The 72,089-nt window shown below is 40.4% G+C and overlaps 3 protein-coding genes across 5 annotated transcripts in view; 1 reads left to right on the top strand and 2 right to left on the bottom strand.

Moving 5' to 3' along the window:
- Window positions 1-28,314: 28,314 nt before the first annotated feature.
- oat (ornithine aminotransferase) lies at window positions 28,315-41,090 on the bottom strand. 2 transcript variants are annotated; one of them, XM_084937474.1, is made up of 10 exons: window positions 40,957-41,090; window positions 34,185-34,419; window positions 33,035-33,259; window positions 32,854-32,949; window positions 32,408-32,535; window positions 32,027-32,149; window positions 31,497-31,625; window positions 31,252-31,365; window positions 30,920-31,064; window positions 28,315-29,298 (listed from the first exon to the last, which is right to left on the bottom strand). In XM_084937474.1, the coding sequence occupies exons 2-10, from the start codon at window positions 34,393-34,395 to the stop codon at window positions 29,138-29,140; spliced, it is 1,332 nt and encodes a 443-aa protein (XP_084793600.1). In that variant the 5' UTR covers window positions 34,396-34,419; window positions 40,957-41,090; the 3' UTR covers window positions 28,315-29,137. The 2 variants fall into 2 exon arrangements, with proteins under 2 accessions (XP_084793600.1, XP_084793601.1); XM_084937475.1 differs by lacking the exon at window positions 40,957-41,090 and adding an exon at window positions 40,661-40,837.
- A 324-nt stretch (window positions 41,091-41,414) lies between these two features.
- On the top strand, window positions 41,415-63,065 carry lhpp (phospholysine phosphohistidine inorganic pyrophosphate phosphatase). Its single transcript, XM_084937476.1, has 7 exons — window positions 41,415-41,581; window positions 41,710-41,897; window positions 42,439-42,592; window positions 42,697-42,760; window positions 42,870-42,962; window positions 44,689-44,780; window positions 62,412-63,065. Exons 1-7 carry the CDS (start codon window positions 41,430-41,432, stop codon window positions 62,506-62,508), a joined length of 840 nt encoding a protein of 279 aa, XP_084793602.1. The 5' UTR covers window positions 41,415-41,429; the 3' UTR covers window positions 62,509-63,065.
- Window positions 63,066-70,858: 7,793 nt separating this feature from the next.
- fam53b (family with sequence similarity 53 member B) overlaps window positions 70,859-72,089 on the bottom strand; it is a 14,238-nt gene continuing 13,007 nt past the window's right edge. For both annotated transcript variants that reach the window (XM_084937472.1, XM_084937473.1), the window contains exon 5: window positions 70,859-71,949. In XM_084937472.1, coding sequence (XP_084793598.1) covers window positions 71,599-71,949 — 351 coding nt within the window. In that variant the 3' untranslated portion in view covers window positions 70,859-71,598. The remainder of the gene's footprint in view (window positions 71,950-72,089) is intronic.

The following is a 72,089-nucleotide window of genomic DNA, read 5'->3' as shown; positions in this document are numbered from 1 at the left end:
GCCCACAGCATAATACTGCCACCACCATGTTCTTTTACACCTCCGCCTTCTTTTTCCAAACATAAGAAATGGCTCTGTGGCCAAAGACATCCAGTTTTGTCTCATCTGACCAAAGGGCACACTTTGAAAATGCATAATCTTTCTCCAGGTTGTCCATAGCAGTTGACTTGAAGGTGTCTCTTCTGCAGGAGTAGAGTTTTTCTTGATGTATGTACAACCCTGCACCCCATTGCTGTGCGTTTTTATTGATTGTCTTCTTTGAAACTACTACTATATATAAATTTATACCTTGGAAACTTTCCCAACGCAACACAACACTTTGGACTCTGTTCGAGTACATGAGATTTTACAGAGCGAAAGCCCTGTGAAGCCATCCAACATACCTGTCATTCAAACATCTAGCAAAACGAGGCAGGTGCTGAATGACGGCAGACACTCATAGACCTCCAACTAACATGCGATTGTTTTTCAGATTGGGAGGATGGACAGAGGCATTATGATCTGGGTCCCTCAGAAAAGAAATAGAGTTTTTCTTCCTAAAACTTTTTGTTTTTCCCCAAACAAGCCTAGAAAGAAATCAGTTGCTTTGTAGCCCCAAACTGCTTGACTCACCAAACAACTGGACTATTTGACTGAAGTTGTGACCTGCGGAGACAAAAACAAATCACTTTTCGAGAGTAACCGCATGCAAATCAGACATGCAATCAAACACGAACAAGCAATATCACAGGCTTGGACATTTAAAAGAAAGTCCTTTCAGTCATAGAGTATTTGCTTTCTTTGTTGATTCAACCAAATGCTACATGATTTGTCCCATAAATACACAAATGCATACCATGAGTCAGCCAAAGCTTAAAGTATTAAAGGACTTAAACAGGGATAAGTGCGTGACAGACTGTTTTTTCTTTATACTAATGCACATATCAGTATTCAGTTGCTGTTTGGGATTTTGTGCGTTCATTATAGAAAGCTGGAAGAAAAAGCATTACAGTTTGCTGTCTTTTGCTGCAATAGATACTAAACAATTTAATGCACAAAATGAAAGGCTGTTATCCTGCAGGTAAACATTCAGGGGGAAAAAATTACAGACTATCAGTTGTGAATTTAAATGGTGCCGTTTGCCTTCTTGAGCTTTTTTTCCTCTATTTTCTCTTCTTGTGGTGATGTGGGAAATGTGAGAAGCTGCATCAGCTCAGTGCCAGCGAGGCTATTAACAGCACAAAGGGTCCCAGAGGTCGGAGTGCAGGTACAGAGCCGACACGAGGTCATCTATTTATTTCAGCTGAAATCAAACCACAAGCACTCAGTGAATGCTAAGCTGGAAAATGTTATGTGGGGTTGATGCTAATGTGTGAATATGAGATGTGGTTATGGTCAGCCAGTTTTTTAACACCATTAGAAAAAGCACTGTGGTGCAGAAAACTATTACTGCTTTTTAAATGCAGTGAAACATATAAAAAAAGACTTCATGGCCAAACAATAAGGGTAATAATTTAAGGACACTACATGGTTTAGTTCATCCAACATGCAATTTTAATAAAGAGAGAGAAAGAAAAACAATATGATTTGGTCTACTCTATGGGAAAAGTGGGATCAAGTATTTTGAGATAACGACTTATATTTGATTCTAAAATCAGAATAACTCATGGACACTTTATTAGGTACATCTGTTCAACTGCTTATCAGTCAACCATATTGGAGAAACTAAATGCATTTAAGCATGTAGACATTGTCATGGCAACCTGCTGAAGTTCAAACTTGGCATCAGAATGGGGAAGAAAGTTTATTTACAGTAAGTGACTCTGGACGTGGCATGGTTTTTGGTAACGGACAGGCAGGCAGAAAGATCTTTTGGGATTTTCCCAGACAACCATCTCTAGGGTTTACAGATAAAGGTCCAGTGAGCGGCAGTTCTCTCATCGGAAATGCCTTGTTGATGCCAGAGGTCAGAAGAGAATAGCCAGACTGCTTTGAGCTGATAGGAATGCAGCAGCAACTCAAATGCACAACATATCAAACCTTGAAGTAGACGGGCTACAGCAGCAGAAGACCACATCGGGTGTCCGCTGAGAACAGGAAACTAAGGCTACAGTTTGCACAAGCTCACCAAAACTGGTCAAAGGAAGTCTGGAAAAACATTTGCTGTCTCATGTCCCGCGGCAAATTTCAGATGGTCAGTTCAGAATTTAGAGTAAACAACATGAAAGCATGAAATCCATCCTGCCTTGAATCACTAGTTCTGCCTACTTTTGGCGTAATGGTGTGGAGGATATTTTCTTGGCACACTTTGGCCCCCTTAGTGCCTACTGCACCTAATTTAAACACCATATTCTACCTGGGAGTATTGTTGCAGATCATGTCTATTCCCTTATTACCATAAGCAAGATAACTGGCCAAAGCTCAGATCATCTAAGACTTGCTTGAACAATGAGTTCATTGACTTCATTGTACTCAAACGACTTTGGCAGTCGCCAGATCTCAATCCAACAGAGCACCTTTGGGATGTGGTAGGATGTAGGATCATCAATGTGCAGCCAACAAATCTGCAGCAACTGTGTGATGCTGTCATGTTACTATGAACCAAAATCTGTGATGAATGTTTCTAGCACCTTAATATTAAATGTCTATACTGCCATTTATTTGTCTGTATTGTGTGTGTAGACCTAGTTTTCTTCCTGATGCAATAAATAGTTTTAGACTTAATTTCCCTTTTGTTATTGCCTGAAACCAATAAAGAGCTTTTCACTGGCATATTCTCTTTGTATATTTATATTCATGATGTTTCCTGTGACAATTATGACTGCGCCCACCATCACGGCTGCTGGCATTGCCTCTTCAGACGTGTACTGTTGTGTGTGCCCCTGGGACACCAGCCGATGTGCTTCTCAACAATGTGCAAACATGAAAAGGCACATCAGAGTAATTGGTCCTCTCCCAGCACGCATTGCTCTGCATAATCAACGTCTCGGTGCTTCACTGGAATAGCTATTCAGGTCCAAAGAGCGGAGGGAGGGAGGCAATCAGGGCACTGGCTTTGCTGTCAACAGCACAGTGAACAAGCCAAAACCTCTCTGGGAACTTGTTCCAGCTTGCAAGATATTAGGTGCTGTCTGAAATGTCCTCTAACACCATCACACAGAAGGGTCACAAGACCAGACCACCAAGCCCACTCTGAGCCCCGAAAAAAAAAAAGACCATTCCACCTTTCTGCTCCCAATATCTTTGCACACTGAATTTCACATCCTCGTAGTTCCTGCAGGTGGAAAAACAATTCACAGACAGAATTGTTTACTCGCTGCGGTTTTATGCACATTTTAAAATTATAGCTAAGCATCTGAAGAATTTGTTTTCTAACCCTGGGTTTCCTGTAAGGTTACGGGTGCCATCCTCAGACTGGGAGCGACTTTCTATTTAGGCTTGGATCAGTGGACTGGAGTGAATTTGAACTAAATTGCCAGCACATGCATGGATTGGCTTCATTTTTCTGTCCACTAGTGGAAAATTCAGCTGGGATATGTATCTGTAATATCAACAGAGAAGGCATAATCCAAACAGGCTCCATGAAATTCAGGCTTAATATAGTGGTGATATCCTGCTGTGTTTACAATAGAGGGAATGTCAGTTATTGACTCATACTGCTGGTTTAACTGAGGATGCCACATAATCATATCAGCACTCTTCTGAGTCTGAGCTGCACTTTGTTGCTCCATCGCTTGCAAGTTCCAACATCTTTTGCATCAGGCCTACTTTGCACAGCATTGTACGTAACACTTCATTATCACTTAATCCCAGGCCATAAACATATTCATGGAATCACTCTGGAGCAGGGCGACAATACTATATTTCTGCCAACTTTCAAACAAAACTTTTCAGAGTTAAAAATACATCAGATACATATTTTGTCAAAGGTACAGCCCCCATGTCTTTCATGATATTATAATTCCCTTTGAGCCTTCGATTGTGCAGGCTTTTCAAAGTCTCATGTAAAATGTAGAACGATAGCTGAAATCAATTGGAGCTGCGAGTCTCTGTATGTGTGCGATTGTGTGAGTGAGTGAGTGTGTGTGTGTGTTTAGTTGAACTCTATCAGAGCTGTGAATCTCTGTACTGCGCATGTGAGATCATTCATGTATTTGTATCTGCACTTCAGGCTGGAGACTCTGGAGTTTTGATATTCCTCTGCTTGTGTCTCTGAAACTCTTGCATCAAACTGACAAGAGGTTAAACCTTTGATGTTGAAGACTGTCAGTCATTGTTTCCTGTAGGTATGGAGCTCTTCTGGTATCAGAATTTTTCTTGAAAGCTGCAGGTTTCCCCCAGGATGGAGGTTGGAGGACTGAAACTGTCAGATAAGAAGACAGGGTCAAGGCTGCATTGGAAATCAACTGCATTTTAGCTTGAGTTTATCCCACAGCCACAGATTAACCGTGCAGGAAAAATTCTATTTGAAAGCCCTGACAGACTAAATGATTCATTGAGTTTTAAAGACTTTTCACTTAAGTTTTTGGATGCCTTCACTGTTGCCTCAGACAGAAAGGTAAACAATCACGTTCATGTTCAAGTGCCAAGAATCACAGCAAAATAAGAGCTGTGTTTGCAGAGTTTGATATTCCTGAGTGTGATAGACCCTCGTGGGGTAGCATTGTAGAAGTGTCTCCCTCCAAACTATTTTAGGCACTTTCCAACACCCCATAAAACCTGGCTAAATATAGGCTTGTCTGTTACTAAGGACTTGGCAGGAGCACCAAACAGTCAGAGCACTGTGCACCAACCCCTCAGGAATTTCTGATCTTGTAATATGAAAACGTTGGGGCCTCTCATAGATGTAAACTCTGGCTTGGCCTGTCACCAAGGTACAGGCGAGCTGAGTGGAACAAGAAAGTTCTCACAGTTTTTACAGTGCTTGAGGAAAAATACAGGTAGAATCGTGGCACCTTCAGAGAGCTGGACAATCAGGACAGTACCCAGAGGCCACAGCTACACACAGATCTTTCACAATGTGATGGTGGTTCTTTTATTAAGATGTCACGAATCTCCATTTACCATAGTAAAACCACTGAATGACACCTAAATGTAAAGTTACTGCTGGACAAACTGTGTATCATAGCATTTTATACTTGGTTTAAATCTGCGGATAACTTGTTTTACACTGCTGGAACTGTAACTGCTACAGCACAGATTATACATTATATATTTTAGTTTGATTTCACCACAAACTATTAACAAACAATTTCCATATTATTTTATTAGACTATGATACAGTAACTTTTAATGTTTAAATACATCCAGTTTAAAGTTTCAAAGCCCAAATGTGCAGCTATAATATTAGAAATAAACAGATTAAAATTTCCTTCAACTTTAGTCTCTCATCCCATTTGCAACAATGTTGCATTTTACTGTCACATTTTTATGTTCTTTATAGATTCTTATAACTATTTTATTATCATCAACTGACAGCCTCTCTGATTGGAGGAAGAGGCATCCATAAGGATAATTTTGTGCAGAAAGAGTCTATGATGTGTGAAACTCGTGAGTGCGCAATAAGTGTGAAGCAGAAAGCCTGACTTAATGGCGCATTTATCCTCACCGCATTGGTTGCTTCATTCGCCGATGGTGACATCATCACACAGCCACATCCATTTATACTCACTGTTGCAGCACGGTTGTCTGAGAGCTGCAGAATGTCTCTCCATGAGTTCTGTGCCATCTGGGAAACCCTCTGCTCCTCCATACATGTAAATATAAATGCTTTACAGGTGGTTTCATCTTAGCTCAAGCTCATCCACCGTATGTCTGACTTGGATCTTAGGTTTCGTCAAGGCAGAGAACCTGACTTTTTTAAACTTCTTTCAGTTTATCCCTCTGGTCTGGCAAGACTAGCACAGTGTCTATCAGACCAATTACTTACAGGATTTATTGATATTACACTGTCAGAACTATTTTCATTAAGAGCATTTATTGTTTGAGAGTCAGTCAGTGCAGTGTGGGAGACCCACTGTTTGGTAAAACTACAGAGCTAGCATGTCAGTATGATAGGATACCAAATATTTGGAGGGGAAAGTTAGTGTAGTTTTATTACATAATAGACATTTGATAGTCAGCCACATACTAATCTACATATGAATTGTACCTACAGGCAAAAAAAATAATGGTGTTATGTTGCATTATAAAAATAACATATTATTAAACTGGTTTGCAGCATGTTTGTGGGTTTGTGTAACATAATTGTGCAACCATGTTGGGCCATGATAATTTACAGAAAAGCCTATGCAGATCTATAAAGCTTATACTCAGTAAAATATAATATTCTAAATCCAGTATAAGGTAACTATTCATGACTAAACAAGCAGGAAATGTTTAGGAGTTGAACACAGATCAGGTAAGTCACATCCAAATCAGCCACTGGGAATATAATGAGGATGTCACGTGAAATTGGATTGTATTAGTCATATTAAGATGCTGATTGAGAAAATAGCTTTCCAGAGCCTTAAAGAATGAATAGTGGAGGTCATAGAAAACCAAACTTCGACAGTGCAGTCATTTAATCCCCCATTAGAGTTTCCAAACTTGTGTCTAACTATAGCTCTGCATGTGTTGCAGAATATGTGGAGAGCAAAAGTGAACTGTTCATAAAGTTTCCCACTGTGCATTATCACCTACTGCCTGGAAGAGTTTTTCAGTGTACAGTAAAAAAAAAATGTCCACAGAGAGACATACTGCAAAACCGTCCTGCTCTGCTGCTCATGTTTTATTCATGCTTTGGATGTGCAGCACCTGATTGGGTGTCCTCCACTTTTTTTCCCTTCTTCTTCATCACATTGTTTGTTGTTTTTCATTTGAACAGAATAATGCATTACAGTGTTTTCCATCAAACATGTACCGTGGCGCTGACAGTGGTGCAGATGCTCATTAGGGAAGGAGTTCAGCCCTGCTGGGCCATTTAGAGTGAAATCTAATGTGACACCTTAATGACCTGAAGTCAGCACAGAGGTCTGAGCCAGACACTTTTATGCTGTCTCTGTGTCGTGCATCGTTTCGAAGGAAATTCACTGGGCACCTTCCTCAAATGTGTGAATGTACATACATGCATCTTCCTTGTCATTTGTGAGCTGCTGTGAGTTGATAATCCACAGTTTGCCTTGTGATGGCTCTGCTCTTCACAGAGTCCCTCCTTCATTATTGACACAGGAAAGCTGTTTGCCCACCACCTCACCACCCATGATGACTCATACTGAGCTGAACTCTCCTCTGTTCATCACTTCACACCAGCCACCCTCCCCAACTCTCCTATTCATTTTCTCCTGACCTACTTAGACATACAGTGTTAGAATTTGGACAGGAACAAATTTTCTGTATTTCTGGCTATAATCTACCATACAGGGCGGAAAATATAACAGTGATCTAGTTGATGGAACTGGTCAAGAAGCTGATACTTGTAGATTCAGCTGTATTACCTTTTCTACTCGCTTTTTTAAAGCTGTTATTGATATTGCAATTTCATGTGGTATTGAAAATGAAATTCCCGACTTCAGATTCCACTGTGAGGCATCCAAGATTTGATGGCGATATCTAAGCAGATAATAACAGTTGTTGGAAATTCTCACACGCGTTTTTGTGTTTTTATTAGTACTGGTAATTGGTAATTCCAAAATGCAGTGATATGAAAATGTTTTAACGGAACATTAAACATAAAAAATGCTTGGGGTTAGAAATGGTGGCGTTACATTGTTTTTCCAGTAGACCGGCTCTAAATTTACAAAGTTTCCACTTATTTTGTGTTGCCCAGTTTTTGTGTAATTTTGCATACCTCAGCATACCTTTCTCCCTGCTTTCCTTCCTTAAGAATGACTTCTTGACAGCCACCAAAACCATTTCTTAAGACACTTCAGTGAACAGTAGATGAACCTCTCAGGTCCTGTAGGACTTTCAGATAATGTCCATCTGCTGTAGATAGTTTCACACCTGCCACTTCTCTTGTCTTCCACTTATCCAGTTTTCTCAATTCTTTTTAACGCCACACTGCACCTCATGCAGCATTATACCAAGTTTAAGCTAATAGCTCTTTGCAAATCACCTTATTGGTGGAAAAATACATTTTTTATGCCTGTTAAACTGTGTTATCCTTTGGAAATTTTCATAGATTTGCCTAAAGAGTGCTAGTAACAAATAGTAACTAGTAAAAAATTATGTAACATGTAGACACAACATGGGCTTCTCACACTTTTGCATAATATTGTATCAGTCAAACATGTAGCAGTAGCAGCAATACAGGGGAGCTGTCTTCAGAGTCAAGCAAGCCATTTGTTAATGAATTTGTGTAATAAACTACTGGAATCCCTTTTCTGTGCATATCATATTATGCAGAACAATAAATATTTTTTACAACCATCTGCATCTTCTAAATGACGGTTTATCATAACCACGTAACCGAATGTTTTTAGAGGGTTCCCTTTTAATTTTGAGATTAAAGAAATGTGACACATATAATAAAGCGCTAACTTTTTAGGCATATACCATTGACAAGGCTTCAGATTGGTCCCAAACTGTAGCATGAATCACATCCAATATGAAGCTGTAGTGATAAAGAGCTACCTTCATTAACGAGAAGAGTTCTACAACATATTACACATGGTATGGCCACCACAGAAACTTGACCATAAGATTACTGAGTCAGGGTGGGATTGCATGAAGAGAAAAGCAGTTATGCAAACTGTGCACAAATATTAGCTTCCCTTCTGTTTGCCGCACTTTCAAAAATGCTCTTCATGGAATTACATCATGTGCATTGACCAGGAGATGGTTATAAACAGATTTAGCAGTGTTTCATATAACGGTTACAGCCTGTCATCTTCTTTATTCATTCTCCTCATTTCTTTGTTATTATTGTTACCACAGTAACAGTGTGTACACCTTCGGTATCAGAATTTTAGCGTTGGTGCCATTGCTTCAGCTACAATCTAATGTGATAGATCCCAGAGACAACACAACAGCAAAAAGTGTGTATGCCCGTATACTTACTGACTGCATTTTGACTACCAACTGAGTGCAAATTATTTGGCTGTGACTGAAGCCCAGTGAGGGTTTTCCACAGCCATTTTGAGGGTATAACTGAAAATGAGCACCTGGGGTTTTTATAATACAGACAAACACACATGTGAGACACACACGCACACATTCTGACTTTGCCAGCAGCTGCAGGTGAGACCTAGTGAGGCAAGTCTTCACTCCTGTCATATCTCATCACTTGGCCAGACACTGTCTTTGACAGCCTCATCAACCACACAATGAAGATACCTGGGGTAAAAGACGACACGGGCTCTCTATCAAATTGCTGAGGAGAGAAGCAACCGCAAAGTGGGACATAATAATGGACATTATGGAAATGATTAAGCACCAAGGAAGTTTGATATTATATATATATATATATATATATATATATATATATATATATATATATATATATATATATATATATATTTTTTTTTTTTATTTTTTTTTTTTTTATATATATATATATATATGTATATATATATATTACAAAAATGAAAAACATGTATACTGGTGTGTTGTTTTGAATCCCTGCTTTATTATGCGACAAAGACAGTCCTTGAAGTCAGCTGCTTGGTGCAGGCAGACAGGGTTCACTTCATGGCTGATGATGATTGCCTTTATAAATAATGTCAGTGTTTAGGGTCGAACTAAATGCAATATTCATGTCCTGAGGCGTCTGAAGAGAGCACAAATTCCACTAGCATGACAGAGAACGAAAATAAGTTGCACAAGTTGCCCTTGAACAAAATTCAAAAGTCTTACATAAAGAAAAGACACAAAACTGAGGGAAGTTAGCTGCAGCTGACGCTCTCTGCAAACTTCAGTCTTTGTTCTCGACCTTTCATTCATCCACGTTTTTCTTTTCAACCCGTCTCATCAAAATAAACTGTTTGCCTCAAGCTGTATTTACATGGTGAATAGAGCAGATTCACGAAAGAAACAACTTCATTCCCTGTTCAAATTTGTTTGAAACAACAGCCACTTGCTTTGAATACAGGAGCAAAAAAAAGAAAGAAAAAAAATCAATATCCTGCAAACTGCAAATGGCATTCATTTCAGTAACTCAATTAAATGCGCCCTATTTTTTAGATTGCAGCCTAGCGATACAAATCATTAGTCTTGCTGCGTTAATTATCCTCTCTCTCTTCTGCTCTCATATATATATGTATACACAATACCACTGAAATGCACAATCATACGTATTCTGAGCCTTCCTCAAATCCATTTGCATCTTTTGGAAAGCTATTCACATTTTATAGTATGCTGAATATGAGTCAAGGGTTGTTCCCTAAAGTTTCTTGAAATAAAACATAAGCACCACACAGTCTCCTCTGCGGTCGTCCTGGCTTTGTTCAGTAAAAGAAAAAAACTCTCCACTTTACGGCTGCAATATTCCACAGCTGGCTGCCTCTACATTTACGTGAAGCGTTTTATGCAGCGTTTTTTCATGCGTACTTCAAGTGAGTCTGAAAGCACAAGCACCACTACCACCACATTTTATACCGTGTTCGTGTTATTTCAGTTTTTTCTCTTGTTAGCAGGTCTCTTCAGACAATCATTGCCGTGTTTGGGGTGGAGGCAGCCACCGGCTGGCCACTATTACAATGCACACAACTCTGTGGCCCTTTAAAATCTGTTAGAGAAAATCACAATGAGATGTCCAAATCAAGCCCTGAGCCTCTGCTGCAAGAGTTATTTGCAAACTTTACTGAGAAGTCCAGTTTTATGTCATCGAGTACTTACAACACCAAGTTAAGTTAGTCAAGACAAGTTTGGTTTTGGTTTTTTGGTTTTTTGCTGGTGTTGAAACAGCTTCTCATGTTTTTTTCTGCCTTTCTCTCTGTCCCTATCGGTCTGTTTACTTGTCCCCCCAGCTATATTTTCTTTCTTTTTTTTTTCTTTTCTATTCTCTGCTCAAAATAAAAATCCTAATAAAGTTCTAAAAAATATGACTATCAAGTGGACCACTATCCGGTCGTTAAGTGATGACGTGACGAATCCTACTTCCGGGCCTAAAGTAGTCTGCGTTTAATATGGCTTTTGTGTTGTTAACATGTTTAATGTTTTGTATTTTCTTCTATTTAATCTCAAAAAGCTCCTAAAACAGTCAGTGATTACTGTTGACCTCCCTCGGCTTTTATTACCGCTAATCATTTATTTAAGCTCAGTTTTTAAAACCTTAGGATGTAACTACAGCCCAGCCCATGCAGCAGTATATGAATGACTAACCTCGTATTGTGGATGGATTATCTCAGTTGTTCTCCTGGCTGAAGTTTGGTCCTTTTACAGCATCCTGCCATACGATTACATTTGTTCCAGACCACGAGAACACTCACGTTAACTTTTATCGAGTGGAAAAAAGTTATCTTGTTTATATTATGCTAACATAGCTGTGTCGCTAGCGGTCACGTAGCAGATCATTATATACCAGCTAGCCAAACTTCAGTAACCCTACAAACGTCACTGCTGTTTAGTTTTCTGTCTTCATTTATGTTGGAGTTGTACGTTGTACGTTTTAATTTGTTTCCAAAACCCCGCAGTCAGGACATGCTATATTGTATTTAGATAGAAGCTAGCGAGCTAACTTCCTGCTAACTTCTAACTCCGTTAAATGTCATAAATTCCGTTTTCATGGATGCCTGGATGTTAAACTCAATTGTTACACCTGGTAGAGCAGAACGCTGATCATTTTATTAAAGATGAAAGACTTTAGACAGTTTTTCAACTCTCAGTAATGCCATAGTGATCGTTTGATATATGGACCTGCAGCAGAGTTTAGGCCCAGACACGGCTAGTGACGTCAGACTTAACCACCGGATAGCGAATGCTGTAATGGTCCACTTGTAAAAGTAAATCTGTTTGGTATTTTTTGGCCTTCAGACAACAGATCTGATTGCTACACTGTCGGACACAGCAGACTACTCCAATCAACTCCAATTCCAACTGAGATGAGTCCAAGTCAAGTTTTACATCATTTTGATTTAAGGTCTGGTAAAAGGTCAGGCAAACGGACAGAAATATCAGTTTAGCCAAGTCCATCACCACTTACACTCTGTAGACAAACAAAATGAGCCGTTCAGTTTCTTAATTTTTGAATCAATTAAATTTAAATAGTGCCAAATGACTACAACAGCCTAAAGGCACTTTATATTGTAAGGTAAAAACCCTACAATAACAGAAGAAAAACCTCAAAAAAATCACACAACCCCTCCTAGCAGTTCCACAATGAGCTGTAAGGGATACTGTTGCAAAGCATTTAAGAATCACGGTATATGATTGCATAAAGCATAGAATTCACCAATGCTTTGCTAACTCAGTAACCACAGAGCTCCAAACCTCCTCTGGCATTAACATCAGCACAGAAACTGTGTACTGTGAGATTCATGGCATGGCTGAGGAACTCCTATCAGTGTAATGTGATTTTTTTTAAAAGAGATTTGGGTTAATTTAGTGATCCAACTCTCAGTGGCTCCAAAGTATATCGTTTGCTCATTTGCCTAACAAGCAAAAGCTCCATGATTTAAATCTGAGTGCTTTGGGGTTGGTTCAGGAAGGGCATCTGGTGAACAAATCTGCCAAATCAAACATGCAGAGCTACCTGCTGTGGTGACTCCTTGTGAGGAAGAGATCAGCTAAAAATAGTTAGAGATCTGCCTTCCCAGTAGTGCAACAAGGTAGTGCTTTCTTTTTAAGATGAAGTAGGGAGTTCACAGAGGCGGACAGAGATTCTCATCATGTTGGACTTGTGAATGCGGTGGACGGGTGGAAGTCCCATTCCTGTGTCCAAACTTTTATCCGGCTTATTAAAAAAAGTCCAAAAGTGATATTTGGAATGCATCGGGAAAATTTAAACAAATGGCCATGTGTGACAGGTCCAGACCAACCCTTGAGATTGCAAGCCAAATTTTACTGTGAAAGGCAAATCCAAATCAAACATCTCATTTGAGATAAGTCCAAGTCAATTCTTACACAGTGATAGCAAACTGGTCGAGTCCTTTAAATTTCTGAAGTCTCCATGTGTTACTTATCACAAATCTCACATCTGCAGTCCAGCTGGTGTAAAATTAGAGACATTACTTATTCACTTTAACATTTACAATCACGCCACCACCTTAAGCACAGTGGGATGATTGGATCATTTGCAGATGCCATTTGTGGCTTACTGCAGGAGGTCACAAGCAAGCGCTACATGAAATCATTACTATGAAAGGTGAGGTTTAAGCAAAAGGCTGAGAGAGTGGAGGGGAGAAAGGCAAAAAGGAAGTGAAGCAGGGGTGAATTAGAAAAAACGATAGAACATAATAAAAGAGCAGCATAATTGTGACAAGCTTTGACAGTATTATGGAACCAGCAGCAGCATGGCTCCTGCTCTCGGCACACAGTAGCAGCATTGTCCATCTTTCAGATCCCAACAAAGAGCTGGGGTCCTCTGTGGTCCGTTCCTCCCTCCCCTTCTTCCACCCCTCACCAGGGATGGATGTTGCTCTAATGCTGCCCACACAAGCTTGGCAGCTTTCTTTTCTCCCTCCCTCCAAGGACCTTGGCAAGTTCTTTGTACTTATATTTCTTCTATTCCTGTGCTATCTGAGGTTTATTTTAAAAAAGACAAGATAAGAAACACTCCAGGAAGACTTCTACACAGATTGCACATTAAAAATGCCAACACTTCCTTTAGCTGTTGCAGCCCTCTGTATATATATATACATATAGGTGTAGGTGTGAAAGATGTTCTTCACTTGTCATGGGGAAAAAGTGAATGACAGGATTTTCATCATGTTATTTTTTTTTTTCCATATCTGTAGTTTGCAGTGGCATACAGTGATGTTCATGCAGCCACATCCTTTATGCGATGAGAGCACTATAAATGCAGTCCATTTATGTTTTGTCACCACAAAGCCTGATCTAACATAGTGAAAACACATTTTAGAAGAGCTGTGCTTCTGCCACGGCGTTTCTCTCCCTTCTCTATCCCTGCCTTCACTGCTCTTTGATACAAAACAAATCGATACAAAGGAAGAGAAAAGCAATAGTGTGTCAGAGTGTGTCTCTCTGAAGAAATGTGGCTTAAATTCCAGAGATTACATTTAACTGGGGAAATGTCAAGGTGGATAACATTACCTGTTACCTATCCGGGGTTCACTCTCAACTTGGCAACCAATGAATTCACTGTTAATGGATGGACAAGAAGAGAGGCAAAAAAAAAAACCACCATAGCATATCCACTGTATTGGGCCATTCTGGCTCTTTGGGTGTTTTTTTGCTCCCGGCTCTCAGCGGCCAAAGATGAAAGTGCACCTTGTGTGACACAATAGTAAACTTGTTCTTAAGTCCATGCACATTTACTGCAATATTCAAGACAATAAAGGGCAATCAAATTCTTATGACCCTGTGTGAATTCAGAAAAATGCATTATAAAAATCTAACCGGCTATTTTGTCATGTGAGTAAATGAGTAAGTTTACCAGGAGGGGTGTTTTTACAAGACAGATTATGTGGGGAATTATTCCCCATATCGTAATTGTCTTTCTTTCAGCCTTACAGTGGAAAAGAAACACTGAACTTGTAAACATCGTAATGTGTAATTTATTCCCACCATGATGGATGCTGGAGCTTAACTGTTAAAGTGACAATTTCCCTCAAACCAAATTTGCATATTTATCCCCTGAACTGTTGCTCTGTTTATCCATCTACATTGATTTGGTATCAGATGGACCGTTTTGAAGGTAGAAATGGTTCCATTGTCTTGAATATAACAGATCCAGACACATTCATACTTGCCTTGTGGTGCTTAAAAGGATCAGAATAAATAAATAAATTTTTTAAAAAGAGGGTATTTTGAACAAATCCACGACATCTGCACAGAAGGCCATTTGGCCGCTCTGTTTTTATTTCCAGAAACAACCCCTGAGTAATATTGAGAGCTATAAAATGTTGCTAGCTTTCCAAAAGATGCAGAAGGATGTGAGGAACACAGAGTGCAATAACATCATGATTATCTTATTTCAAGGTGATCTCCACCCTACTTTCTGGTGTCTCCATCCTAAGGTGTTTCACCTGTACCTGACTGTTTCCCCTGTGTAAACTCTGTTTTTCCCCTCTCTTCTCTGCCAGATAATAGAATATGTACTTAGTTTTCCAGCATTGGAGGCACTTTTATGTCACCAAACTCATTTTTACTTAAATAAAGTGTTTAAATTATTACTCCTGCTGAGTCTGTATTTTGTGTATGATTACACAGTATATATATACTCAACAGACAGTTTATTAGGCACACCTTTCTACTAAATAGACTGGCACTTATATAACACCTTTTTACTCAACTTGAGCACTCAAAGCACATCATACCACAAGTTGAATTCATTTAATCAGAAACATATTTATACAGCACTTCTTTTCTATGCCTGTGTATTTTTTAAAGCTCAAAGTTCAGCATCTTGCCCAAGGACATGTGGAATGAAGGTGCTGGGGATCGATCCACCAGCCCCCTGACTGGTAGATGGCCTGCCCTTCTGGCTCAGCTGGACGAGGGTTAGATGGAGTGGTGTGGTTTGGGGAATAGTGGCAGCTGAGGAAAGAGGCACACCTGACTTATATCGCCTTATTAGGGACCGGAGGAGGACACAGATCGCTGTGTGGTTTTGTAATGCAGTCGGCACTCAAATGGTAAGAATTTTAAAAAAAAAACTGTGTGTAAATATCCCATTGTCTCTCATCCTTACTGAGGAGAACACACGGCGTTAAAGGCTACTGGCACAATCAGCAGTTTCTGAAACATTTAGACCAGCTCCTCCGGCACCAACAACCATGCCACGTTCAAAGTCACTTAAATCACCTTTCTTCCAGAGAGATAGCACGCTGTCAACCATCTGCAGTTAACAAGCAGCTGAACAAGGGTGCCTAACAAAGTGGAAGAAGAGGAATGTTTTGTTCTGCAGAGTGACCCCAGTGGGTACGCTGAATGTAGATCATTTGCAGAGTGGATGCACTCAGAAATGAATTATTGTTACTGGCTAAGGCTGCAGTCACATTCTGCACCTTGCTGCCCGTCGCAGGAAAATAAGACAGTTTGCTTTTGCTTTTGTTTAGGGATCTGTAAAGCACGGTCCACATGTGTTACGCATCACTACAGGCCCTTGGTGATACCTTAACAAGGGGTTAGGAATAACCTACATTACATGGTACTTCTGCAAATAGGACAGGTCAGTTCAGCTAAACTTAAAATCACAAAATTTAAATAATTAAATAAAATGCAATTTCATTTATGAACTGAGAAGAAAAATATAGTCAACTAAAAGTAAAGAATCTCTAAAAGTTGGTAAGCTGTTGAAAGTGGTCATTAAACCATAAATTATTATGACTTATAATATATGTTACATTATCCATATTTGTTTGTAGTCAAATTAACCCACATCTTCTTTCTCTATGAGTACTGACTTGTAAGTTAGATTGAAGCAAAGGTTGTTTCTTTGGTTAAAATTTGTTCTACCTTCTATAATTACCTGAGAGTTGTCTCGATCCTTGTTCGAGTGTGGTTACAACGGGTACCTGGCTGCCAGGCATTTCTCATGTTTTTAGTGGAGTCTGTATGTGGGAGAAGAGCAACCTTGAAAAAGAGTCCAATTCTGAAACAGCAAATTGCATCTAGCCAATCCCCACTGGGTAAAAAACACCTGCCGGAGCCCAAACTGCCTCTACAGTCAGCGTTCTCTGTTGGAAACATGATACTGAGATAAGCTAATGATTCCCACCTCAAAAAACAGTACAAACAGAGCCATGATGGGTGGGTGATACAAAGCCATGTCAGCAGTTGGCAGTCATCACTAACGCTAATTGCAGCCTCTGTCCTTTTAGAGGAGAGAAAAAGCTTTTCCAGGTACAACGATGCAATTGCTTGGCCTGATTTTATCACATCAGTCTGTCAGATTACAGCAAGGCTCCACACCAGCAGCTCACTTTGCTTCTGAACTCACTGTCAGGGGCTAGTTTAAAAATTCTAGCACAGATTTTTATTTGACATCTATCTCCAACTAAAGTCAACTTGTGGTCCAGTTTTTCTTTTGGGCCTCTGCTGAATCACAGCGCCTTTGCCTCTGCAAACAAGCTGTCAGGGTCAGTATTATCCAGCTTAGACTGATGTGTGCTTTGACCATCAGTTACTTCAAAACAGTAAAAGCTACAAAGCCAATCTAAGTTTGCTGCAGATCGCCAGCACATTTCATTCTACCCTCTGTCACATGAAATTCTTCATCTGATACCACGCAATGAGAGGGAGAGAGGAAGGGAGAGTGAGCTCCAGCTTCTGTCACCGAGCCACACGGGGAGCATACTAATATCAGCTCAGTCCAGCTGCTCTCCACGCTTGGATAGATAAGCTTGATTATGAAGCATTACAGAGCCGCCCTGTCTGACGACACAAACCGCTGAACTGTGTCACAAAGGTGAATGGCCACAATGCGGGGAAGTGACTGGCCAATATGAAACAGAGCAGGATTCAGCTTGTTAGGTGTCTGATTTCTCATTATTCTACCAAGGGCTTAAAAATTGGTTTAAGGGACCATTTTTGATTAAATGTAGCTGTTTATTTTTTTCATGTGAATCTAACTGCTGGTCAGACAGCCTCTGGATGGCAAGAGTCATTTTTACTAGTTGCATCCACATGTGGTTTCCTGTTAATAGTGGATTCAGAAAATGGTTAAGGGCCATTTAGAGCCCCAACCTTTTTTTCCGCCACAGACCGGTTCATGTCTGACAATATTTTCACGGGCTGGCTTTTAACCTCCTAGGACCTGCCGTCCGCATATGTGGACATCACATTTTGGGTTATTTAGACCAAAATACTCAATTTTGCTCTACATGGGCCTGATATCCACTTACAAGGACATTATACTGCTACTGTTCTATCAAAATTTTAAATGAATATCCTCATTTGTGGCTCTCATTTTTCTTAAAAACAAAAATAAGGTAAAAAAAAAATCTGGTAATTCTTTGTTTTTACATTCATCAGGCCCCAATATGCCCAAATATCAAAGAGAAATTAAAAATGCATGTCGTGGAAGAGTTCGGGTCTTAGGAGGTTAAGGTACACAACAAAATTAACCAATACCGGTACCAAGATTTATTCATACCACACGGGAAAAGACCCGGGGAAACTGAGTTAACGGTAAAAATAATTTAAAAAAACGATAAAAACCAATAAAAACCCTGAAAACCATCAATTCACACCCGAGCCTCAACTCTCGCGGCCCGTACCAAACGACTCCGGGCCACGGGGTTTGGGACCGCTGATTTGAACCATCCCTCAATTCTTTAGACTTTTTTCAAGCAGTCATATTTTCTTGAGAATTTTAGAGATTTTAAAATTTAGAGAATTTTAGATTATATATTTACGGAGTTTGTTACTGGTAGCGTGTCACAAATTTTAAAAAAAAAAACATAATTTGTTCCTGAATTTGTGACAAATGCCAAAGGTAGCGCAGTTTGACAGGCATAACATAGTATTTTTTTGCACCAACGACATGATTCACAAAGAGATGAAAAATCTGGCTTATCGTGCCAAATCTGAAATTTTTGCTTCAAAAGGATTGGGAGAAGTCATAAACAAGGTACAGCAGTGAGAGTGAAAATTGATGTAATTATGAATGCAAAAACAGCCCATCAGATTTCTATCTGCCATGTGATATCATGTATTTGAATGGTATTTCTGAGTATGACAATGCCAATGTGAAAGAAAAAAGTATACCTGGATTGGAAAACACAATTGGACCAGGTCAGTCATTGATTGGCCTCCCCAAGGTCCGGACCTCAAAGTTATTGAAGCAGCGTGGGATCATCTTGAAATAGAAATGACAAGAAAGCTTGTCTAAGAGAGTTCAGACTCTGTAGATGTCATTTGTCATATTAAATATTGACTTTGAAGTTCATTAAAATTGTACAAATTCCGTTTTTGACATTTATACTGTATTTCCATGCACGTTTGGTCATGTGCCTCATTTACTTAGCAAAATATAAAGAATTAAGATGTGACTAAAGAGCACTACTGCACCGAAAGTTAGGTGTAGTCTTGGTTAAAAGTAACTAAAAACTGTGTTAGATTTTGGGGATTAGGTCCTTACCTTTTGCAGTGCAAAATGTTCATTGTTGATCCAGGTTTAAAGGTTCAAAACCTACTACTAGGACTGCAGAGATCTTTGATGAGGACTTTTGGCTGATTGTTAATATAGAAACTCCTGATTTGTGGAACTTCATTAGTTTGAAAGAGAAATCTTTGTTTTCCATCTTCTGGTGAGGGCTATCCAAGCTATGTTACAACAAAAAAACCAGCTCTATCGTTGTTAGGTCGTGGTGTGATATTTTTAGTCTTACGTAAGGCCAGCAGACATGGAAAACTCCTATCACTTGGGTGTGACATCACCCCTCAAATAACTACTGTGTATTCTCCTATGCTCAGCAGGTCAAAGTGTTACCAGGCAAAGCTTTCACGAGTCTCATTAAGAGCACCAGGCAGGCCCATCATAAATGCACTGAATTTATGGAATTCATAAAGTGGGGTGCCAAAATGTCAAGGGTGTGCTTGTTTGGTGTTTCAGTAGCAAGCAAGCACGCATTGAGAGGACTCTGCTCAAAAGCAGGGTTATTGGAATGTCAACACTTTTAAGAAGATGGATGTATACCTAGAAAATAGAGTGAAGTAGACCTAATCACCCCATTAAATTGCAGTTAACAAAAAGGTCAGTGATTTCAAGTTAGACATGTTCTAAGCAGTTCCAGCAGAAAAGCATTAAGGCAGTCTGAGAAGGCCATTGGTGGTGGATGCGTAGCACTGAACCACATATAGGTGGCTAAAAAAGTGAGTCCGTTTTGAGCTGTATTGTTACATTACATTAATGTTAATGCATCATATTAGTTTAGCTCTTTTTTCAACTGGTTCTTGCTCATTGGGTAATGCAAAATCTACAACAGAGAGTAATCTTTTGGGAAACTTTAAGATATTTTTTATCCCAGATAAATCAATATGTGACATTATTGGGAGGTCATCCCCACACTGCTATAAAGACAAGCAGATATGGCATATTCCCCTAGCATCACCAGGTCTATGGTATGCTGATAGCCCCAGGCATGGAGCTGTGGCGTATAAGGATGAAGCAGAGGGGGCTGTTTTAAATTCCCCCAGTGGAGGGCCAGTGTGCAACTAACATACCATGAGGTCTGAATGTGCAGCTTCAGCAGGATTCTGAAGGACACTTAAGGATCAAAGCCCTGCAGAATGCCTTTGAATTCTGGAGGTGCATGAGTCAGAATTTAAAGTTAAAAGTCCGAGGGAGCAGTAATGACAGAATTTTGTGAGTGACTGTGTGATTTTATTCATCAGTGCTTCCCTGTGAGGGATTTGATTTTAATACAGGAAAGGAGCAGAGGATAAAAGATTATGTGAATGTGCTTCAGTCTAACAATAACTGGCAACTTCCTGTGTCTGAGTGGTGTTCAAAGGGTGTTCCACACATTCACTCACATGTATAAGGAATGTCACACACTTTGTCACATTTTGACAAACCGGGGAGGAGACTCTGCTGTCACATCAAAAGCTCTCATCATTTGTCCCTGTGTGTGTGTGTGTGTGTGTGTGTGTGTGTGTGTGTGTGTGTGTGTGTGCGCATATGTAATTTCCTTCCTACCTACCATGTGTCAAAAGGGAATTCTTTTGGGCAAAAGCATAAAACTTTTAATTAAAGTGTCACTCTTTGGCTTTGCTTCTGTCTGCTAGAGATGTCAATGCTTGTTATACATCCTACGCGGCTAGAAAACCCTGACAAATGTAGTCTGCTGGTAGTTTCACACCTAACATGATAGATATTATATCATCAGTCACGTTAAAAATGTGAAAACTCAAGGGCTCTGAACTATGATTGAAACTCATCAGTTAGACAGAAAGCCATTTAATGTGTATGCAGTACTTATTTTAATACAGTTCTGTGCAAAGTTTTAGCCACCCCTGATTTCTTTATATTCCGCTTGCTTTTGACAGTTGACAGTTACCCAGGCTTTCTGAAGGTCTTTCAAAGGTCACGTGCAGATGAGGAATAGTGAACATATTTTGAGAAAGGACATTAAAGATGGAACAGCCAGGCAGGAGAGAAAGAGGAAGACCACAGAGGGGGGATTAGTGAGAAAGAGGGTTGGTGTGAGAGAAGAAGGTGTGAGGGATAGGATGAGATGGAGGCAGATGATCTTCTGCGGTGACCCCTACATTAACCAGGCAAAAGACTGTGGTAAACAAAATACAAGCACACAAAAAAAACAATTTCTCGAGAAAAAGCTGGTGTTTTGTAACATTCTGGGGAAAATAATAAAGGTGTCACGGTCTGGCTGGCAGACCGTGGGGGATGTTGGAGAAAGGACCCAAATGCTGGACTTAGTGGAATGAGCAGTGGGTTTATTTACAGTGAGGTAAATGTACACCACACAATAAATCTCCAAAGTGCTCCCTTGATTCCCGTGACGTGTCTTCTCCTAAGTGCTGGTATTTCGTGCTCTCTGCCCCTGTGCCTTCGCATACCCCGTGTGTCTTGCAGTCCTGTGTTCCGCTGTCCTCCTGAGGAAAAACAACAGACACGGCCGTTATGGCACCAACTCCAGCAGGCATACACTGAACAGCACTTTAAACACTGACATGGAGTCTAACTCAACGATCCTGCGCCGGAGGAAGCTCCGTCGCACTGTTAAGTAGCTCCCCCGATGAGCCTGATCAGAAGCAGGTGTGTGAGAACCTAGGCGTGACCGGCAGCCGGCAGGGCCACGCCCATCAGGCCTGCAGGTGGCTGTCCTTCATCCTTCAGCCACACCCGCAGACACCCACACGTACACACACCAGCATGGAACACAAGAGCACAGTGCAGCAAACATATATCCAATACAATAATAACAATAATAATAATAATAATAATAATAACGACAACAGCAATAGTAATACTAAAGGTCCACACTGCTCACGGACCCCAAGTCCCCGGAACCGGGTCCGTGACAAAAGGATTCCAGACAAACCACTACAGTAAAATGCATGTCAGGCACATTAATTATAGTGCTAGCTTTAGTAGGGATACAGTCATGTGGAAAAGTCCTGAGCCGCACATAATTTCTTTACATTTTGGTTCCTTTGTTGTAATTTTTATATTAGCCTTGAGCAATAGTTTTCCAGGCTTTCTGAAGGTCTTTCACAGTTCTTTGGATGTCGGTTGCTTTTTCATTAATTTTCAGTCCAGTCCTTGTACCTGACCATTTTCAGAGGAATGTTTGCTCTTTGTTAAGTCATGTAACACAAACGTAGGCGTCATTCAAACATAGGGAAGGCATCTAACTCAAGAGATTAGCCAATGTTGTGTCTCGACGGACCTTACTGTGAGATTATTCTGATGGCTGAAGACCTTTCCTCAGCACTGTAGGCATGCCAACATTCACTGACTTGGCTAATAAAAAGAAATGTGACATCCTTTTTAGTGATAAATTAGCTCAGACAAAGAGCAGGAGCAACATTGCTGATTCATATCATCTCTGGCCGATAATGAACTTAAAGGCTTTCTGCCCTCCGGCGACCAAGGGCCGCCTTTTTACACAGTGTTGCGCCATGCTACCATTATCACTGACGCTGTGAGTTCTCACAACACTTTAATGCACCTTTGATGGCTTCCATCGTGAGAGACATTGGCAGAAACTGCTGAAGTTAAAAAAGTGACATTTCATATTTGCAGAGCTCTGTTTACAGAGACGTGGTGCTGCATCAGCCGCAGAGTGCTACTGCGATGCTTAAACTCGTGATGTATCCTTTATGACACTGAGAGCTTCTGTGGCAGCTTGCCCATTCCAGACTTGCATCTCCTTGTCACTGCAAGTTGCTGTTTGATACTTTAGGCTTCCAGTCTCCTTTGAAAGGGTCCTCCAGCCTTGGCTTCCCTATATGCAAACACATTTTTCTTTTGATTCATCACCTTGGGTCTGAGCTGCACTTAGCCCAGTACATCCATCCCTTTGTTGAAGAAACAAACACCATATGCACTGAGTTAATTTATCCTCCCCCCCCCCTCCCCTTTCTGTTTCCTAAATGTGCCATGCACTTACTTCTCACATAAACTCTGTCTAAATCCTCTTGTAGGTTGCATGCAGAATGACCTTTCAGTGTTTTGAGGCCCGAGACTCAAATTCCTGTGGGCACCATTATGGTCCCGTTTCTCCTGGTCATTTTTTTTTTCTTTTTTCTTCTCTCCATCCAACAGTGCAAGCTGAGCCCACATCCCTCCCCCCGCTCCTCCTCCTCCTTCCTGCTGCCTCCTCCTCTTCGCTCACCTCAGTCCCAAACACTGTAAACAGTGAGGCTTTGTGTGCAGCTGTTGTGGCCAGTCTGCAGGCTAAAGCCAAGTCCTTATGAAACATCAGTTTGTGCATGGTTTTGACCGAGTTAGCGCCCAGCTTCTTTGGTTGACCTGAAGAGACAAGAGGGCGGCGGTGACTGGTTCTGTCTGCGGCTTATGCAGCCTTCAAATACTCATAGGCATATTTCGGGGCCACGAGTGGCGGTGTGTTCTCATTTTACTGTGGTCTCGGTGTCACGGTAGACTCGTGTGAACCTTGGGTACCTCCTACTGGAATAGTGGCCAAACATGTAACAGTGGAATCAGTGGCAAGCATTTTAGATTAGGATGAACCATAGTTTGGCTAAAATTAGAATGAGCTGTGTTAAGACTTTTTATGGGGAGTTCCAAATTAACTGCTCGACTGAAGGAGAAGATGGGCGTTTCAACACTTGGAAAAAACATGTCTGGTTTATATCTGAAGACTTAACAACCTCACAATAACAATTCTGTGATCATCAAAGTTATGCCATAATGTAAAGACAAAGGCTGTCACTGCCTTTTGTTTTGTCTGTATAGTAGGAACCACCCAGTACTCCTTTAAAGGTAATGTTGACCACTGCGAAATACCCAGATCGTGATCACATTCATCATTAAGTAATTCCTTTGATGTCTCTGCTGTGCATATTCTGAGCATTCTTTGTGTGTGTTTGTATTTTGTATTTGAAGTCAGTTGAATTAATCACACTCTGGCAACAGGCTCACCACCCGGGGTCTCGGATGTAGCCGCCTCTCACCTCTGCTGTGAATCTTTCTTCATTCATTATATCGAAGCGGAGCTCAATCAGTGGAATTCTACTGACTGTAATTACGTCTTTCCAATCAAATACCCAGACAGCAGTGTTCCCGGCTGTGGGTAATAAAATTAAATAAATTTGTTATCAAGTTTATTTTCTAATGGAAAGCGAAGAGACGATGCCCAGAGAAGTGAACGGCAGTTAGATGAGTCATCCTCGTCTTGAATTACTGCCAGACATTTTGAATGCGGTACCACAGCTGCGGTTGCACGAAGAGATGCGCCTAGAAACGTAATACATCAGATACTCTTAGGTACACTTTGATTTATGCTTTCTTCCATGATCAGTTTTCACAATCAGCTCCATCTTAATGAGTCAGAGAAATGGAAAAAAGGACGACAGATAGATGGATATCTGGAGGGTCGGAGCTGAAAGCATGGATCCATGCTGCCTTGTATATGCCTTGTATGGTGGTGTAATGGTGTGGGGGATATTTTCCTGGCCACTTAGTGTAAACTGAGCATTTTTTAAACTGCACAGCCTACCTGAGTATTGTCGCTAATGATGTTTATTCCTTTACAACCACAGTGTACAATAAGCATAACGATTACCAAAGAAAGAGGCTGCAAAAAGCTTTGTTGTGCGAGAGAATTCGATTCAGGTAAAAATGTGTTAAAGTGTATTTGATGACCATATCCAACCAGACATTATGTTATTTCATTTTTGAACCTCCTCACTGTCAGTAGGATGAGGTAGAGCCCTTGAATGGCATCAGTATTTTCCATCGTTATGTTTAATAACATCAGTCCCTAAAAAATTGACCTCTGAAGATCATATTTTTACGGCCTGCACGCTTGTCTACAATCCAGAAATAAATCAGGTGAGGCGGTGACAACTAAGATGACTGGTCTGAGAATCCCACTTGCCCAATGTGCTTCAGGTCTGTGGGGAGGGACGTGTCCTTTAGAGGACCTTGCCATGCCTGATCAATATCCCTCTGGTGTGAACTACAAGACGGTCATGGTGAGAGAGAAAAATAGTCGGTGTGCATTACTCCTCAGTGGTTATGTGTCATTTGCCCTTTAAGATGCATATGTCTCTTATCGGTGCACTCAGTTGTCATAAACTTAATGCAAAAGGCCTATTATTATGAGCAATGGCGGGCGAGCCTAATGTTTTCCTCTGATTTATCTGTGGTGGTGCAGGAAAAACGAATAGCTTGTACTATTGCAGCAGTGCATCGGTCATAATTCTCAAGCTGGCACCTTATTCACCACGGAAAAATACATACAGAGCTTTATAATGTATGCTCTTCTTAACTGCAACTTCACCTGAATTAAATTCCTGGCACGGGACTTTGATTACATCCTTGCTAAGTACCACAATCTGATTTCTCCATTATGTAAGGAACGAATACAAATGGGCTTGCTGAGGGAGAGACAAAGGGGCAGAAAGAGAGCAGGGGCACGGGGAGAGATAACAAATTAAAAGAAAGGCAGATGGAGAGACAGAAAAGGGGGTTAGAGACAAAGAGGAGGTGAAGAACAAAGAGCTGAAAGAGCGGATTTGAGAGCAGCCATGTCGTCTGGATGAGCCTCTCTTGACCTTCTTGGTATGAGGAATTGTGATGGAACAAACACTAGGCTTTGAATCCACCCCATGCTCAAATGGACTTGGCTGGCAGTCGGCACTGAGTGCATGGCAGGGAAAACAACTCATGTGGCTTTACAGGAGCATCTTTAGGCTTGGCTGAGGTAATCAAAGCCTGACTGGTGCCTGGACCTACGTGTTCCCAGATCCTCTGACCTGTCACTCTCCTGCCAAAACTGGAGCTCATTTGTGGAATAAGGTATGCCTTTCTGCCACGGCTGGGTAGGATGCAGGTCTCAGTAGAGTGTGGGATCAAAGTCTGCACATTTCTCAGTGTCACCCAGTGATAACCCTTATTTCTCCTGCCAAACTGGATTCCAGTCATATTTTACAAGCAAACTGCACTTTTTTTTTTCTCCTGTCATTTCTCTGACCTCCTTCATGCGAAATAATAATCTATCTTAGATTGTAGTCCTGTTTACATTTGTCTCCTGAGATATACCAGCTGTTTTAACAGTTGATACAAACAAAGACTTCATCATTAGATGATGACCTAAATTATAATTTGAAAAAAGTCTAAAAACTAATTAGCCTCAGTAGCGTAGTTGAGATATATCTGCCTTCCTGAAGTTGTTTCAAAAGGTAATTGTGATGTTTTTTTGAATCTGCAGAAATTTTTGATGCTTATCAGAAATCTTGCTTGAAACACATTTAAATGTCTCAAAAAGTCCTGTGTGTGAACCTCCAGACCTCCACCTAATGTTTCCCATCAATGACAAAACAAAACCTGCTCCGATGGCAGCGACTCAGAGACTGCTGGAGACCAGATGTGGTTAAACCTCAGGAAAAAGTCAGAAAATAGTTGTGGGTTTGATTAGGAAACATGCTATCTGACACTGTGACTCTTTGCTCTGCAGATCGGACTGTGGCTAGTCTGCAGTTTCCACTTGAGAATTTGTCCAGCTCTTTTGCAAGCCATGCATTCCCACAAAACATAATTCAAGCTTTCCTTGGAAGAATGATTGTTGACAAAAAAAGCACTCAATACAAAGCCTCTGAAGAGAAGCTGGCCATTAGTATTCCATCACATGTGCAACGCATTGAACTAAACCTTGTGGACTTTATTGATTTCTAAGTGCATTCATTATGCTTTTATGTATTTGTCTCAAAGCAACACCTGATGTCTACTGCATATTTTTTTCTAAATAAAGGGTTTGAAATAACATCCATTTTAAAAAGGGTAATTACTGAAGACTAATGTGTTTATTCCACAGTAATTACACTAATAAATTCGCACTGCCTGAAGGTCATATGGCTGAAGTTTTAGGCTATGTTTGTGGTTCTCAAGCAGTGGATCAGGCCCCAGTGCAGAGAAACACCGGGGGAAAAGTGGAGTAGAACTAGCGATGGGATTATGTTTTATTGTTAGAGAGTTTGGGATGTATGTACCACTGGGATATGCTGACACTGTAAGCATAAAGTTATTTGATCACACAGTGACTTACAGTATATGTAGTCTTTTCGTTTCTCTTGGTTTTACTGTTGTTTTCTGTTTGTGAGTGTGTGTGGCAGGGACAGGAATTCATGTGACTTTTACTTCAGTCAGTTCACCAGAGATTCTTGCTGTGAGACTACTGTGTTGTCAGAGGTGATTAAAAGTAACCGTCACATCCTGAAATTTTAAATATTTGTTTCAGTGTAGCGTTTATCTCGCACTCCTATCCCTCCTGACTTACAACTCCACATCTGCCCACCTCAGAGCATAAGATGCGCCACTGCTTCATGAAAAGTCATATTTAAAAAGCCAGTTCTCCTCGTCTGAATTGTCACATGATTAAAAATGTGCTGGCTTCTGCTCAAGAAAAATAAAGCTGATATACTGGAATCTGACACTGACCACTTCCAAATAATAAGTCAGAATAGATCTGCAAATATGTGGAAATCCCAGCGTAGCGCTAGTCTGAAGGATTGTTTGTGCTAAAAGAGGGATCATCCAATCTGTGGTTTGTCTGACAGTGTTAAGCAGAGGGTGCATACCTTACTCTGTCAGTAGGGCTCGAATTGTCTCCCTACAGCGTGTTTGCCTTGGATAGGTTTTTGGATCCCGTTTCATTTTAAAAAGAGCACGGCACCCTCTAGTGTCACATCTGTGGTCATTGCAAATATTTTAATGCAATGCAACATTTTTGTGACATGCTAAATTAGCCAAGCTTATACAAGTCATTAGATGCATGTTTGTGGATCTGATCCATAAAAAAGAGTAATCTGGATATTTTTCCTTGGTTAAACTTTGTCCTTTACAAAGAACAAACTTTGATATGCCCCAATACCCCTGTTGTGTATTGTGACCCAGAACTTTGTCCCATTTCGAATTTCCTAAGTTACAAAGTGAGTACAACCCAGATAAGGTTCTTTTTACATGGGATATCTTCCAGATTGTAATCAGCAAAGTCATCTGAATAAGTCCTCGACCTCACTTCCTGACGTGCTGCATAACTGGTGCAAGCAAAGAGCAAGAGACAACGGAAAAGAGATAAATAATTTGAGTTGAATAATTTATTTAGAGCGAAACAGATGCAACAACATAAAGGTAACATTGTAAGATGACAATTTATACATACTGTAGAAATGTAAAACATGAATACAGTAAACTCTTAACTCCATGCCAAACAAAGCTAGCAGCATAAGCCTTCCAAAGATTCAGCAGTCCTTAAACAATATGATGTCATATAAATCAAAATACCAAATCCTTCAGTATGAAGTGTAAATTATTACAATCATGTGGGATCGTTTCTTCCAGCAATGCACAATCATTTGTATCCTTGTTAATAATTTAGCTTTTGTTTTTGATTTTTAAAAATGTGCTTTTAAGGATGTGAGATTTAAAACTTTTATAAATGTATTGACTTCTAAAGCTCCTTTTATGGAATAAAAACAGCAATTATGTCTTTAGTCTAATTAAAGAAAATGAGTAACAGCAGACTAATAAATTTGTTGTTCACTTACACAAGATAGTGTTCATTCAGCCTTGTGAAGGCTTATTAAAACTAAAATCTTTTGTAACTTTTGACCTTTTACTCCTTTACTCCATTTACCGACAGTCTAAAAGCAAATATTACTACAAACACTGTTCTAACAATTGCACTCTTTCCTGAGGCTGTCTAGTTTGTCTGTTCAGTGTCAGTGTCCTCAATGACGCAAACACTAAATACACAGGACTTTTATACTGTATTTCTACAGCAATGCCCAGCCCGGAATATAGTGATTCTGGAAAAAAGAAAAAAACTAGCTACTTGACCGACCACAACTTAAGCTGATGCAAATTAGTAGCCTGAAGGATGTCAGTGTGATGTTCAGTTATTTAGAAAGACATGATGGTTCTTTGGATGATATCAATGCATTCCTCTAGCTCGTCTTCTTTGATGATGAGGGGAGGAGCCAGACGGATGATGTCACCGTGGGTGGGTTTTGCCAGCAGACCATTGTCACGAAGACGCAAGCACACTCTCCACGCATCGTAGTCTGGGGGAAATTGTTTTAATATAAGTTACACTAATATATCGTTTATACTCATTAAAACAGTGGTTCTAAAACTTTTCACAATGAGTACCACCATAAAATATATGGCTCTTGAAGTACCACCCTTATGACCAACATTAAAGTACAATAGTATTATTTAACACCACATACAGTATTTAACACCACATACAGTTTACACAGACAATTTTATTTCTTATATAAATGTTATTTTAACTGTCATGTCAAAGTCAGTGATCACCATCGGCCTCTCTCAGTTTTTATGATCACTGTTCATTTTAAAGCATTATGATGTAACTACAGCCCAGCCCATGCAGCAGTATATTAATGACTAACCTTATATTGCAGGTTTTCTCCTGATTGAAGTTTGGTCTGTTTACAGCATCCTGTCATGCGATTACATTTGTCCCTACCATCAGGAACTCTCACATTAACTTTTATCGAGTGGAAAAAACTTAGCGTTCATCCTCTAGCTTCACTGTGTTTATATTATGCTAACATAGCTGTGTAGCTAGCCACCACCCAGCACATCATTATATACCAGCTAGCCCAACTTCAGTAACCCTACAAACGCCACTGCTGTTTAGTTTTCTGTCTTCATTTATGTCGGAAGTGATAGCAGAGCTGTACGTTTTAATTTTTGCTGTGGCAAATAAGCTGCCGGATTTTTGGCTTCACAACCCTCCTACATGGTTCCTGCATGTCGAATCTCAGTTTGCTCTTTGTGGCATTTTAGCCGATGACACGAAATACTATCATGTGGTGGCCTCACTGGATCCGCTGTCCACCCGCTGTGTGATGACCCTCCTCTGGGATCCAACCACCCAAGGGAAATACACTGCTCTCAAGGCGCTGCTGCTGCGACACTACTCCCGCTCCGATGCAGAGAAACTCCTCTCTCTCTCGGGCCTGGGTGAAGGTACCGCTCTCGAGCTCATGGAGAGCACGCTGTCCTTGCTAGGAACGGTGTGCTCTCCAGACTCACGTCTTCCTCCGACAGTTACAGGTACGAGCTGGCCTCACCAACTCCCCGCTGCTGGCTGCGAATGATTACTACTCACTTGCAGAAGAAGCAGATCGCATTCTCCTGGCTACCAGGAGCTTCGGCATCCAGCACCGATTCTTCTGGGAGTCTCTGACTCATCGATGCTGGCTGGGATCGAGGCACCGCGGCATCACTGAGAAAGGGCGTGACAGCACCATGCCGCCTTTGCAGTTTTAAGACCCAGGGAAACGAGCCCGCCAGCGCTCTGTAGCAGCAGTCGCGGCTGCTACAGAGCGCTGGCGGGCTCATTTCCCTGGCTGCTCTACATAGAGGACTCACGCTCAGGGAGACATTTCCTGGCCTACTCTGGCTCCCAGAAGAGCCTCTGGAACCTCCACAATGCTATGTTATTTAATCTTTAAAAAAAGATCCCCACGTACCACCAGAGAGAGCCCAAGTACACGTACCACAGTTTGAGAACCACTGCATTAAAACATGATGGCAACACTCAAGCCTTGATAATCTGATAATAAAAGTAGACGACCGTCGATTAGCTTTGTAATCTGATTTCACTGACTAAAATATTTCATGTTAGCTATCAAGAAACGATCACTACTATACCTTTGGTCTCTTTGATGACGACTGCATTGAGGAGGCCTTTTCCTCTCACTGTTGTCACTATGTCTTTGGGCAGCTTGTTCAGCTGAGCCCGTAGCTTTTCCCCCATCCTCTGGGCATTATCTGCCAGCTTCTCCTCCTCCATCACCTACAAATAAGAGCAGCAAGAGTGGAAAACAAACAGGTTGATTATTCTTCTGCTACTGTCAACTTTATTATGCATTTTAAATTTTATGTTAATTTTATTTAATCTGTTTACTCCATAAGGAAAAAAACTTTTGCTGACTTTTTTACGTATGCTAATAAGTGAACGTAAAGTGCATTTTAACACTGACCTCTAGCGCAGCAATAGCTACCCGACAGCCCACCGGGTTACCTCCAAATGTGGAGCCGTGCTCACCAGGTTTGATGGTCAGCATTATCTCATCATCACACAGTACAGCAGATACCTAGTGCAGACAAAAACAGATCAGGTTAAGCAAAGGTGAAAAGTTCTGAGTCTACTTTGTCTCACAAATCTTGAACTCCGAGTATTCATAACGTGTAACGAAGCGTGATTGAACCAAAGTAAAATGCTTACTGGGTAAACTCCTCCAGAAAGAGCTTTGCCTAGAATGACCATATCCGGACGAACGTCTTCGTGGTCCACAGCCAGCCGTCGGCCAGTACGTGCCAAGCCTGTCTGCACCTCATCAGCAATCCACAACACCTGAAAAAAGCATGGAATGAAAATGGACATCTTGTTGTCAAACTTAGAAAAACCAAAGATTGATTAAAGATTTTGTTGACATGCCTTTATTTATGCTATTGGTACATAAACAGACCACTAAGTCGTTACACAGCTGTTTCCAGAAAAGTCAGAACACTTCTCTTTCAGCTTTTATCAACCACCTAAGAATTAACTACCTCTACTAAATACCCGCTCTTTGATGTCGACATTCATATGCTTGAAACCATAAAACAGCATGAAGCAAGCTTCAGGAAATATGCGAAATATACTTGTTTTTATAACAAACACTAGACTCTAGTTCAGTTTGAAGGGAAACATTTGTTTCCATATCAACCTGTAGGTAATTGCAACACTTATTTTCCTTTCTGCGCAGGACTTACATTGTATTTTGTGCAAAGTTCCCTGACTTTAGTCAGGTAGCCCTGGTCGGGCACCACCACACCAGCTTCCCCTTGGATGGGTTCCATCATGAAAGCTGCAACATTTTGGTCTTGAAGGGCTTTCTGGAGAGGCGGACAAAAAAAAAGAAAAAAAAAGACAAGTATACGATAATTCTGTCAATAAATAAACAGTACTTCAGTCAGTTATTCACCTGTTATGTTAAAAAAAGGTCTGCATTCACAAAAATAGCTAAATTCAATGTGTAATTTCTACCCTATATGTACACAGATGGTCAGAGTCTCATAGACTATATTATCCACTTAGCATGAAACTCAAATCTATCCCACTGTACGGAAAATCTTGTGCATGAAAACCTGTACCTCTAGTGCAGGTATGTCGTTGAATGGGACCAGTTCAAATCCTGGCATATAGGGGCCGAAACCTTCGTAGCTACTGGGATCAGTGGAGCTGGAGATGGCTGCCATGGTGCGGCCCCAGAAGTTTCCCTCTAATCAAGAAGAGTAAAGAAGATGGTGTGTTTACCATATTATTGTTGTTTGGGGGGGAGGGGGATCATATTTTTTTGAACAAAGAACATCTGAAAGATACAATTTCTAAGAAGTAACTTGCTTGGTTTAGCTCACTGGTCTCCTAATCCCGTAATAGTGGAGGTTATTGTGCCTGCCAAGTCAAGAAATGGGTCATCTTACCTTATTAAAGTAACGTTTGGTCTATTTCTTACAGAATGATGTGTAAGGTGAAAAAAAATGGACACACTCACGAAAAGTGAAGTCAATTTCAATGAAAAGAAAAAATACCAACTTACCTGCAAAAATGATTTTTGCCTTGTTTTTGGGAATCCCCTTTACATTGTAGGCCCACTTGCGTGCGAGCTTGCAGGCAGTCTCACCACCCTCAACACCTGTTGCATTACAAAATATTAGAGTCAACAAATCTACTCACAATGACCTTCAAAGATAGCTAGTGCAATCAGGATTAGATGTTACCTGTATTCATTGGCAAAACTTTATCATAGCCAAACATGTTGGTGATATACTCCGCATAGGCTCCCAGCACATCATTATAGAACGCTCTGGAAGTCAAGGTGAGCTTAGATGCTTGGGAAGTGAGTGCAGCTATGATCTTGGGATGGCAGTGGCCCTGGTTTACAGCACTGTATGCACTGAGGAAGTCAAAGTACCGGTTGCCCCCCACATCCCACACATAGATGCCTGCGAGGAAGGGAAAAAAACAGATGGACATATCAGGGTTAAGTGGTTTGGAGACAAAGTTAGAGAAGCAAGGTTGATATGGTTTGGACGTGTGCAGAGGAGGAAGAGTGGGCAAATGACCTTAAAGATGGAGCTATCAGGCAAGAGGAAAAGTGGATGATTGCAGAGAAAGTTTATGGATGGCATAGAGTAAGATGGAGGCAGGTGATCTGCCATGTAGACGCCTAAAGAGAGAAGCTGAAAGAAGTAATAATGGTCAAGAAGAAAAGCAAGTTCTCCAGGAAAACTACAGTGAAACCACAAACCTGTTATATTAATTATAGTGTTAGCTTTAATAGTCATAGATCACTGTGGAGAAGTCCTGGACCACACCTAAACTCAAGGAATGAACCGGTTTTATGTCTACACATAACAGACAACTTTAAATTGTATGTCGAGGCACTTTGTTAGTAGAAGTCTGTTGCATAAATATATGTGTTCCCATTTCTTTAGTTGAAACAATGAACAATTTAAAAGATAGTCTGACAGGCATAAAATTGTACTTTTGCAACAACAATACAATTTCCAAAGACCTCAAATACACTGCCAATGTAGTAACACCACACTTGGATAGAAAGAACAGACCTCAACACTGTTGAAGCAGTGTGGGATCATCTTGACAGAGAACAGAACAAAAGACAGCCAACAGCCAAAGAACAGCTTTGAATGTCCTTCAAGAAGCCTGGAGAACTATTCTTGACGACTATGCCAAGAAATGATAAGAAAGCTTAACTAAGAGAGGCTGTGTTAAAGAGTAAAGGTGGTCATACCAAATATTGACTTCTAAGCTCATAATTGTATCAAGATATAAAGTAACGAGGGGTGGCTCAATACTTTTGCACAGTTCTGTATTGTATTAATTTTAATAGTCATATGCCAAACGTACCTTCTCCTCTCTCCAGGGCCACAGGAAGGGGATGGTAGTTGTGAGCTCCATGCTTGCCTTCACGAGCGTAGATTTCCTCAGAAGTCAACGAGCGCTCAACCCTCTTTTTGGAGGCAGCAGTTGAGACGGGGCGCGTCCCAGAATGGATGCCATAACGGAGAGCAGGTGCGGTATGGATCGCACGGCTCAGCTGGAGAAACATTCCCTTCATTTGTTTTTATGCTGTGTGACACGTCTGCAAGTTTAAGCACAAACAACAGTTGTACATATCTGAAACATTTTCAAATTGGAGATACAACGGGCAAACAAAAATGTGTAACAGGAAAAAAACAACATTCCAAACAGCACCTAAACTGTATAATTGAACCTATAAATAAAATATACCTAAGAATTAAAGACTGTGGAGAAAATGATAATGGCAATGACTGAAATTCATTCCCATGAAGACGTTTGTCAGAGTTGGTATAAACAGAAGTTAAAATGACTCATAGGGAAGGGCATTCACAACAAAATAAGATGACGTCATTGACTTTCTGTGGAATTGTTATTGACAACAGGATTGGAGCGCCTCTTTAGTGCCCAACATTGAGAGAGCATATTGGGTGCTCGCCCTGAAACCCCTCAATGAAACTTTCCTAGGAGCATTCCCAGTCAAGTTCTTAAGCCACAGAGAGAAAGAATAAGTCCTTAACAAAACTTGGCAGATGAGCGCTGGTTTAGCTCACTGGGTTAAACAGACAGCCTGGGTTTGAATCTACCTGAAGGTCATTCCACAGGCCTCTTACATGGGACTTTCAAGATATAAAACATGTTGCAACAGTTTGATTTGGCAGCGTTTTTATACTGGACAGCCTTCCTGATGCAACCCCAAGGAATACATGTTTCAAAATAAGTATTACCTCACTCAGTAATGTAGTTATACAAATTTCAGATTGTGAGCGAAAAATGACTTAATGCATCTCAGGCCTTTGCAGAAGCCGTTGAAAGGTTGACCTTAACAGTTATCCATAAAATACTCACAACCACAATAACAATGACTGTGAACATTTTATGGTTTGTGGATTGTTGCTGTTTATCGTCCATCTGGCACTTACTCAAAGCTTCTATCCAATTTCTTCGACTTTATAATGTTATTAATGGTCGGTTCAAATAAATTAATTAGCTTTGGTGATTTTAACATCATTGTAGACACTGAAAACAACAGCCTTGATAATCCATTAGACCCAACTGGCTTCTCTCAAAATGACTCATCTTTTTAATTATACTTTTGATCTTGTCCTGACAACAAACTGATAATTTAACAGGTTTTCCTCAGAATCCTTCTGCATCGGACCACTTTTTGATGACATTTAAATTTACTATTATGTATTACACAGCACTGGGGAACAGATTTCATTACAGCTGATGTCCTTTTGAAAGCACAGTAACTAAGTTTAAGGCAGTAATTCCTCCAATGGTATATTCTGCCAAGACAATCCAGAAGAGCTAACTAAATTTTACTCCCACAGAAGTCAATTGCTTTGCTACTAGAGTTAAATCCTCACTGTGTACAACACTGTATACTGTGGCTTTTCTGACAAATAAAGCTACAAATCTTAACTCGTACTTAACTCACAAATGCGCGTCTTAAAGCAGATAACTTGGAAGCTGGAGAGGAAATAGTGTTGCACTTGTTTAGAAGACCTTTATACAGCAAGGAGAATTGTTGTATTTCTCTTTCTGAAAAAACAGTTTTGGATAAAGCTAGGACATCTTGTGACATATCACTCAAAGAAATGAGACCAACTCCAGGTTTCTTTTCAAAAATGTAGAAAGGCAGACAAAGTAAAACTGCTGAAATTTAGACACGCTCTCTCTCTTCTCCTAGCAAATTAATTACTACTACTACTACTTATTCCTGCGTCTTTTAGGATCTTACAAAGCTTCAAACAACGTATCGACTATTAAATTAGTCGTCAACGATTTTGATAGTCGATGTAATCGTGACTAGTCGACTAATCGTGGCAGCCCTACCATCAACATGCAAAAATTCTCAAGATTCTACCATTGATTAATAGGAGAACCTTCAGCTATCAGGCCCCTCTAATCTGGAACCAACTTCCGGATTGGATTTGGGAGAGAGACACCCTCTCTACTTTTAAGACCAGACTTAAAACATAGATCTTAAAACTTATGGATCAGGTGATCCTGAACCATCTCTGCTTCAAGTGCTTGCTGACAGAGGGGATTGTCTAAGGGTTGGGGTTTTGAAGTGACCGTTTTTGTGATCTGATACTATATAAATAAAACTGAATTGAATTTATAACTACTGCGAATATACTCCAAGTCAAGTAACTTTAAACAAGTTGTGAATGTTGTTTTTAATTCAGATGAATATTCCTTTTAAAACCCCATACAAACGTCAAGATTAATTACAGTTACATTGGTTAGTTGGCTAACTCACCTGAGTCTGTTTGGGAGTGTCAAACAAAGTGTACTTTGATATTTGTTTTAAGGAGAAATGAGCAGACAGCTTCAGTTGAGTTGAGATAGGAAATAGATTACTTATTCACAGGGGCCAGTGCATATTGGTAATCCAACATCCCAATTACACCGTGTTATGCCAAAGTTTACAGATATGCTTTAATTCTAAATAGAGACCTTAACTATAAAACAGGCAGTAGCTGGGAAGATTCTCAGTCTTTCTGTGGTATTTTTGGAGTGCTTTTGTACCATGTTTGTACTATTTTTTTGTCTGTTTTAGTTTTCTCTCATTTTTTGGGTAAATATTACTGCTAAATTGTCGTGTCTGTTACACATTACTGCTATTCATCATTTTATATATTTTAGGGCAATTTAATATACAGCATTACAACATATTTTGTAAGGATGTGTTTGAAACATACGTGTTTGTTACGTGGCCTTCATTTTTAATCACAAACATGCAAAATGATCACATCTTTCCATTTTTTCCCCACCACTAGATATGAAGAACTTTATGAGATAATTAAATTAAAGTAACTAAATTTTAAAACCAACTGCACTAGTTGTAATATGCTAAAAGAGCAACAATTGTCTCTGAGGTATATCAGAACAAAAAAGATCCCACGTAATATCAAATAAAAACACCAGGATTTTTTACCTTATGTACAGTATTGAATCAACTGAGTTTAAATATATAATGGTGGTAGATTTTAATGACACGTTTGTATTATATTGGCAAAGTGGAATGAGGCTAGTCACGTGAACTAGCCAGCTAGCTAGCTAATTAGCTAACTGCTGTTTGCTAGCTAAGGTTAAAATTACTTTTGGTTAAAGGGATACTGCTTAATAATAATGTTTTTACATGGCCTTGGTCTTCTCTCAGCCTCAGATAATCACAGATAGACGAAATGTCATAATTTTCTACAGTAAAAATATAACTAATAAGATAAAATAAAGATTTAATCACCATTTCTGTCAAACAATGCTATCCAAATTAACTGTAGTTATCACTGCCAGGTGAAAGGGCCTCAACTAGAATTAACACAAATATCCAAAAATATGAGATGGAATTTCACCCATTACTCACTACGCTGAGAAACAGTATCTTAAATGCTAATATAATATGATATAGTAAGCATAATATGCATTTTTTGTTTGCAGTGAGCTTTGCACGATAACAAGGTCGAGGATAGAATCTAACTGCTCATTAATTTGTTTTCCTACATAAATTCAATACAACAAGTACATCTATTAATTAACTCAATGTAAGGCACATGTGTAAACATTTAAAATCAATAAAAGCAGAAAAAACTACTCACTTACAGGTCAAGAACAATTGACAGCACAACAGCCAAAGTCCAAATAATGACCCTCCCCACACCTTTCCCCTGCCTGGAATTTCAGATTCACCCAAAACAACTTTAGTTTCAGCCCATTTTGTCCTTTCATAATAAAAGTCCTTAACATTTCACTGTGCTATGGATACAATGGCGTACAGAAGTGCATTCAAGAAGTTTACTGCAGATTTTAAGAAAGTTTTATTGTTATTCATTAAGAAATAGATTTGGTTTTTCTAAATAAAATGATTATGGTATCTTTCAACAAAATATGGGGATTTAAATAAAACACGACATAAAAACTCCATAAGGTAGCTAAAAATAGCTAATTCCACAAATTTGTGGGAAAAAAGATCTTTATTCATTTAGTGTTAGTGTAATTTTCTTTTCAGTGGAAGGACTTCGGGGTCTTGTTCATGAGTAAGGGGAGATCAGCAGAGGATTGGTGCAGCGTCAGCAGTCATGCAGATGCTGTTGTCTAATTGAAAGAGCCTGTTAATGCATAAAAGGAACAGTTTGATGGCAGCAAAACAAAACCTTAAGCAAGTTGTTCTAAGAAGGCATTGGTAAAGAATAAAGTTAAAGTAAATGTTTTGGGGTAGTCAAGTGAAACCACGACCTAGTAAAAAACTGTGGGAAAGCAGTCAGACTTGTAATTTTTAACGTGGTCTTGACGTACTTCATGCTTTCTTTGGATACTGTAACTAGCCCTTCTCAAAGAAATGTTTTCTTGCTCGTTAAGCAACTTAACACTGATCTATGAATCGCTCAAGCATATGGCACCTAACTAAAAGGATGAACCTTTGTGTCTGTTGCATCTACACGTAACAAAGAACCAATTTTTGAAAATATCTTTCCACACTTTATTACCAGCAGCATGTCAGGAAAAGAAAAAAATCATAATTTGTTCCCATTTTTAGTTAAATCTACAAAAATTTACAAAAAATAACAATGTAACAGCTTGACATGCACAAAATGGTATTGATAAGACACCCAAAGAGCTATTGCTATGGTTTGCAGGTCATCCGTAAAACTGTGGAGGATCTGTCATGGTTTTAGGCATCATATCAGCCAGTGGTTTTGGGGATCTCGGCAGAACTTGTGAATGCAGAAAAATACTGTCACATTTTCAGCCACCATCTAATACCATCTAGAAAGCACCCGATTGTCAACAGCTTCATTTTTTAGAAAAAACACACAGTGGAACACTATTAGTCATGAATTGGCCTCCCCATAGCCCGGTTCTCAATTTTACTGAAGCAGGTAGGGATTGCCATCTTGACAGAGAACAGACCAAAGGCAGCCAAAATCCAAAGTAGAACTTTTAAGAAGTCTCAAGAAGTTCTCTTGAAAAACAACTCTTCTTCTTCTTTTGGCTGCTCCCTTTAAGAGTCTATCTCATCCTTATCTTTGAGTCTTTTTCTGTCACATCAAACATCTGCATGTCATTCTTTACTACATCCAAGAATCTTCTCTGTAGTTTTATTTCTTCCCTCCTCGTCTTTCCCTCTCTACTTTTAGGACTGCGTAAACGTGAAAATTTCTAATATATAATAATGAAGTTACATTTAAACATTTCAAAGGTTTTAAGTAAATAAGCAAAATTTGAATAGTTACAAAAAGGCTACTGTAACTTCATGCCTGAGATTGTTTCAAAATAAAATGCAGCATCAGAGTTGGAGCTTTAATAAGCTGATATACTGCAATGTGAAATTCCACAGACTGCATAGGCTTTACAGGCCTGCTGAACCATGCTTCCCTTTCAAAACCAGCACAATGTGTTGAATGTAAAACACTCCCATACTAAAGGCAGGTTAACAAAAAAGTAATCCCAAAGCAGTATGGCAGCTGTTCTAGACTTTTCCACTGTTCATGAAAATAGGCTTTCTTGAATATAGGTGAGAAATACATGGTAAAACAAATCACTCTGACGTGTCTCACATCATTGTTCATTAGGGCTTTTGTCTTTTCGCTGGAAAGTTGTTGTTGTTGTTGTTTTTTTTGTTTTATTACAGTTAACTAAAACTACACGTGTAATTTTAGTTTATCAAAATACCTACGAAAATAAAATTCAGCAGAAAACAGTGTTACAAATACACCAACTTAACTATAAAAATAATATACAAGAAGTAACCTAAACAATACTCTTTGTTGGAACAACCATCATTTAATTTGCTTATTGAGAGTTGCAGTTCTTTGTGAGTTAGCTTGTAGTTTAATATCTATTGTAAACCTCTTTAATATCTTATCACGGACAAATATCTCCTTATTTATTATATCCCTAGCTCTATTACTAAGAAGACAAACTAGATAATGTTATTGCAATAACTCTGGAATGCTATAAGCCACCTTCTGAGGGAAATCTATTATTACCTAAGTCAATATGATTAAACTAACAAGAGTGTAGACAGCAGCTTTAGCATGTACAGCAGTGAATAAACACTGTAAATTGGAAGGTTTAACGTAATGACACCGCACGTGTCCCTGCTGATGTGCCGCAGACAGCATTAAAGCTCCTTTTAGGTGAGCCATGATAGGCTGCCGTGGGAGCTGCCTCCGGGATACACCCACCAGCCCCAGCAGGCTAAATAAAGATGGGTAATTAAGAGTTCTTTCAGATTATGTATAGTTATATTTATATCTCAGTTCTCCAAAACAATCCCGGATTATACAAACCTGTATCGTGGCCCTGAGACATGCGCTGCAGCGATCTGTAGTTTAAAATGATCGAGTGGTTAAATGTGATGCTTATCAGCGATTCAGTATGAATTAACACAGGTTCCTTATCTTATCTCGTCCCCCCTTAAAACGCATCTAAATTGCTGCAGAGACACAGGTGCTTTGTTTCCTTTATGTAATACCGGATAGCAGAGGAACATGAACAACTTCCGGATGCCAAATTTCCATCCCTAAATTATTTTTTTTAAAAATTCAAAAAGAGAAAGGAAAAATAAAAGAAAGTCAGACAGTACCAGAAGAAAGCCGAGCGTGGTCAAATCTCTCTTTCCAAGTCGATGATGCTTGTCTTTTATAGACACACCGGCTGGTAGCTCTTCTGTTTTGTGCAGTGGGAAGGCAGTGTCGTGGCTCTTTCAATGCGTGACTGCGTCACGGTGAGATGGGGTACGCCTACATGTTGCAATTCACGCAGTAATTGCATTATTAAAAGACAGCAAGTATTATATCACTGAAATAAAAATGTATTTTTCATTCTGTTTAGGTATTTTTATTAATTCATGAATAAATAAATTACTTTTTTAAAATTAATTTCTAAGTTTATTTTTAATGTTCCGTCCAGAATTTATTGAAAGCACTTCGTCTGGGATCCAACGGCGAGTCTAATTATACTTCAAGATGTACATTTAAAAAATACTGTTTTGTATGTTTTCGATAAACACATTAAACTTCACACGTGCTTTGCCACATGCCGCTTCACATTACACGCATGCGTACTAATCACTTCGCCATGGCGGACAGTGGCTGGCCGGGCTGTGCTAAGAGTTTAAAAGGCGTCATTTTGGACCTGTGTGGAGTTTTATATGACAGCGGGGAGGGCGGCGGAGTTGCAATTCCTGGCTCGATCGAAGCTGTGAAAAAGTGAGTGAAAATTTTCACGTAGAAATTTGATTAGCTTTACGTCTTCAGTTTGCATAGCTGTCAAAGTCCGTCGCTCAGACTTAATGATGTATGTGACCACCCGCTTTGCCCTCCTGACCTATTGAAAGGCTCAAGGAATCCGACCTGCAGCTGCGATTCTGCACAAATGAGACCCAGGCCACCAGAGAGAAGTTTGTAGCCAAGCTTCGAAGATTGGGCTTCGACATCTCTGTATCTGAAGTCTTCCCTCCTGCGCCTGCAGCCATAGCCGTTCTCAAAGAAAGAGGTTTACGTCCTCACTTGCTGGTGCATGATGGTAAGGTTCATATTTAAGCATCTAAAGTTTTCAGACCACTTTTTAGCTGATTGTGTTCTAAGAGTGCACTTGGAATAAATGCACATTAAAAGCCCTGGTATAATATATGTGAGGAGTACATAAAAGGTTTTTTCTGTTACATTCTGGTGTTAAATTATAAACTGACTCATTTAATCTCAAGTGATCTTGAGTGTTCTGCTGGACCACGTCTAACTTGGCTATTGAATGGAACTTAAATTGTCTCATAAGTAAAACAAGACTTGTGTCTTATAATATGATTTACTTGGTAAAGTCTCCCCTTCTGCAGCATAAGACATTACTTATTCTTACAAATACCTGGCATGAATCCATATACAGTATATAACATATATTTGATGTATGAAACTAAAATGTCACAATAATCATTATGTCCATCGTGCCCAAATTTTAAATCATAAAATATTCAGACTAATCAAAGTGGGTTGAGCTGAAAATTATCTAATAATTTGATGATTTTAGATGCAATAACCCATTTATGACTGACTTTGCTCCTTCTCTGCAGGACTTCTCCCGGAGTTTGACGGTGTTGACAAAACAAACCCAAACTGTGTGATTGTAGGAGATGCAGCTGAAAATTTTTCCTATCAGAACTTGAACGAGGCTTTCAGGGTCCTCATAGGCCTGGAAAAGCCGGTGCTTTTCTCCCTGGGCCAGGGGTAATTAAATATTACTAGCCAACCGACATTACTCTATTGCTTATCCAAAGTAACGCATCATTATATAATGAAATGTATTTATTGATGTTAATCTTTCTTCATAGGCGATACTACAAGGAGACAGATGGTTTAAAATTAGATGTTGGTGTTTACATGAAAGCTCTGGAGGTAAAATAGGTGCACCGATATTTTGATTTTTTTTTTTTTTTTTTTTTTTTTTAGAGTTCAGTGGAAATAAATAAGTTATTTTTAATGTTGGCTTTTTTGTTCTTTTTAGTATGCCTGTGATTTAAAGGCAGAAGTAATTGGAAAACCTTCCCCGACATTCTTCCAGAGTGTTCTCAATGATATGGGCCTTAGACCACATGAGGTATGCAGCAATACATGAGTACAAGTTAGGATGGAAAAGTTTACTGTCAGTTGTGCAATAAAGACCAGCTGCCTTTAGTTCTTGTTTTGCAGCTTTTCTTTGTTGAGCTTGTTCCTCTGTGCTCTGACGCTCCTGTTACAGTTTTTCCAACAAATTTTGAACCAATGACACAATGGTTTTTTTTTTCTAGTTTTGCATCTGTACTCCACCACAATAGATTGCACTTTAGTCACATATAGCTAAATTTACAAACTTTCAGCTTTATTTTTTATTTTATTTTCTTTTTTAAAAATAATAATCCTGTCATCATGTAATTTAGTTGTTTTCTACAGTCTTTCAGGCCTCTTGGTGTTGCTGAGCTATCCAGTGCTTTCATTCATTTTAAGAATGTACCAGAGTTTTGACTTAGCCACTCTTAAAGATTTCCTATCTCTCTGATGGGTCTTTTTGTCTTTTAAGCCAAAATATGGGCGTCAATGCTTTCAGCAACATGTTATCAATATTTAAAATGACAACTATAAGCTGCACAATACGATTTCAACATATCGAATCAACTATATCACTATATCTGCTTTTGTTTCTTATAAGTCTGATATCATATGTTTCATTGTAAAATTCCTACAGGTTTTTTTTTTTTTTGTTACTTTTTCATGTAGAGGAACACATGCACTGCAAATCCAACACAGACACAAGAATGTTAACGAAAGTTTCAATAATCTCAGTTTAAGTTTCACTCTAGTAATTTTCCTTCTTTCTCAGATACATGGATGTATTCACAGCTAACTTTGCCATCCTCTCCAGAGCAATCATTTACTCACCCAGGCTCTTGTCCTTGTTTGTCGAGTCACTCACTTAAAAAGCTCCTGTTATTCTCCTGTTATTATAACCCACTGTTATTCTCTTCTTTGTTTCTTTAAGAAATGCCTTCTTAGAATCATTGAACAACGGCCTGTTTGGCCCAGTCAATTGATACTGAACTCCTCCTGTGTTCAAGGAACTCTCTGTACCAGCTCTGTCTCCGCTTTCCCTCCTTTCTTTGTGCCTCTGCTTCATTAATAAAGTAAAGTAGTTCCATGGTTTGACCTCACTGAGCATGCAAAGCAGGTCTAGGGTGTCGATGTTTTTAAAACGCATCTGCACTAGGTTCTCTTAGGAGTCTTTTTGCCCTTGACACACTTGCATTGAAGGGGGGGGGAGGGAAGCTGCTCCTGTTTGATCTCGCGAGTAGCTTAAGTAGTCATATTTTATCTAAAATTAGTGACGCTGGTTGAATTCTTAATTCTCCCAGTGCACTATATTTGTTCTAATGTGTCTCCTTTTTGTTTTTCTTGTGTTGTAGAGAGCCCATCATGGGTTGCTCCTTTGTTTTTGTCCTCATCCCCCTTTGTGGCTTCTTTAGTGGGCAGTGGTGGTCACCTGAGTCAGTTGGGATGACAACTAAGCAGTTTTTGAAAGGAAACATGAGTAGAATGGAGGCCTGGATGAAACTGATCTCCCCAAGTGCTAATGAAGCTTAGTAAGGAAGCAAGGACATCAGAGAATAACTTCTGGCAGCTCGGTGCAGTAATGATCTGTAGTGTATCCAAGTGTTCAAAAACATACTGTAGTGGTATTAACAAGTGATAAAGTTGGTTAACCACAAAGGACAAAGGGTCAAGTATTGTGTCATCAGTTGCACGGATTATGGAACTGCTGTTTTCTCTTTCTTCTCCCTTCTCACGTTCAGGTGCTGATGATTGGAGACGATCTTTTAAATGATGTAGGTGGGGCCCAACATTGTGGAATGAAAGGTGTACAGGTGCGGACTGGCAAGTACAGGTCAGTGTTATCCTAAATCTACAGATATGCTATGTGAACTGTGATTTGTCTATGTTGGGTAACCGTTTTATCTAACGGTTACAGTCAGTATGTTCTGTCCTGAATAATCCATATTCTTACTGTCTGTTTTACTTATCTGTTTAATTATATGGTTTTTAGAGATAAAAATAATAGAAGTAAATATTGTCATCGGCCATGTTGCTGCTACTCTTCATTTCATTTTATTTCATTAAATTTTTTGTTTCACAGATGGTACGTAAGCTGCTTATTAACAAATATCTAATCATTTAATCACATAGCAGCAAATCAGTGTATTTTAGGCATGAAGATATGATCAAGACGGCCTACTAAGGTGGAATTTGAGCATCAGCATGGGGGAGACAGGCAATTTAAGTCACTTTGATCGTGCTGTGCATGTTGTTGTGAGACAGGCTGGTCAGAAACTGCTGATCCAATGGGATTTTCCCACGCAACCAAGTGTGCAGTTTACAGGCCCTAAAAAGAGTAAATATCCAGTGAGCGGCAGGGTAAAAAGCACCTTGTTGATACCAGAGGTCAGTGGAGAGACTGCTGGAGCAGATAGGAAGACAGTAACCGTTAATCCAATAACCACCAATTACAACGAAGGTATACAGAGGAGCATCTCTGAACGCACAACGCGTCAAACCTTGATTGACCACACTGGCTGCCTCTCTTGTAAGCTAAGAAAATGAACCTAAGGCCACAATTCACACACAAAAATCTCTGAGCAATGTTTCCAGCACCTTGTTGTATCTATGCCACAACGAATCAAGGCAGTTCTCAAAGCAACATGGGGTTCAACTAGTACTAGCAAAGTGTACCTATTAGGGTTTCTGTGAGTGCATTTGAAAAAAATGTCCTTGCAAGAAGCTGCTTAGTTTGTCCACAAGGGGGCAGCATTACACCAGATTTGGGGCGCAATGTTTCCTTTGTAATGAACAGGCTTCCTGTGAGTCAGCCACCATATTCTTAAATCCTCAGATTTGTTTATTTGATTGAGAATCTGCCAGAAAAAGCTTTATTCTCTCCACATGTAGATGCTCGTTGCCCGCAAGGTCGCAGTCACCAAAGGATTTATAGTCCCAACTCTGGGGAGTACTGGGGCGCCTTCCTTATGGTGTAATTACGGAAATTTATGGTTGATTATTTTAGAACCATGTGGTACTTACAGTTTAAAGAAAAGAGAAGAGTTTCTGGGTGTAAGAGAGGATGCTGGTATAGAACTACATTATGCCATATGTACTGTTTACTATAATTTTAGTATGTCTGCAGTTCTGGTAAGTAATATAAATGCTTTACCCTTTATATGCATGTTTAGGGATATGTGAGAAAAGTGATGACGTTTTTTTATTTCTACCTTACTCTTGCAGCTTATGCAGGTTTTCCCCAAAGTAAAATAATTGCTACAAACAAAATTGTGGGCTTTTAATGTTTACCTTTGTCTTAACATGAGTAACCCTTATGTAAAGATGGATAGCTAGCAACTGTAGCTGTCAGATGCATGCAACAGAATAAGAATATGAAAATATTTAAATTGGCTGCAAACCACGCATCAATCTGACGAGTGCCCTTCTTTATTACCTGCCCTGCCAACGTAGACTGGCATGCGGGTTGCGGTCATGTGACCAGAGAACGCTGAGTAATCTGCTTGAGCATCACTCAGCGTTAATCCTTAGCTAAGAGCATGGTCACTCATTATAAAAGCTGCCCTCTATCTGGGCAGTCATTCGTTCAGAGAGAGACAGACAGACCTGCACATCTCTGCGGCGGTATGCATGTTTAGCTTAGAAGCCAAGTGGGCTGAACTTTTTCTACTGTAGAGTCTCAGTGGAGTAAGCACATGAATTCATCTGGTTTGTGTGACTTCATAGTCTACTCCCAGCAGCTCAGTTGAGCTCCAGTGTGCTGACACTCTGAACAGTGTCAATTCAACTAAACAGGATAAAACAGATTAAATTATATCACTGCCTAACCATGTTTTGTGGAGAAAGCATCTGGTTATAGATTAGCAGAGGAACGTGTGTGAAACTAGTGTTGGGTTCCATGACAAGCTGTGGATTTATTACTATTAGTATTATCAAAGGGGTTTATCTGGGGAGAGCTGAGCAGAGCAATATAATGACTCAAAGGAAACCAAAACTGTTATTATGAATGATTAAGAAATCATCTGTGTTTCGAATGTATTGCTGCAATAGCAGCTCTGAACAGCACATCATGTGGGTGTGAAACAGTAATAACAGAAGAGCCTCACAGTATTTGTGTATTCTTTTGCCCACAACTAGGAACAGAGTATAAAGGCGGTTCATTTATGACACCTAAAGCGAACTGTCTTTGTTTATTAAACATGGGAAACTTAATAATAACCCAGAACTCGGAGTGCCCAGACTTGCTGACTTTACACGTTCTCTGAGAGGAAGAGGAGTAACTTTGACATTAACAGTGTTTCAGTGGGAATTTGAGTAGTGGGGGGAGACTTGAGATTTAACATTGTTTAGCTAAACGGGCCCGGTGAACCCAGGCTCGCTTTGAGCGGCTATAAACCCTCAGTCATAACTGTGAAAACACAGCTGTTTCCAAGTCAACTAGATGCTGCGCAGGCCTCCAGTTCCCATCACACTCGGAGAAATTACCGATTCAAATACCCCAGACTCAGTGACAAGACAGGAAGGGAAAAAGATACAAATCAAATCGTATCAGCTTGTGCGAAAATGCTTTTCACTTGACATACTCATAGCTCTGGACAACTTTAAGCTTTTTTTGAGTGTCTACTTTTAAAAAATCCTCTAAAGTTTTACATCCTTTGAAATTGGTTCACAAGCCGGTTTTGTTTTGTTTTTGTTGGCTGCTTCAGGGATGAAGAGCCAAAATTGTGCCTCGCTCATTCTGAAGCTATATGTGTGTCTTTGACCTTTAATGTGTTAAAAGCTAAAGTCTGTAGTTTTTTAAAGTATCAAATAGAACTAAATGGATACATGTTATAGTAAACCTATACGATAAGAGGGTTTTATGTGCACTTAAGTGCTCACTTTACTGTTAAATAAGATGTATTTTCTTATATATGTGGCTCATTTTGATTAAATTCAAAAGTGGAGCTAGCAAAGTGACTTTGCTGGACTAGTTGGTGAGCTATAGGCACAACATAAGGGCATTTGTAATTGGCAGTTCTGCTAGCAGTCAAATTTCCCTTGTTCTTGTATATAACGAGTGAAAGTTAATGCACCTCAAGGGAGCCAGAGAACCCTTTGCTCTTTAATGTAGACCAGGTTTGCAAAGAGGGGCCTACCACTGAAAAGTGGGTGGAAATTACACTGAGTATAGAGATCTGACTGCTGATGTTAATCAGCTGCATGGGAACAATCCACAGACACTGAGCTCTGCTCCAAACCCCACTCAGGCTTTCACTTCTCTAGTTACATGCTTAATGGCAGTCAGAACATTATAGCTGTATATGAAATTTCAGTGGTTACTGAATACCATCCATATTACACTTTATCCATAACTGCTGTTTATGCTATTGAAAATCAGTAATCAGTAGTTGGTTAGGTTTCAGGTGTAATTTTAAAAACACAAATTAAATTATTGTTCTGATGAAGCTCTGCTGTGTGTAGGAAAAAGCTCTTGGACTGATGTTGGCCTGAAATGCAGATTGTAACAATAATTGATTGGACAATTATGCATAATTGTACTTAAAAAAACACATTTTCCTAGTGAAATGGGCCAATTATATGCAACATTTGATATTAAAGCTAATGGATTTCATAGTCACATGGATTCAAGCTGTAAACCTGATATTGACTAATTATCACCTTATTAACTTGTTAGGAAACACTTGCCAGCTAACATGAAGCAGCTTTAGCATTCATTTGGAGTAATGTTTATGGCCAGCTGATAATTGCAAGTCTATGCAAAAGCAACACTTCTTCAGAGAGCTGGTGCCTGGGTCCTTGGCTGCTAAGTGTTACGCTCATCACCAACTAGGCACTTAATTTGTTTGTCTGCCATTTGGTATCGGGAGGAAACATTTATCTGCTGCGGGAGTAAACAGGATTGACACAAGCAGCGAAGTTGAACTGAAACAGGGAATTTTCTTTACGCCTAGAAACCAAAACAGCGACCTGAAGTAAAGTGTCACAACTGCTGTGTTCCCTGCAGGTTTGTCCCAACCATTTTGCTTCTTTAATAATGGTTCGAATGACTATAAAGTGGCCATATCAAGCCTTTATTATCTGTATGCACTGTTACAATAGTGTATGCTCATATTAAACCTAGACAAAGTCTTAAATTAAAGGTCTGCGTATGTAACTGAGAACAGCATAGGCTGATACCCTTGTTTATGAGGGGCAGCCAATCAAAAGAAAAATAGCTTTAAGGAAGGTGAAATGGTTTTATGGAGACAGGTGACGACCTAAGAGCTGCATAAAAAAAATAATAAGGATTACCTTTAATTATGAAACATGATGGAAGTGAGCATAAAGGGCCACTTTATTATAAAAGCAATATTAGCGAATGAGCGGTGGGTCAATGTGGTTTTTTTGGTAATTATTTTGTGGAAGTACAAAAAAAACCAAATAAGCTGTGAGCTTGGTGTTTATAATTAAAAAAATGTTACTGAGCAGTAAGGTTATGAGTATGATGCCCTTGTTTTCCTCTTTCAAGCGTATGTTACCTTTTTCAATAGTGATCTACAGCAGCCTGTTCCTGTGACCGATCGTGTGTTCTTTGTTTCTGTTCTCTTATCTTCAAGGAACTGCATCAGCGCAGAACTGGGAAGCTTTGAAGCTTCATAAAAGCAAGTTCACATCATGCTGTTTCTGCATGCAGCAGTGGTAAACCAGTTTAATTGCTACTGCCGTTTCCCCATGTGCTGCGTGTGCATACACTCTCAGCGCTGGCGTGTGTGCTTGTGCCGGGGAGAAAGCTATGCAGCAAAGAGTGGGATACCGGCACAGCTTTGATAGGTGTTTTGAATGGGCGCCAGTGAGTTGGAGGAAGCCCATAGTGGATTCCAGTTGGAATCTGGCAAAGAGCACACAGCAAACATTTTCACACAGCAGCAACCATCGTCAGAGTGGTTTACACTGTGAAACTCTCTCTGCGGCTAACGCTTGGCTGCTAATGGGAATGTGTGGAAACAAGCAGGCTGAGCCAGATTGAAGCTCTCAAGATGGAACTAGTCCCTGATGATACAAACTATGAAATAGTTTGCTGAAACCGCACCCTGGTTCATGCCCTTTCTGTCTGTGGCAGTCAACGAGGGACGCAACAGGAAAGAAACATAGCGGGGTTGGAGGGTGGGTTGGGTTAGTGGCCATGTGCTTACCATACATAGATTACTGTCCCTACAGTAATTTTATGGCTTGCACCAAGCCCATGCTGTACTGTATTTACTAAAACAAACATGCTGACATATCTCCAAAAGTTGATTCTGTTCATCTGGACGTAGCGTTTTGTGGGAGAAACGTTTTGTCACGCATCCAAGTGACTTCTTCAGTCTCAGCTGACTGCAGGTTTCCCCAAATCTTATAAACAGTACATTTGCATAATGACTGAAACCAGCCCACTGAAGGGACAATGGGCTGGGAGGTCAGTTCCATAATCATAATTATGCAAATTCTCATGACCATTGATCAACAACCACTGACCAAAACCCAATGATCAAAGCCCACTGATCAATGGTCATGAGTACCATTCACAGAGAGTTGGAGAATAGCTGCAATCACAGCATTGTAAGATGGCGAAAGATGTACCCTTAGACCCCCTCCTCGATTCAGAGATGGTCTTTCCCTTTTCACGTAAATGGCCTCCTTGACTCCGCGCTCAAACCAGCGTTCCTCCCTGTCCAGGTTGTGTACATCCTCATCCTTGAAAGAGTGTCCACTGGCCTGTAGGTGTAAATAGACTGCAGAGTCCTGGCCTGATGAGGTAGCTCTTCTGTGTTGTGCCATCCGCTTCGCCAGAGGTTGTTTGGTTTCCCCGATGTATAAATCCTGGCAATCCTCCTGGCACTTAACAGCGTACACAATGTTACTCTGTTTGTGTCGGGGGACCCGATCCTTGGGGTGGACCAATTTTTGGCGCAGTGTGTTTTGGGGTTTAAAAGCCACAGAAACCCGGTGTTTAGAAAAAATGCGTCTCACCTGCTCTGATACTCCTGACACATATGGGATCACTACAGGTTTTCGCTTGGGCAGCGGTTATCCTTCTCTCCTGGATCGGCTGGAGCTTTCTTTAGGTACCTTTCCAGCTTTGACAGAAGTCCAGCTGGGATAACCACATTTACTCAGGGCCTTCTTGATGTGCTGTTCTTCTGCCTCCCTGGCCGCTGTGTCTGTGGGGATGGTGTTCGCTCTGTGTTGTAGCGTCCTGATGACACCCAGTTTGTGCTCCAGTGGATGATGAGAGTCAAACTTTAGATACTGATCCGTATGTGTAGGTTTACGGTACACGTCAGCTTTTAGATGTCCCCCATTCCTGATGGAAATCTCACAGTCTAAGAAGGCTAACCTGCCACTTTTCATATCCTCCCTGGTGAATTTGATGTCGACCACAGAGTTAATGTGATCCGTGAAATGTAGCACGTCCTGAGATTTGATTTTCACCCAGGTGTCATCCACATATCTGAACCAATGGCTTGGTGGTGTTCCAGGGTAGGAAAGCAAAGCCCTCTTTTCCACTTCTTCCATGTACAAATTGGCCACGATGGGTGAAACTGGGGAACCCATGGAACACCCATGTTTCTGCCTGTAGAACTGACCCTTGTATGTGAAGTAGGTGGAATGAAGACACAGTTCCAAAAGCAAACACATGTGGTCGATGCTGAGTGTGGTCCTGTTGCTGAGGTTGGTGTCATCCTGTAATCTCTTACGGACTACCTCCAACGCTTCCGTGACTGGGATGCAAGTGAAGAGAGATGTAACGTCATACGAGACCATGGTTTCATTTGCCTCCATAATGACATCTCTCACCTTCTCAACAAAATCCAGGATGTTCTGGATGTGGTGTTCAGAGCTGCCCACCAGCGGGTTGAGGATCGAAGCCAGAAACTTGTTATAGGTGACAGAGTTGATCATGCAGACAATCGGTCTTAAAGGTGCACCCTGTTTATGTATTTTCGGTAAACCATACAGACTTGGTGTAGACTCCCCTGGGTACAGCCTGTGGTATGAGGTCCGGTCAATAGCCTTGTCTTGTTCTAACTGCTTCAGACAGTCTATCACCCTCTTCCTCTAGCCACTTCCTGGGTCTCGTTTCAGGGGCTCATAAGTATTTTCATCACTGAGCAGTGACAAAATCTTCTCATGATAGTACTTTCTATCATGAGAAGACTGACCTCCCAGCCCATTGTCCCTTCAGTGGGCTGGTTTCAGTCATTATGCAAATGTACTGTTTAAGATTTGGGGAACCCTGCAGTCAGCTGAGACTGAAGAAGTCACTTGGATGAGTGACGAAACGTTTCTCCCACAAAACGCTACGTCCAGATGAACAGAATCAAGTTTTGGAGATTTACTTTCCTGGATGATTGAGAATGCATCAATATGCTGACATATGCATGTTTGCAAAAGAACATGCTAAAGAAAGAACGGTTCATTAGTTCAATGGCCCATGTTGGCACAGTGTAAAGAACAGGAAAACCCCATGTTGTTCCAGCATTTGAGATTCCACCGATCATTCCAGAAATATCTCCACTCCTGCCTTTGTGGGCACACCAAGTACAATCATGTCCATAAATATTTAGACAGAAGCACAGCTTTTCTACAGTTTTTGCAAGCGTAGTAGAAAGAGTCAAAGACAATGAATTAAAATGTTTCACAAAACATTTAGAATTACATTTTTCCTCGTTTTTTGTGGCTTTTTAATAAAAAAAATAATAGAGACAACAGAGTAGCCTCTTTTAGTTAGCTGTTGCTTTGCATTAATATAGAAGAAGTGTGTGGCGGATGTTGCCTTTTGAACATATAGAGTATACGAGGGTGTAAAAGCGTACTCCTGTCTATCAGCAAGCGCGAAGAAAGCTGTATGTTCCCCCGCCCACAACACATTCGCCACCAGCATGTTTGAAAGGCATCTAAAGGTGAAAAAGGTGCCATGAACTTTATTCTTGATGAGAAAGCCCGTGAGAGAACACTCTTGACTCTCTGTGCAGTCTTGGTCTCCCAGGTCATGTGTCATTTACTAGGTTTACCTTTGATATCGCTCTGCTGATTTTTAAAATGTATTTATTTTTGGCTTTATGAGCCTCAATAATAGCCTTTTCATGTGTTCAGTCACCTAATGACACTCTGTGGGAACTCTGAGCTGCGTGCTAGCTCCTTTCCGCATGAACTAGTGTTCACATACCTCACCTAGGAAACAATTTCAAAGAAAACCTGCTTGTGTTGTACCCACAGGCACTGTGTATGGTATTATATGTCTCACAAGCAGTTCTTTCAATATTGTTGTAAAATGTACTCAAATTAAAGCAATAATTTTGCAGTTGTATGTAGTCTTTATTTTAGTTTAGGCCAAAGGTGTTTTCTGTTATTCTTATGTAGCAACTTTCTCCAACTGGGATGTTCTGTAACTGTCAGATTCTTTGACTTTAAGACTACTAGTCGGATATTACAGTTGACGCTTAGGTAAACTGAGATTCATGAGAACTGAGTGAAACATGATAGTGTAGTAATGATCTGGCGTGAGATAACTAGAAGGAAAGCTAACAGTTTTTGAAAATGCTCTTTGACAGACAAGAATATGTCAAAAAAACGATGATCATGGCTTGGCATATGGCATATTTCATGAACATGGATGTTGTCAATGAAGCTTCTATGAGCTTGCAACATTGTGCAATGAGTAATATCCCTGAGGACATGCAGTTCTCATCCGATGCGTTAGTATGCAAATATTCCAAGCTATGATTTTAACTGCTAGTATGATCAGAACCAACAAGTCTGAGAGTAGAAAAAGAATTTGGCTTAATCCAAAAGTGATGGTACAATTAATCTGTGAGTAAGCACCAAAGGATTTTAACAGCTTAACAGACTACAATACACTGTACAGTTGTCCCCCAGCAGACCAGTCCAGAGAAACCTTCCCAGCCCAGACTGAACTGGCTCTCTCTGAGTGGCACATAACCTGTGATTAGTGTGGATATCCTGAGCAGATTTCCACTGAAACCTGTAATGAAGTCTTGAAAATAAAGCCATTGTGAGTGCAGTGAATGAAAGGAAAGACAGCTCATTAAGAAAGCAAATGGCCAATCAGCCTCAGCAAACACAAGAGAAGGCTTTTCAAGTAGAAAAATGTTTGCTGTCAGCTTAATATAATAAAGTGGACAGAATTAGTATAATAACCCCAATATTACTAGCATATTTAGGGCAGGTTAATTGTATTCCCGCTCCCTAAGAGGCCACATGTTGTAACTTGGCACTATTCCTCATAAATCATTTACCCGTATTTGAATGGCTGTCTAATAAAAATGAAGTGATCCAAATTTAAGTTGGACCTCCTCCATATGGTGATCAGATCTGGCAGTTTGACTGAAAATATTTGCTTTTAAATCTATATTGGCATGATGTTGAAATTGATTATTACTGGACTGTTGGTGCCAGTTAGCTTTTATCTTGTGGTCATTTCTGGGATGGCTCCCAGATACATTATTTATTTCAGCTTAGCTTAGCTTTCAGTCCTCCTCACGACATATAGATCAGCACATATGATAATGGTCATGGTTTCATGTACGACTGCAAGGCCTTCCTTTTACCTAGACAGTTATGAAATGTAGATTACCTAAGACAATGCCTTTAATTCTCTCCTTCAAGCACACTAAACTGAATTTAATGTGCAGTCTTGCCTGAGCAGGTTACGCTTGAGTCACATTTTTGCTTTGCGTTGTCTTGATCTGTGCAGCATTTTGCTTTGTAGAAAAGAGTGCAGGCACTTCATAGTGTCTCGTGTAACAGCGCAGTCCCACACCCTGTCCTCTTAACCACTCTTAACACATTAGTTTTGTCTGTGTGGGAAGGAAGTGAAGTTATCTAAGTGCACTCCTCTCCGCTGAGGCTGTGGGCTGTGAATTTGTCAGCTACAGTGTTTCTAAATGTGTCATTTAGGTCTCTTTATCTGTGCACCACAAGAACACTGACTCTTTACACCAGCAAAGGGATGCGTGATATGTGCACAACGTGGCCTTTGAGCTAAAGCTAAATCCACAGGGGCCCTCTTTTGTGTTCAAGTCCACCCAGATGTTCAGAGGAACTAAAGCTAGCACGTTCTAACCTGTTAGCTTTATATAGAAATGTATAAACCTGACTGTACAGAATGGGTTGTATATAAATCTGTGTTCATTTCTTATTAGACTGACAGAATAAGGCATAATTCTAAAGTAATTTTGACATTATGCGTCATCATAAGCATACAGATAAGCACAGTGATGTCTGACCAGCCATTAACAACTCTCAGCATCTCCTTTGTCAGTCAGCAGCAGGGCCTTGGCAGGATGCATGGTAAACTGGGATAAATGTGTGTTGCATAAGGTTCCTATTTCCACTGTTGGATTTCCCTTCTATTTAACAGATAACACATGAAAGCTGTGTTTTATTAGTTGAATTTCTTTTGCTGCATGTTTCTAGAAATGGGTGTTCATTTCCACTGGGGAAAAAAAAGAGACTTGCTTGTTAGTTCTTGCTCGTGCTAACAGCTACTTGAGCCCCATCATGCAATGGGCCACTTCCTAATTTTCCATCTTTATGCCCAGTGTATTCCAAATGCTGAGCGGATGGGCCTAAATTGTAACTGCTTTATTTATCATTCTAGTTTTTCACTACTGTGGTCAGTCCTTTTAAATTTTCCAATTGTAGGTGCAACCAAAATCAGCCAATCATGATGCCAACTGAAACTGTTATTGTAAAATATTTGTACAAAATTGTGGATCTGAATTGATGCAAGCATACTTGCTCCAAAAAATAAATGCTAATTTAGCATAGTGTTTCCAAACAATCCATACTTGGTAAGATACAGATTTGTGTAGCTATACTTTGGCTATCGCAAAATCTTTTTTTGTATTTGTTTCTTTGTCTACCAACTACACGTACACAATCAGGAGTTGAGCAACCAAACTTGGCACAGAACTACATCTTAAGTCTATCAAGGTTCTTATCTATATCACATATTTTGATTCCATCTTATTGCTTAGCAACCACCTAGCACGTACTTTTAGCAATTATGCATCTAAATGCATAAAACGAGTCTTAAAACCACCATAAAAGTTTTATTTCATGGCAGCAGCATCAAATTAAAAGACATTGTAGAACCTTCAGCACCACCTGAGCGTATGCATATGTTTGAACCTGTGTAGATTAGAGAAAATCCAAAATAAATTCAAACTTTCTTTGAAAGTCAAAGATGTCCCATTGTAGACTGGGTGACAATTTCACTATGGAAGAAGAAGAGTTCACATTAATAATCTAAAAACCCCAAATTACTATGATGTTTATGACCATGATGGGTATATAAAAACTATACATACCCTTTTCCAGTCTGATTTGGCATTCAAAGTGTTTTTACTACAAGCATCATTATCCCCAATTACACACCCATTCATAAGGCACTTAAAATTTTATTCTGACATTCACACAATCTCACTCCAATGAAAGCGTTGGGAGGCTCAAGTTTCAGTGTCTTGTCCAAGGACATTTCTACATACAAGCTGGAGGAGCTTACATTCACCTACAATCTGTCAGAAAAGCATCATGTCAATTTTTTTTAAAAACATCAACAACTTTAAATGTATGTGTAAAAAGCTGTTAGGCGGTTTCCAGGTTGCTGGAACCCCCCTTTTTTAAACCCAACAGTCTTACTGTTTGTTATACAGTTAAATATGGAGTTTAAATCATTTACATGGGGTCCTGAGTTTGCTGTCCTGTCTTATGTGACAGATAAGAGAGCCCTATGATCAATTACCTAGTCATAAATCCAAGAAGTAACAAAGCTGAACTGAACAGTTGAAAGGCAAAGTGAGACTCGTTTTCAACAAAATCTCAAAAGCTTGTTTCATTTTTGTTTTTTGTATCGTAGTAATGTGTAATCCGAACACCTGATAGTGTGCCATATATTGAATCGAGGTCATAGATTGAAGTGGCAGTAGCTCCACAAAGAGGTTATAGAAGCCTCCCCACCCATGGGTGTTAGCTTCCCCCTGCCTGCAGGCTCTTTTAAAGCCTGCTGTGCGTTATAAGTCAATGAGATATTAATAATTAACCTGAGCTTTTTTTCGCAGTGAGACCAGACTCCCACGGTAAGACAAAGGAACCAAGCAGGCCTCAGTCACTGAGCTCCTTCAACAGTACTTTTCCACCCGTGAGAAAGAGAAGAGGAAATGAGTGAGAGTGGGAGAGTAGAGCGAGTTGTAGCCCACAGATGGCAGGCTGAAACATGGCACTGCCTCTTAAATACATGAACACAGACCCGTAGCCGTTTCAATGGGGAACCAATCCCTCTTGCAATTACCAATTGACAAGCTGCTTGGCTAGAGGGATTTGGGCCTTTGCCTGGATTCTGCTGTAACCATTTTTTTGTTATGATTCGTTTTAGCGAGTGGGTATGCATGGTTGTACTTGCATTTTCTTTATCTGATGCAGGTGACTCAGCAGCACCTCAGAGCTAGCATAACACCCATGCGCCCTGAGATATACGCACAAAAAGACGATTCAGCAAGTCATCAGCAGTGCTGCTAATAATAACAGCACACAGATGAAAAGAGTGTGGTTAGATCTGGGTCACGTAAGGCTTTGCATATTTAGCACAACACTGACAAGGACAGCTGTTAAATGTTGAAGAAGGTAATGGCTTCTTAAAAGCTAAAATTTAGATATATATTTTTTTTCCCTTTGCTCCCACCGGATCACCTAAGATGACTCCACAAATTAGCACCTAAACCATAGCAGCAAAACCTTTTGTAATTCATTAAATAGATTTCAAAGCAATGAACGTCACACCAAATATAAAGAGTCAGTCTAATCTATAATGTCTAAAAGTTTATGTCCTAAGTAGCCGTTGAGGACATAAAAAATTTTATGGTTTGCATCCTGTTCACGTAGCATTGGATGTTTTTGTTATTGTGAAAGGCAGAAAGTTTCCAGTAGGTGGTTTTCAGCAGGTCAGGATTCTCTCTCACACACGCTCACAGTCATCGCTCGTACTCACAGGAGGTTTTCGTACAGCCACAGGATGGAAAAAAAGAATCAAGTAGCTCTTTGCGCCGCAACCAGGGAATCCCCTTTTGTGTCCAGCTCGATTGGAAAGAACCGTTAATCTGTGTAAAGTGTGAAAACCATGCCGCAGCTGTTTGCTGATCATGATTCAACATTATGCAGCCTTTTGTAAAGTGAAGTGATAACGGTCGCTGCACTGCCACAAACTCGGCAGAGGATGTGAAGGCTTCAAGTTAGCATCTGTCACTTCTGTTGCCATAACATGCACGTAACATGGTGGTTTCCTCTGTTCAGTTGGGCTGTTTTTCCTAAGAAGGTGCAGCTGTATTATTTCAAGGATGTTATCTGTGCTTTGTACCTACAGAACAGAAAGATAGGAAAAGTGAAGCTCGGAGGGGATTGTAATAAAACCAGGCTGTAGCATCGCTGGTGTCGACAATCCCCGCTACATCTTCACTCGGGCTTGTGGCATTTTATTTACAACAGAGTCAGTCAAACGGATCACATTTTCACCCTCCAGGCCGACGCTGCTAAAGCGGCACGGTGCAGCAGGAAACACGAGCAGCTGCACACCTTTTCTCCCTGTCCCCGGGGTGAAGGTAGAGAGCTTTGTCATGTGCCTGCATCTTATGTCACCCACACGGCTTGGCTCAACATAAAGGCTATGAATGTCATCAAGATGTGATCTCCCTCAGGTTATATTTAATATCATCGTCTTTATAGTGGAAAAAAGGCTGCGTTACAGCTCCTGCTGCCTTCACTAGTCTGGCATGAAAACAACACACTGGCCTGGGTTGACTGTTTTTCCACCTTTCACTCTTTACTTTCAGTGTTATCTTCACTGTGTTGCTAGGTGGCAACTCACTTTACACAAAGCCTACAATGATACCCTGTAGCTCCTATTTATTAGAGGAGCAGTGTGATAACAGTGTGATAACTATGTCATTTCATTGAGTTATTTGCTATGTGATGTCTCTGTTGGTAAGCTTTTATTGGTTATTCCTGTTTCTTGCTGTGGGTTTGTTTTTAAATGCTTTTATGACTTTCAGTACACTTTCTTGGTAACTTCAGCCCTCTTTAGAGTTGTGACTTTTTGTGACAGATTTCCAGCTGGGAAAATTCTCATGATGACTCAAAAAGCCAAGTCATAAAGTATGCAACGTGGCTGAAATATTGAAATATTTGGCTGAATTTGTCACACCCATGTTCCTACTTAAGAGTGCACAAACACACTGATCAGAAGAACCTCCCAAAGTTAAACGGTACTACTTTTAAAGCCTAAACTGATTAGCCAGCCTCTTTCATTGCTAACAAATGCTAATTTCTGTCTAATAGGAGCCATATTTCATGTAGGCAGTTTGGGTGATTTTATACTAGCTTATGGTTCTTTGACTAGACCATTAATAGCAGCCATTAAAAGTTAGATCAAAGCTTCAAAGTTGCCTTTTGTCCTACAGTCAAATCACAGGAAACCCAGATATTTCTAGCTTGAGTTGCTCAGTATGTAACCGCCTTCACACCAAAATATCACCGAGAGTTGTGCGCTGCTAACCTGATTTTTTTTGTTTTGTTTTTTCGTCAGTATTGTGTCAAGCAAAATGCCTGCTCAGCAGAGGTGCAGAAGTTAAGAGACAAGTATAAATCGAAATCGGGTATATGTGACGGTTTTGCTTCCCTCTGTGCACGAGGCGAGTTAAGCATTAACCAGCGAGAGCGTTTTCATGCTCTCTCACCCTGCGGTCAGTTACCTCAGGAGTCAGCTGAATGCATCTAAACGAAACGAAACAAAGGTGAAGCCGCCCTCTTCTCCTCAGGTTAAACAAGAGTCCTTTTCTTTATTTCTATATCTTACCTCGTCTCTGTGTGTCTCTGACTCACAGCAGACTTTCACAAACAAATGCACTCACTACATGAGTCATTCTTATCTACTTTCTTTTCAAGAAGGAACAACCAGTGCCTGAAAATAAAGTGTTTTTAATAGTGCTAAGTGTCATGTTTTATACTGTATATATCATATCACACTCTAATCACTCACAACTGATTTGTTATTTTGGAAGCAAGTCCTGTGACAACCTGCAAGAATCACATGGGGCATTCATAGCTTTAAAGGATCGACAGCATTAGAGAACCCAACTTTAAAGCTCCACTTTTCCTTTTTGATCAGCATTTAATCTTCCTAGAGCCCAATGTGAGGTCTTAAGCTCTCTAAAACCAAAGATATTCAAATTTTCAGCTGTCAAAAAAAAATTTGGAACCTGCGAGTGTTTGACATCTTGATTGATGATTTGCTTGAATGTTAATCAGCTGTCAAAATCGGGTTTTTTTCTTGCACTACTTGCAGCACAAATCGTGTGATCATTTACTAACCGTCTGATGAGGCAGTTTGCTCTTTCAGCGTAGGGGCAGCTGTGTTGTACTAAACCCTTGGCTGCTCCCCACCTCCTGCCTCATAGCTGACCTCATCCCTACGTGATGGCTCTGCAATGTCAGTCAGGCTCAGGGACCAAACCTATCTATTCACGTGTATTGATATTGCATTGACCTGAAGGACAGCAAGCCGCAGATTACCTCACCGGTAACACTAGCTGTATTGTGCTGAATTTTGCATGGTCACATTGACCTGGTTACTTCTTCATTATTCATGGGAATGGGAGGAAGGCTGCAAAATGAATACACACACACACACACATGCATCTATGTATGCCTATCTAAAAGATGGAGTCGGGGAGAGATTTAAAGAAGCATCGGGTTGAAAAGACAGTGAGGTTGATACTTTTGGCTTCACTTCTTGAAACATAAGAGCCATGTGACCTATGTTGCTTGTGCGTTCATGCCTGTGCGTGCATGCATGTGTGAACTCAATCAGTCCTCGGGCAGAAAAGGGTGCGGGAGTAATCCAGCACAGGAGACATAAAACCCCAACCATTAGTGGACCAGCTCACATAACCCAAGCACTGGCAGCTGACAGACATACGTAAACACATGGCACTGCTTTGCCATATTCAGCGTGGCTTCGGCATTCAGCACCTCTTCCCCCATTTCCACCACCACAGGCCTCTTCTTTCTGTCACTACACTTGGGCGGCTCACAAATATTTGCCATGGGGCTCTGTAAGCTCTCAGAAGTCAGGATTAATGGTGGTGTGTGCCTCACACCCAGGGCCTGACAAAGAGTCCCCATCTGGAGTTCCAAGCCGTGACTGAGAAACAGAGGCAGCACACAGAGCCCGGTCAAGGCGGCCGGTGGAGGGGGGGTCTATAGGCACCACTCCATAAATGAGCAGGACTCCAGGGCAGTTCTGATGAATGAAGGGGCGTCTCTGTCTTTTGATGGAATTGGGTGGAAAGGAGGTCCTCCGTGTGAGCTTGGGCCTAGTGCCACACCAAATGGATTACATTTCCACTACCAGCTGATTAAACAACCAAATCTGCATCCATCACTGGGCCTTGATCCAAACAATGGCAGCAGCCAGTGTGGAGGCTACAGCCTTGCCCGTCTTGACCAAGTCCACAGCTTTCCCATAATTTAGGAAATCGTGTGGAAACAGGATTATGGGTAGGGTAATTTTGGGCATTGGCCTGTGATCTTTTGATGTAGGGTACTTTATATGGGAAAAAATGTAAACATTTCTGTGTGCGTGCTGTAAATACAATAACCCTTTCTGTGCAATCCATCCAATTACAAATGTAGAACAAGCTAATTTGTCCTAAATGCAGAGTAACGATTAAGCTGATGAGAATGTCAGGGGAATGCTGTAAGTGTCTCTTGCACTGGTGTCTCTAAATGTCTTAACAAAAATATGAGGTCAGTGTAGTCAAAGGGCCACAGAGCCACGAGATTAGCACAGCTGAACAGCAAGTTTGGAGAAATCAGTCTGTTACCATGTGTGGAAGTAATGTGTTTTGTTACAGCCTCTCAGATTAACAGTATATTACGATTTGATCCTAACCTTGATACAAAACAGCACCATAATTGTGGTGTAGTAGCCTGCAGATATGATAGAAAGGTGTGGTTATGGCGCCACCGTTACCCTGAAATACCTTCAAATCAACTGATATGTTGGGCAAAGGATGGGTAGGTATGCTTTGGAAAGGGTGAGATTGAGGCAGATGATACACTGTAAACACTGTAAGGGGAGCAGCCAAAAGAACTAAAAATACAATGCTGTTAAACAAGCTCTTAACAGAACCAGAGTTACCACACAGGATGACAGTTTTGATAACAAACTTTCTTTTTCGTTTCAGTTGTGTTTTGTTGGGGTTTTTTGTTTTGTTTTTTCCCCCCACATAATGCATTCAGCGTTATTAATCCAGTCGACTGTGTCAAACTGCTAGTCCTTGTTTACCATCCCTTTTGTGCTCAAGATTTCCTTCTTCCTGCGATACAGGTCCTCAAACCTGTGCATTTGCTTCTCCTCCCTCAGGCCCATTGATGAGAGGCACCCGACGGTGACGGCTGACGGCACTGTAGACAACCTGGCCCAGGCGGTGGACATGATCCTCAGTCAGAGGGGGCACTGAACACCAGGCAGTGGACACTGAACTCTAGCTGATCAGCAGTACCATTAAAAAGTAGCTTCTGAAAGTTTTCTTTGTTATGGAAGTTAAATTAATTAGCCCATGGCCTCTATAAACTGTTAACAGCCAACTGTATTGTCACACATGGGAAAGACTCCCATCTGTTGCTCTGCGAAGTGTGACACAAACTGGAATGACGTTTGCAGAACAATTATCCCATCTGCAAGAGATCGTGTTGAGCATGCTTGAGCTGTACTGTGTATTTGTCAGTACATGATTGGCATAGATAAGATACCACAAGATGACACGAGTGTGCCGTAACCAGCTGCTGACTGACAGTTAAAAGGCGAGAGAAATGCAGTGTTCAAGTTCCCACAGTCAAATTCTCCGAAGAGCTACTGTACTCACAGTTTGCACTAAACATTTGCTGCACTTTAACGCAGAGTAATTGTTGTGCGTCATGTGATGAAAACAGAAAACGTGCACGACCCATATAGAGCTGCAGGAAATATTTGATTTTTTTCTTTGATTGTTATAAATAAAGATCATTTTCGAGTCTGTGTGAAAATGTGTGGAATCTCCATCAGTTTGGAAATTTATCTGAGTCATTGTCAGAGAAAAGCTCAAGGTCTTAAAGCACTTGGGGAAAATTCAGCCTTGGCTCAGGTTTAAACTGGAATTCATATCGGAGAGGCTTTTGTTTTACAATAATAAATCGCTGGAAATGGGAAGTGAGCTGGTCTGAGAGATGATAAATGCAACCACTGCTGAATGCGATAAATTATGCTGATGCTTGGGCTCATGTTTCTCTCTGTGTAAACAAAAATGAAACCGACACTCCATCAGATTGAAGAACCACAGATCTTCAACTGCTTATCTTTATTTACTTGACTTTAAGCGGCCTTTTACTGGAGATGGTCCTGTCATAGCTTCTCTGTCAAAAGCCACTCATTACACACGGTATCCACACCGAGGGTTAATAAAACGACCGTGACCGAAAAAAAAAGAAAAAAAGATTGGTTATTGGGCTTCAGTGTCACAGCTGGATCGTTGGGATCTTTGGAAATGGAGCGTAAAAGAAATGATTCTCAATCGTTACCCCCAAGGTTCCACTGTACCAAATAAATTCGACAAGAAAAAAAAGCTCATTTTCAAGTGATACATTGAGGTCTCTTAGGTTTATTTCACCATTAGCAGACACAAGCTTGAGTATGTCTGGGCATTCAGAGGTAATGAAATGTTATGCAGTAATATGAAACTGCAGCTTGACTGGTCCTATTTGCAATTCAGGAATAAATGTTAATGTACACAGAAAAGCACTAGCAGCTGGTACCCAGTTTTCTAACAGCCTGCACATTGTTTGACCATTATGTTACTGCCTGCTGGACTCGTATTGAACTATTAAACATGCATTTGAATACTCTCGAATGAATTCACTTGGCTTTAACTAGGTTATTTTTCCAGTTAAGGGAAGTGAAGTATCTGAGGGATCTAGGCCACAGTTTACAACACACATACACCCCTTTTGGCAGGTTCACCATCACTAGGTCTTAAACTCAAACACACACATGACCCAGAGCAGGATGATTGTTAACCTCACCTCTCAGGCCAGCCAGAGTTTAGCCGCCCGTTTGACATAAGTTACAAATTAGCAACGGTTTACCTATCGTGGCTGTCTGCACTGGTAAACAGCGATATACTGTATTCCTAATGGGGTGCAGTACATTGATTCCTTTCCTGTCGCTGCACAGCAAGATTGCTTTCAGATAATAGAGGTGACCTCATTTTGGGAGACATGTCTGGGCATGTAGAGTAGGATTTCACTGTCATGGGACAAATTGATAGACTGGCAAATCCTTGTCTCACCAAAGCTGTTATGGAGATTAACGTGTAAAGGTGATTGCTACATCAGTTTGTCACCTTTGGGCCTTTTTGGTATTGCATTGTGTTCAGTACGTTAAAATAACTGTATTGTCTTGTACTTCAATTTATGCTAGAAATGAAATAAAATAGGCAAGATACACTGCTGTGCAAAAATTTTGAGCCACCCCTTATTTCGGTATATTTTGCGATGAAGTTTTGAAATGGCTGCTGGGATTTATTTGCAGTGTTTTTCGGATCATTTTGATGCTGAATAATGAAACTGTTTCCAATCAAATTCTACCCAGATGGTATTATATGGTGGATCAAAATCTGCATTCATAATTCCATCAATTTTGACAAGATCTCCAACATCCCTGACTGAAATGCATCCAAACCCTGACAGAGTCTCCGCAGTGTTTCACAGATGGCCATAGGCACTAACTGTTGTACGTCTCACCTGACCTTGTCGTACATACTGCTAACGATTTGAAACAAATATTTCAAATTTGGATTCATTACTCCATAATTGATTTGCAAAGATGTTTTTTCTGCCACCGATTTTTCAGTCCAGTTCTTGTGTAATTTGGCATACCTCTGCATTTCCCCTATTTTCCTTCCTAACTTTCCTTCCTTTTTGCTAGATTTATTTTTCCTCTTTCTTAGTCGTGACCTAAAAAAACTTAGAAGAAAAGTTTTTTAAGCCTCCCACTTCTTCTTTTGTCCTCCACCTCTTCAGCTGTTAAAAGACACACCACACCTTGTTGGTGCAAAAATACTATCTATGCCTGTCAAACAGTTGTTAGGGGCATTTCTTTCTAGATTCATCTGTTTTTGTGACAGGCTGCTAGTAACAAAGTGACTACAGATACAATTTAAATTTGTTCTTTACTAATTTTTCAGTTATGTGACGATGCAACACTGGTTTATCCTTTGAGCTAGGTGCTTTTTAAATGCTTGAATGATTCACAGGTAGTGTTAAGTGACTTAACAAATAGGAAAACTAAAGATTCCTCCATTTGCTTAAATGTAAATAAAAGCTGAGAAATATTTTTTTCCACAATGATGCCTCTTGTACATCATCTTATTATCTTTTGGGAGACGCCTGTGTCATTTCCAGTCAAAAAATAACTTGCTAGTTGAATAAAAGTAACTTTAAGTCAAAATTTGCCAGGGGTATGAATAATTATGGGCTTGACTGTATATATGCACATACATGCACAGAGAATTGAATCTGGAATTTCCCCTGTACGTACATAGAGATCTCCACTAAGGGGCTAAATTAGGTTAAACTGATTAGAAGTCAGTGTCCGAAGTTCAGAGTCACAGTGACACTCCATCTGTGCCAATCCTGTGAATGCAATATTTCAGGAATACCTGGAATAGGAGAGATTGTGACCATGTTTCACAAGTGATCAGTTATATGATACTAACCTTTGTTTTCCACCTAGTCAGAGTTTTGTCTACTCATGTGTCGAGACTGGATATCAAATACAACTTGTCAAAGTGGCAGAAGAATTCTCTTTTATAGCCTTTTCTGCATTTTACCTGTAAATGTAATTTCCCGTTTAGTGCACTTGATTCAAGGCAGAGTTCATTACATGTCTGTCTTGAAGTATCATCTTCTCTGGTCATAGCAGAATATGATTACGACCACAAGAGTATCCTCACCCCTCCCGCCCTCCTCTCCTACAACCTCAGCTCATTAAGCTGATGATCTCATTTTCATCTTATGTTGATGGACACCTTAGGGATGCAAATCCCTTTAACATGAGTCTGAGGATCAAGAACAGAATGTGGCTGTATGCTGAAAGTATCCTGCCACTTTCTGGCATTCAGTACTAACATTCTTGTGAGGGGTATAATTTCAACAGTGTTTGCGTTTGCAACAGAATCCCAGTCAAAGTTGTGATACTTTTTTCTATTTGTTGAAATTATTTTAATGTAAATCTAATAATAAATATAAGTGATTTTCCCCAGCTCATTACACACACACTGTGCATATTTGCAGAGTGCTCCCTGCTGCAGTGTGTCTCTCAGACTATATTCACATACACTACATTTGTATGTCATCCATTTGGGTTAGGCTCCTCTTACACAGCGTGCACACAGCCGCTTTTGTAACGCACCTGCAGTTACCCACCTTAACAACTGCCAGCTGTGTGCTACCTTGAACTTTCATCTCTGCTCGTTCGGTTCTTCCTGTTTGACAGGAAATGGAGGGTCAGCTGACCAGACAACGTCGCACACCTGCAGCTCTAAATGCACCATTATCCACAGAAACGTGCACTTGTTTTTACAGCAGCCAGTTATTTATCCCCTCCCTTCTGCGTGTAGCAAGCTGGTCTAAAAGAGGCCTCTTGATTTTGCTCGCCAAGACACGCGGTTTCCCCACATTTCATCACTCTCCTTCCCTTGTGGGCAGCTGTGCCAACAGCTCTTGGTGGTGCAGGAGGGCTTTGAAACGTCTGAAGTTGTTAGGTCTGGAGCCAAACCCTAAATTTCCTCCCTCTCTGTGCTGTCCCCAACCCCACCCCGATTTTCTACCCAACAGTCTTCACAAGCAGCCTGTGAAGTGCTTCAGTTCAGACACTGAGCAGTTTGTACTCTGCTAATGTGGCTGCAGTCAGCACTGGCCCCTCCAGGGACGTGACCCCTGCCTACTTGCAACTAAAGCATCAGTGGGGCTTTACCTCCCCAGACACAAAGCATGCCATAATTATGGTTGTATGTCAGCACAGTGTAAACTATTTTGGTATGCAAAATGTCTGAGTGTGTGTGTGTGTGTGTGTGTGTGTGTGTGTGTGTGTGTGTGTGTGTGTGTGTGTGTGTGTGTGTGTGTGTGTGTGTGTGTGTGGTCTGTTCCATTGCTTACGGACACAATATCTTAAAACTGGGAGTTGGGAGTGACCAGAATAGACAGGATCAGAAATATGAATATATAGCAAGGACAGCACAAGGTGAGCAGTTTGGAGACAAAGTTAGAGAGGCAACCCTGAGAGTTTTAACACATGAAGAGAAAAGATGGTAGATATATTGGGCAAAGGATGCTAAATATGCAGCTTCCAGGCAAGAGGAGAAAAGGACGACCGCAGAGAAGATTCATGGATGTAGTGACAGAGGACGTGCAGAGGGTTGGTGTTACAGAGGAGGATGCTAGGGGTAGGGCGACATGGAGGCAGAGCATCCATCAGTTGGACTCAAGGAGGAATTTGGATTTTGACTTTTTTTATTTTAGAAGAATTTCTACTAATTTATCTGGAATTTTACATCAATTCCAGATATATGGAATGTCGCAACTCAATTTAATTGTTCTGTCTGTTACTAAGTGCCACTGTAATGATTGTGTAGCTATTAGATACATGATAACCATCAACATTGTAGAAGTTGTACATAAAGCGACTATTATTGAATCTGTCTCGTGTGAATACATGTTTAGCCATAAAAACTATTCTGCGTTCTGTTTTTCTTAGTGAACTAGGTATAGTTCAGAGCAAGTCTCCACAAAGCTTTAGAAAGAAAGTATAAATAACCTGTTCTATTCATAGACCCTTGGTGTGGATGGGGAACAAGTCTCATTAATAGGCAAAACAGGTAAAAACTACAACTTTACTGGTTGGTGAGGTGAGGACTCACATTTTAGACCCTGCAGTCGTCTTGTGAAGTGACACTGGACTGAACTCAGAAGGTATTGACAAAAAAAATAAGAATTTATGACTTTTCTGATTCATTCTTTGTGTAAGACCAGACATCTGCTTTTAAGACACGACAGTGAATACAGTTTTTCCCAGAAGTACTTCAGAGTGAATCCTGCAAAGTGTAGTCAACATGACCAGTCAGTAACTGGAGGTTTGAGCTGACATTTTGGTTTGACTTTTCAAAGTTAAGCTCCTCGCAATTTTACTTAAACACACACACACAAAAAAAAAGCACTTGCTCAACTGGAAATGTTTTGTGGCTGGGTGGTACTGCTAAATTGCTTTTCACCTCTACCACATTTGAGCTGCCAAGCTGTGGTTGGCACCAAACCCGAGACTCCTGCCAATATTTGGCTCATTTCACATATGGTTTGACTTTTCCACCCGGAAAAATGGCGTAAAAAAAGTCGCATCATATTTGAATATTAAATAAAGTGATTTATTTATGTACATGTGGACGGAAAACTGTCAGTGCAACCCTTTCATAATAGGCAAACAAATGCGGTGAAAAGTGTGGGACGTCTGTTGTCTTAAAGCTGAAGTATGCCGTATGAAGTGAAGTGTCATTAAGATTGTGCATAACCTCCAAAAGCCCCTCAAAAGTGACCACCTTTCTCTTATGTGTGTATCGGTGGAGGGTTTTGAGCAAGTGTCATGCACAACGCTGGCATGGTGCACCCCTCCTGCTGTATCTATCTTCTCGCTTCACTTCTGTCACTCTACTGATTAAAGGCCGGGGGCCCTGAGTGTGTTGGGCTGCTGCACGGCACGTTTAAAAAGGCTCGTGTTTACCCGTTTCCTTCTAAACTCAGTACATGAGAAAGGTTTAGTGAGCTGTGTGTACCACTGGTGACTCTGAGCGTAAATATGGCCTCAAAGGTTTCTCGTGCAACAGCCACAATAAGTCAGCACTTTACAAGGCATTGCAGGCGACCCGCAGATATGCTTCGTTTGAAATTTGAGCCTTGAGTATAGCATGTCAAGCAATCTTCAAATTACTCAGCTAGTCTTTAATGAGGAGTCTTTCTTCCCTCAGTGGCACATCATTGCTTTCAAAGAATGACAAGCATCATTGCAAGTGTGAACAAACTTGCAGGAGGAGCGTGCGGCCGTCAGTGAATCAAAAAATTTAACGACAGCATAAATTTTTGTAGATTTGCACAGGCACCAGAGATGGGGAGGGGAAACAGACAAACGGAGCAGCAGCAGCCCTGACACATGGCCCATATTCACAGCCGCCTCCCACGTCACTGTGCTCCTCAGAGAAAAAGCCCCTTTTGTTTCCCAAAGCAGGGAGGGAGGAAGGTCTCTGGGGTGAACCGTCGCTCAGCTCCACTACTCCAGCCGCCATCAAAGGAAAAGAGAGAGAAAGAAAAAGGGACCGGACTTCCCAACTCTGCCTGGCGTCCTCCATACTTACTCCCCGCCTCAGCACACAAACACAGGCTCATCAGTAGTACCACTACTACGGTTGTGATTGTCTTTTCCTGCAACTTAATTGGGTCAGTCTGCATCGTTGCATTAAAGACGTCGCCAACAATGACCTTGCTGTCCTGTGCACTGCTGCTATTAATGAAAGAGGTCTTTCAGCTGCTTTACTTGACCAAAAGTAACATTGCTAGTGTGTAACACTTATAAGATAGCAAAGAATCCCTGCATTAAAATGTACTTGTGCAAATTTCCTCTGCAAAATATCCTTAAAATCATCAAAAGTAGATCTAGTTATGCACAATTATACCCCACAATCATGTAATATTATTATGTATTTGATTGTATTACCTTTTTTATCTTAAAATATCAGATGTATTAATATAAAAGCATGTGCTAGTTTATGGAAAAAGTATTATATTTTCCTCAAATAAATAAAATCCAACATTCAAGTTAAGTTTAAGCATGAAAGTACTTTTATTCAGTGTATCTCGATGGCCTTCTACTGTGAAGATTTTAGTCTTTTTAAACTGATTTGATCCAGCATTTGACTTTGTGTGTGATTTTGCCAATGAGAAACTGCACCTTTTTTTAGGACAACTTGTATTTTAAGATTACGCTGTTTAAATCCTGTGCATCACCTACACATGGTAGATTTTCACCAGCAAGGCATCGGTCAGTTTAGGCAGTTTGCACTAATTGCTCTCCTTGAGCAGTGCAGTGGTTAGTGGTTCATTGGCAGGCTGGTCCTTGTTGTGTATAGTTTGCATGTTCTCTCTCCAGGTACTCTGGATTCTTCCCACAGCTCAAAAACGTGAATATTAACTTGCCAATTCTAAATTATCTGTGAATGTTAATGTCAGCATGAATGACTGCCTCTCTGTGTTAGCCCTGCAATAGACGGGCCACCTGTCCAGGGTGTAGCCCACCTCTTACACTACAACAGCTGGGTCAGACTCCAGCAACGCTGAATTGGATAAGTGGTTACGAGGCTGAATTTATGGCTCCCCCTCAGATGCCTCAGGATGTAAAAGTTGATTTCTGCACACATAAAATTTTTTGACACTTTGATGAAAACTGCTTGGATGCAGCTGCTGATCTAGCTTTAATCACCTTTGTTAATCGGCTGCACAAAAGTATAATCCCATTGATTTATTTATCTTTTTTCCCCCTCTGTCTGTTTAAATTTGCAGTCCATGGTGAAATAGCAGACGTGCAAGTGGCCAGAAAGGGATTTGGCAGTCACAGAATCCTTTAATTGCTCCAATGGTAAATAATTTAGCTGAGTTTAAAATCTGCTTTAAACATAGTCCAGAGATCCTATATGTCATGAGAAGAAAAAAACACTTAAATAATGAAGTTACAAATGACACTTTAAAAAGTGTGTTTATTCGTATAGAAATATGCTCATGTTTTACATAACTCTGTAGTTACAAATCGTAAAAAGAAAGAATATTAACGCTATTAGCATCACGTTTCTTCAAACATACAGGAGCAGAGATCCAGAGATAAGCCCGATGTTACTGTGTGAAATGTTAAGCTCTTCAGTATACTTTATGGTGTGTGCGTGCAGCCTGTTGCTCAGTAAAAGTGAAAGGGGTTTTACTAACAGTAACTCATGAAGTAGTCTCCATTTTTCTCCATCATGTACCCACGTACTACTGAAGAACGTCAAAGGAAAAGACACTCTTCCTGGAGCAGAGAATTTTTACAAACCCGCTGTGAATTCTCTCCATATCTAGTACAATTAGGGTAATCAGGGTTACAGAGAAATGTTAAAGACCCCAGTCTGTGAGCCAACATAATCATTTTTATATTTATCAGTTCTATTTTCACCCACATCCATCCTCCCTGACTTTCTTGTTCTCCTGAGACACGTTTAAGATACCACACAGTGGGGGAGTAGCTTCTGACTACACAAAGTCCACAAAAATAGGCGTTTAGCACACAAAGCTCCTGTTCAAAATTCTCCACAAGGGAAAAAATAAAGACAAGCGCTAGAACGCTCATTGTATTAGCTTTCCACTTGCTTTTTCCTTAAGACTATCAGCACTGTTTTTCTTTCAGTCCTCTAAATTAGCTTCCCCCAGGAGGAAGGCAGTCCCGCTCAGTTCCTCTCAATTTGTTCAATATCTAACTCGCCTCCAAGCTGATCCTTCCTCATGCTACACAGACCTGCCCAGAAAGGCTCACTGTCTTTCCCATTGGTCGTTCCTGGTGTCATGTCGTCACAATCCGTGGAGTTCCAGTCCGCATCCTCTGTAGCGGTGTCTGACGACACTGTGCTGGTGATCTCGCCCTCTTTGGTCCGAGGCTGAATGTCCTTGAAGCTGTGCTCGTTTGAGTCGTCAGTATCGCGCTGAGTGGTGCTCCTGAGGGTGGGGGTAGCCTGGCTGGACTCGCGGCCGTCCTCGCCCGTGAATCCTGGGCAGCTCAGACTGTGGAAATTCCGAAGTTTCTGTGGAGAGCCAATGAATTTTTTTTAGAGGCCTTGAATTCATGCTCTCAAGGGAGCAGACTTGCACTTAAACCACAAAACATTTCCCTTCCTGGAGTATGACCCATATCCTAAAGAGGACACAAGCATGGCTAAAGGCA

Source organism: Perissodus microlepis, chromosome 8 (assembly GCF_051167445.1).
Source record: "Perissodus microlepis isolate ML-2025 ecotype Zambia chromosome 8, ASM5116744v1, whole genome shotgun sequence".
NCBI lineage: Eukaryota > Metazoa > Chordata > Actinopteri > Cichliformes > Cichlidae > Perissodus > Perissodus microlepis.
This window is presented reverse-complemented; position numbering and strand designations above follow the sequence as displayed.

Coding starts and splice junctions, on each gene's coding strand:
- oat (XM_084937474.1), bottom strand. CDS start 34,395: ATGAAGGGAATGTTTCTCCAGCTGAGCCGTGCGATCCATACCGCACCT. Junction 32,950..33,034: donor AGTTTTGCCAATGAATACAG/GTAACATCTAAT, acceptor GTAATGCAACAG/GTGTTGAGGGTGGTGAGACT. Junction 32,150..32,407: donor ACGACATACCTGCACTAGAG/GTACAGGTTTTC, acceptor CCGCCTCTCCAG/AAAGCCCTTCAAGACCAAAA.
- lhpp (XM_084937476.1), top strand. CDS start 41,430: ATGCGTACTAATCACTTCGCCATGGCGGACAGTGGCTGGCCGGGCTGT. Junction 41,582..41,709: donor TCGATCGAAGCTGTGAAAAA/GTGAGTGAAAAT, acceptor ACCTATTGAAAG/GCTCAAGGAATCCGACCTGC. Junction 44,781..62,411: donor GTGCGGACTGGCAAGTACAG/GTCAGTGTTATC, acceptor CTCCTCCCTCAG/GCCCATTGATGAGAGGCACC.